The 72,089-nt window shown below is 36.4% G+C and overlaps 1 protein-coding gene across 1 annotated transcript; it reads left to right on the top strand.

The window, feature by feature from the left end:
• Positions 1-480: 480 nt before the first annotated feature.
• On the top strand, positions 481-40,496 carry LOC123867687. The gene is made up of 4 exons (XM_045909868.1): positions 481-519; positions 1,078-3,571; positions 4,397-4,752; positions 40,293-40,496. The coding sequence occupies exons 1-4, from the start codon at positions 481-483 to the stop codon at positions 40,494-40,496; spliced, it is 3,093 nt and encodes a 1,030-aa protein (XP_045765824.1).
• Positions 40,497-72,089: the final 31,593 nt, after the last annotated feature.

Below are 72,089 nucleotides of genomic sequence, written 5' to 3' on the forward strand. Positions count from 1 at the left end.
GTCGTACAGGAAATTCATGCGACTACTAAAGACCATTATTTCACGTACAAATTACTTTTATCCACAACCTTAAATCAATTAACGCCATCTGAAGGGGAGTCTGTCCCATCAGCCAGTAAGAATAGTGACAAGTTTAGCCAGTTAGCTAAACTGCCGAAAATTACTATTCCTACTTTTTCCGGCAATTATTCGGAGTGGACAACCTTTCGCGATTTATTCGTATCATTAGTACACAATAACAAGGCTTTAGAAAATGTACAAAAATTACATTATTTGAAATCTCATGTGACTGGTGAGGCAGAACAATTGATAAGGCACACGCCAATCACAGACGCAAATTACAGTCAATGTTGGTCTCTATTAGAGCAAAGATACAATAACAGAAAATATTTAGCCAATTGTATTTTTAAGCGTCTGTTTGGTATAAAGCGTATAAATACTGAATCAGCATCCAGTCTTAAGGATCTTATAGACACCACCATGGACTGCTTAAATGCTCTTAAAAATATAGCCATTGATGTGAGCACATGGGACATTATCATCATACATATTGTTTCTTTTAAACTCGACCCAGAAACACGCAAACAGTGGGAACTACATGTTTCTAGCTCCGTTGATTTGAATGAATTGCCAACATTGGAACAATTCAAAAATTTCATAGAAAGCCGTTTCCGTGCATTAGAATTTGTAGATTCGAAAAAACCCTCACCACAGACCAGCGCTTCTAGTTCAAAACCAAGAGCCTTTATAGCTACAAGGTCCTCAGGTATGTGCTGTGAATACTGTTCAGAGCACCACAAATTATGTTTTTGCAAAAAGTTTGCTAATGAAGATATCGCAACAAGACGCGACTTTGTAGCTAAAAATTCAATTTGTTTCAATTGTTTAGGCGGAAATCACACAGTGTTGCAGTGCAAAAATCCTGGATCCTGTAAGCTTTGTAAAAAACGACATCATTCGCTTTTGCACCCTAATGTCGGAAGCACAACTACCAATCCAACGGCAAAGGAACCTACTGAGAGTCCTAGTACATCATCTAGTGCTCAACCAGTAGTTTCATGCTTATCAACTCAAAAGATCGCCAGCTGTAATCAGGTTTTACTTGCCACTGCATTAGTAAATACCGAGTCGGAAGCTGGGGGAAATCACGTGCTCAGAGCTTTATTAGATCAAGGGTCACAAGCCTGTTTTATAACAGAGGCCGCAGTCCAGTTACTACGTCTAAAGAAGACTCCTGCTAGTGGCATAATTACTGGTCTTGGTGGAGACAAAGCTCTAACATCGAAATATGTTGTTACGGTTAAACTAAGATCGAGGGGAAACCTGGACAGAAAAATACAGGTCACAGCTTATGTGCTAAAGAACATCACAACGTTCCTACCAGAACGTCAAGTTCAGGGCTTAGACTGGACAGAATTAAAATATTTACAACTCGCAGATCCCTATTTTGAAACTCCCAAGGCCATTGATATGCTATTAGGTGCTAACGTCTACAGCCAAATAGTGCAAGAGGGCATAAAGAAGAGCCAAAATGGGAAGCTCATTGCACAAAAAACAACGTTAGGTTGGATTTTGTCTGGCTCAGTCAATGACCCTTTTAACAGAAACGACGGGGATCCACCGAAAATATCGGTCATGCATGCTAAGGTTACCGAAACAGATATTTTAAAACAGTTTTGGGAATTAGAAGAAGAGAGATATAGTACGAAGAGTATGTGGACAGAAGAGGAGAAAAGATGCGAAGAAATCTTCGTCACTACAACAAAAAGGACAGATGAAGGTCGCTACATCGTGAAATTGCCATTTCGAGATAGTCAGCCTGGTTGTTTAGGTGGTGATTCGCGACAAATAGCTGTAACAAAATTCAAAACACTAGAAAAAAGGCTATCAAAGAATTCAGAACTGAAAGAAAAGTACACCGAAGTAATTAACGAATATTTACACTTAGGACACATGAGAGCTATAACAAAGGATGATATGAAAAAGAATGAAGCTGTCTACTTACCACACCACGCAGTGATAAGAAACGACAAGACAACCTCAAAGGTGCGCGTAGTCTTCAATGCATCAAGCAAAAATAACTTAGGAGTCTCGCTCAATGACAATCTAATGATAGGACCTAAACTGCAGTCAGATTTACGGCATACTGTAATAAGATGGAGAGTTCATCCGATCGCGTTGGTAGCTGACATTATCAAAATGTATCGGCAGGTCAGAATTGCTGAAGAGGACACCATGTTTCAACGCATAGTTTGGCGCGACAGCCCTGAAACAGAAATACAAGATTATGAATTATTAACAGTGACGTTTGGAACTGCATCCGCTCCGTACTTGGCTGTCAGAGCATTGAACCAAGTAAGCCTAGATGAAGGTACGAACTTTCCTCTAGCTTCATCTAGAGTATTGCAATCATTCTATATGGATGACTTAATGACTGGATGCGTTAGCGTGGAGGAAGGCATGGAGATTTATAGGCAAATGACTGCGTTATTATCTAAAGGCGGGTTTCAACTACAAAAATGGAACAGCAATAGTAAGGACTTGTTGGATCAGATACAAAATAATGAAAATCAAGAAAAGGACATGCACAAGCAGATTCCTGAATTCCAGAACAAGCAAAAACAGAGAACACAAAAAATAAATAAACTGGACAACGAGGACAAAATGATAGAGGACATGGAAAATATCAAGGACAAAAAGGATATAGAAATTAAAACAGAAAATACAACCAAAGTGTTAGGACTTACCTGGGACCGAAGTGAAGACCAGTTTAGGTACTCGGTGAATCTCCCGCATACAACGCCTGGACCTGAAACAAAGAGATCAGTATTATCAGTGATAGCGCGTCTGTACGATCCGCTAGGTTGGATAGCACCTAGCATAATAGTAGCAAAAATGTTCATTCAAAAATTATGGTTAGCAGGTGTAAACTGGGATGAACCAATTTCAGAAGAATTAAGAAGCGAATGGGTTACTTACCGCAATGAACTGGAACAACTCACCAAAGTACAAGTCCCACGATGGCTAGGCATTTCAACAACGGACAGTGAAATTGAATTACACGGGTTCTGCGATGCATCCAAACTGGCCTATGCAGCCGTTGTCTATTTGAGAATCGTTGACAGTGCGGGAAACAGACAAGTTTCTTTACTAGCAGCAAAAACAAGAGTATCACCAATTAAGCAGGTCAGTATTCCTCGTCTCGAACTCTGTGGAGCAGCACTCTTATCGAGACTTTTAGCAGAAGTGGCCGATGTTTTGAGCATCTCAAAGAACAACATCAGAGCTTGGACGGACTCGACGGTTGTTCTTTCTTGGTTAAATAGCCATCCAAGTCGTTGGAAGACTTTTGTAGCCAACAGGGTTGCAGAGATCCTAACGACTATGGATTCTGCCCAGTGGTATCATGTCTCATCCAAGGAGAACCCGGCAGACTGTGCATCGCGAGGTCTCCAACCGGGATTGCTTGCAGAGAATGAGCTTTGGTTCTCCGGTCCACAATTTCTTAGAGAGCAAACCATAAAATATAAAAAGCCAACAAATGTGAAAGTTCATTTAGAGGAAGCAATTAGTACGCACTTTAATGCGTTATCTGAGGACACCCTATTCCAACGATTTTCTTCCTTACAGAAACTGCTACGAGTAGTAGCTTACTGCAGACGATTTTATAAAAGAAACACTTATAGGACAACGCATTTATCTAAAGAAGAATTAGATCAAGCAAGGATTTGTTGTATCAAAAAAGCACAAAGGGAGGAATTTAATGAAGAATATTTACAGTTAAAAAACAAGGGGTCTTTACAATCGAAAAATAGTAAATTACAACCTTTGTGTCCATATCTAGATGACCATGGGGTAATGAGAGTGAGTGGTAGATTACAAAAATCGCAATTATCCGAACAGACCAAACATCCAATAATATTACCACACTCTTCAGACTTTACGAAATTGGTGGTAATGGACGCACATCAAAACACTCTTCATGGAGGGACCCAGTTAATGGTCAATTATCTGAGAACAGTGTATTGGATTATAGGTGTGAAAAATTTAGTCAAACAAAATATCCGTAAATGCGTAACGTGTATCCGGCAAAAGGCTAATATTCAACACCAATTTATGGGATCCCTTCCATCAGTTCGATGTACTCCTGCTAGGGCATTTCTGCATAGTGGAGTTGACTATGCGGGGCCCATACAAGTAAGGGCAACTAAAGGACGCGGTTACCGTTCTTATAAGGGCTACATTTGTTTATTTATCTGCATGGCCACCCGAGCCATTCATTTAGAAATGGTGAGTGACATGAGCACGCAGGCTTTCATAGCATGTTTCCGGAGATTCGTGGCCAGACGCGGCCATTGCACACAATTGTGGAGTGACAATGGCACTGCGTTTGTAGGTGCGGCTAAAGAGCTCCAGCAACTCAACCGGATGCAAAGGGATGTGGCTGAATATTTAGCAACCAATGGCACCGAATGGCACTTTATTCCACCTCACGCCCCTAATTTCGGTGGTCTTTGGGAGGCTGGTGTAAAGGCCACCAAATTCCACTTGAAGCGTGCAATCGGCGAGTCAACTCTAACCTTCGAAGAAATGTGCACACTACTCAGTCAGATAGAAGCATGCCTAAACTCGCGACCTATATCAATCGATAGTTCAGATCCGAGTGATCCACGGCCGTTGACTCCAGGTCATTTTCTTATTGGAGGGCCGTTAATAGCTATACCGGAGGTCAAGGACTATTTGACTTCCAATGTAAGTTCACTAACAAGGTGGCAATTTATTCAAAGAATGTTGCAAAGCTTTTGGCAACGCTGGTCACAGGAGTATTTATCTCATTTGATGAACCGATACAAATGGAGCTCCCGAGTCCCGGAGCCAAACTTAGGAGATATTGTTCTAATCAAGGAGGATAATCTGCCACCAAGTCATTGGTTGATGGGTCGAGTATTGGAAAAGCATCCGGGTACTGATAATATTACCCGCGTGGTCACCATCAAATTAAAAAATTCTACCATTAAGAGACCCACGTCCAAATTATGTATTTTACCCGTTAGTGAATAAGTAATTACAATGATTTAATTTCTTAGGTTAGGTCAAGCTCCTCTTTGTTAATTTAAGGGTTAATTTGGTTTGTTTTATTTCTACTATTATGTAAGTTCAAGCGTTTATTTAAACAAAGTTCAAAATTTATGTGAGATCACCCACCAAGAACATTTGAGCAGTATCATTTACAGGTCTCATATTTAATTAAGGCCATTTCTCACTAAATGTCCTTGGCGGGCGGTATGTTTAAAATTAAAGACAACTTTCGCTACCAGATAATAGATGGCGCTGTAAGACTTGTATATCGCGGTCTTGGTCGGCTACTTAAGAAATATAATACTCATGTAAAATTTAAGCCAGGTGTGTTCGTCCTTGGGTTCAATAAACCGGCCTAGCCTCTTTAGAACAAACCGTGGTTTTTTTGTTACTACCTGCGGTCCCTCAGAGCACGGCGGGCTGGAGCGGGAACAATATTATTTTAGTAACGTTCATAAGAACTTTTGGTTAAGATTGATCTTCCCTCCCAATAATGGATGCAAATGAAATCCGGGCTCGTTGAATTATGCACGACCTGTCCTAATGGCGAATTAGTTTTGAAGCGATTTGTAATTCCTCTACGGCTAAGATATTTAAACCTTAAATTGAGTGGATATACCTCATCTGTCGAATTTCTGAAAATTATTTCTTAGTTGTAATAATAATAATATGTTTTTTTCTTTCAGTTTAATATCTCTTACAGTTAATTGTTAAACGGCTGTGGCATACAGATAGACGACTAGACGAAACTTTTACTAGTGTTCCTCTCACTACGCCCCATTTTCCGTTGAAGGTTACAAAGGAGTACAATATAAATACTTACACAAAACAAAAACAATCCAATATGCCGTTCTAGGGGATCCTGATAATTTCATATTCCAATTTGAAATCGAGATTTTTTCAGTACCCAAGTCACGTCGCCCGTTGATGAAGGGTCGGGCTTCGATTACGATCAGTGCCCGAGAAACGCCCGCCCCGTTGCTTAGGTGGTCGCATACTGCTAGCCGACTTGAAGCTGCTTGAGCCGCAAAAGCCTCAAGACACCTATAAAATATCAAATCTATACAAATAAATAAAAGTATCTGTTTGTGATGTCAAAATTACAGGTTTAAAGATTTTGTACTGATAGAAGCAGCGTTACTTTGCGGAAGACCATGATATACAAGAAACCAAACGTTTAATTTAGCTTTGCAATTGTGCATTGTAAGGTCTACATCTTCTGAGAATGCTCGGGTGTCGGGGTGCAACGTGCGTCGATTTACGATATGAGATTTTACGATGTTACTATATTATGAAAGTAAGTATTACGGTACTAATAACAAAAAAATATTTTTTTTAATCTGTCTTTCTCTCCGTTTACCCCGCTAATCTCCGAAACGGCGGAACCTACTTTGACAAGACTCACTGGTTTTAAGAAGTAAATAAGGCTACTTTAATTCTAGTTTTTTTATTTTATTTTATTCACTATAGGTAAGTGCTTGACCACAATCACACCTGATGGAAAGTGATGATGTGGTCTAAGATGGGACGCGTTTATCTAGAAGGTGCCTATTCACTCTTGTTTTAAAGATACCCGGATTAGGATTCGTGGCGTGATTTTTTGCATGGCCATAGTCAAAGACTCAGAGATGAAAATCAGTTTTCACGGGATTATAAAAACCTAAATCCACGCGTACAAAGTCGCAAGCATTGGCTATTAGCTGCTGAATATACTCAGATTTTCAGTACCCAAAAATGTGCCTTTTGCGGCTTTGGTGGAACTTACGGCTCTTCCAGCGATGTGCCTTCTCCTTAAGGTTTATAACGGAATAAGTGGGTATTGGAGATTTGATTGTACGCGCTCGGAACGGTGTACCTATTGTGTTTTATAGTTAATGTAATTGGAATTGTATTACGTACCTACTTCTGTATGTAATCTCGTTTATTAATCTATGTTAAGTGGTATTTTATGAATCTCTCTTTACTTTAGTGGTTAGAGTATGACGAAGTCCTGGTTCGATTCCTGGGTTGGGCTGAAAATGTTTAGGTAGGTTTGTGATACTGTTAAGCAATTCTCAGTATCTACTAGCCCAGAGTTAGAAAGTTTTCACCCCGATCCTTGGAGAGCACGTAAAACCGTCTTTTCTGCGCCTGATTTCTTTCCGGTCGTGTCGGATTTCTGTCCCATTGGACCATGAGAGAAATTAAATTATAGAACTAAGTTAATACCTACTAAATCCGAAAATATTGTATTTAAGGCTTTCTACAATATACCTACTTAGTACTTACCTATTTGTTATCAGAAATCTAGATACCCTCTCCTTGTACAATAAACTAGTCTTCACGCCATTTATCTTTTTGACCGATCTTTTTACCCCGTGTTTTTATCCTAAGCTTTTGGTAAGAAAAGTTTTTAGCTATCCAGACTCTTAGTATGATGCTACCTATAATTTTCAAGTTTAAAAAAACGTGATACAGTGCGTTCATTTTGAGAACTCACTCGCCATCTTTGCTGTATGTGTCAAAAGCTGTCATTTAGTCTAAAAGGAAATTATTGTGTTATCTGTTTAAACTTTGAAAAATTACGTTCCCACCCAAATGATTAAACCAGTTTTGACAAAATTTGGCAATAAGATAACTTGCTTGGTGATGGACCTGGGACTCTATTGGCCCAGAAATTCATAAAAATTCTTTGGATTTTGTTTAACCACGTAGACGAAGTCGCGGCGCGTTGGCATCAGATAACTCAAAAAACTTTATTAGGTCTCCTAAGGCGTATTGCATATGCAATCAGAGGTCTGGAAAGAAAACAGGAAAAAATTTAAAAGTTTTTAAAATTTTCGAAAAGCAATAATTGACCTTTCAGTTCGCACTGAAAGTTCAATGAAGATTGAACAAAAAATTCAGTGTTTTAAAATTGCCTTTTTACGCTCCGCAACTTTTAATTCAGTACAAAGCCAAACTTCCGACACTCTTTTAAGAATTTCTATTTAACTTTCACGGTTTCACTCGCTGCTGCAGTTTTCTTAACTATTTTCAGGCGTGCAACGCTGGTAAATGGCTCTATTGAAAATTCTAGAAGTTTAAGAAAAAATACCTACCAAATACCTAAAAGCGTTCATAGCTAGACATGGTCACAGTTCACGACACTTATGAAATTAACAAAACGTTGAGGCTTCACCTACACTGCCAGTACCTTCACTACTCATGTGCCCTCAGTATAAGATTTTACTTGTCACCAAAATCTCGGAATCTTTTTAGGGTTCCGTACCCAAGGGTAAAAATGGAGCCCTATTAATGTCACTCTACTGTTTGTCTGTCTGTCTGCCCACGTGTCACAGGTCTCTAGCTCGTAGACGAAACGAGTTACAATTTATTAGTTTTTTCTTGAGAAGATGTGTCTCAACATAGTTCTAACATAGATCGCTCCATACCGTATTCAGGGACCAATGGACTGCCAGTTTATTTAGAAGTATCTAGAGGCTATAACCATTAAACTAAGTTAAAACAAGGGTTATTTCAGACGTAAATTATGTTAATATGAAGATGCCAAAATTAGTGTAGACGACATCAGCTAGTTGTAGTAGCAAATAATACTTTAGTTTAAACCAGAAAATGGTGTAAAATTCGAAATAGCCCCTTCAGTTAACGCGACCGAGGCTCAAAGGTCGCGACACTATGCATTATGCACGAGGCATTCAGTCGCCAACTTGGCTCAAACACCCTTGCGTTTTGTGTGCTCCAACTTATGAACATCCAGCGGATTATGAGTGACACTTCTAAAGTTACAGTGATTTTTTAGGGTTCCGTATCTCTAAAAAATAAAGGAACACTTGTATACTTCGCTCTCTGTCAAGACCAAGGAAATCAAAACCTATTCCGGTTAACTTAGAATCATGAAATTTGGCACATAGCAATGTCTTATAGCAGAAGTACTTATAAGACCACAGCACTCATCTCTGCGTCAGGGGAGTCGTAATTCTTACAAAATGTGCCCATGGTCCTTTCTGGACGAGGACGCTTGTCAGTGTCCACTTTTTCACAACTAAACTCCTTATAACTGAAATTAAAAATATAGCAGAATTCTCTTCAAAAAATGGTGAAATTCTCTTCAGAATGGGAAGAATTCGAAATAACCCCTTTAGTCAAAGGTCGCGACACTATGCATTATGCACGAGGTATTAAACGACGACAGACAAACAAAGAGACAGACAGACAGACAGACAACAGAGTGACCCTATAAGGGTTCCTTTTTCCTTTTGAGGTGCGAAACCCTATAAAATAATATAAACTTCTCATCACAGGTATTTTTGAAATTAGTAGTAGGGTTGAAAGTAAAGAAAAATACGCTCTTCGCTCATGCTAACACCACGAAAACCGTAAATGTCTAAGGTGGTGTGAATTGAAGTGAAATTGAATTAAACGCTTACCGCTACCTTGTAATTACCGTCATATATGATGATGTATGTTTATAGCAATACTACATGATCCCCGCAACTTTATCTGCGTGGATTTAAGTTTTAAAAATCCCGTAAGAACTCTGTTTTTTGGGACTAAAAGAAAGAAACCTTTTGTTTTTCTCTGGGATGCGAGCGATTTTCTTTACCAAATCCATACTCTATACTAAATATTATAAATTATGCGAAAGCGTGTCTGGCTTTCTATCTGTTTGCTAGTGTTTCATGGCCCAACAGTTTAACCGATTTTAATGAAAGTATACAGAGGTAGCTTGCGTCCCTGAAACTGACATAGGCAACTTTTTATCCCGGAAGATGAAAAAGTTCTCACGGGATTTTTAAGAAACTAAATCATCGAGTGACATAAGGGCTGGCTCATTTTTTGCGCAACGGTTCAGCCAGTTTAAATGCAGTCAGTTTTCTTGGCCCCATTTTACACGGGCATGGTATGTATAGTAATTAGATAAGGCTAGCTTTAAGTTTTATTGTAATATTAGGTAACAAATTACCTAAATTATTATAAAAACCACTTCCATTAATTGGGTAGGTAATAATACGCCCTAGTAAATTCTTAACTAAATGGATCTTTGCGAGAATATTCGTTTTATTTACGTTGTTAAAGAATAAATAATTAATGTACAAAGTAATTACCCAGTAGATGATTAAAGAACTCGACTAAAGGAAATAATAGGCCGTTTATCTAAAATTCAAAGGGTCTTTAAACCGCGAAAATATTTATGTAAGTGTTTAGACACTGACGGTAAAAATAATGGGAAATAAATACAGGGGCTTTCTGGCTAATTAAAATTTTACTAGCTGTTGCTTCGACTTTACCCGCGTTAAAAAAAAATATCAGTAGATAGAGGGAAGTCTTTTAGGTATTGAAGTAAACTTGTACCAAGTACTTTCAAAAAGTCAATTGAATGTATAGTTTACGACAGATCAGATCAATTGGGGTGGGGACGCCCCGCACACCTGCACAACTGTGGGAAGGCGCGGTGACGTGCGAGTGTGCGGGGAGTCCGCCTGCCTCATACCCCGATTGCCATGTCGACCTGTCGCACACTATACCTGCACTGTTCTAAATGCCCTATTCTAAGCAAAAAGAGCCAAATAGCTCCTAGTAAGAAGAACCTCCAACATATCCCAGGCAATTACCTACCTCTAATTCAGTTACTCCGATAAGGCATTCATTCCCTAATATTCTAGCAGTGCGTTTCAGAAACGAGGAAGCAAATCGTTTCGTATGAGTCAGTGGGATTTCCACAGCAAACCTTAGCGATGCCGCGCGGTTCGATAGTAAAATGGCGCGGGGGGAACTGGGTCGAAAATACTCAAAATACTCAAAATTTATGCATTATATACTACGATACTACGATATAGTATACTACGATAGTCTTTACACACATTGGCAGTCTCTGTTTTATTACTCAAAATACAGAGAATTTTCCAATTGGAAAAGTACTTGTAAAAGAGTAATTGAATAAGGTACATTTGAATTTCAATTCGGTGGTCCCGAACGGAATTCTAGAGAGGTCAAAGGCAATGTAAAGTATTCCAAATTAAATTCTAGCTCCACGACGAGCTCATTGTACTGAAAACTGTTAATTTGTGTCAAATTCAGAAGAGATATTTATTAAGGAGGTAAGAGATATTAAAAGGTATTAAAGGGGAATTTGTGTAAAATAATGAATAAATAATATTTAAAAAAGACTATTATTAGCCATGTTACGACTTACATCCCTTCTTTCCCCTCCAACTAAGCGTAAAGCTTGTGCTAGGAGTGGGTACGACAATAGTGCAACGGGTGGGGTTTGAACCGCCAAACTTTCGGATTTCAGTTTCCACGGGATTTTCATAAAAAAACTAAATCCACGCGGACGAAGTCGTTGGCAACATCTTGTGTGAGTAAGGTGTGAGTTTGACAAAAATCTCTTCTCTTGTGTGTACACATCAGATACAAACAGTCTCTGTTTAGAGAGAATTTATTTTATTTTGTTAAGTACAATTTTGTTACATGAAAAATGAAAATAAAGCAAATTTTTATTTTCTAAACAGGTAGGCATCTTATCAAAAAAATATCTCTACTTACCTAATTCAAAAAATGATCATTTCACAGAAGCCAAGTATTCAAATTGCAAATCTCAAAGAAGACTATTTAAATTAGGAATATTTGAATTTCAATTTGGTCATCCCGAACGGAATTCCAGAGGGCACCGACTCAGAGGTACTCGAAAATAGGTACCTACGTATTCTGATTTGAAATTCCTTTTTCTTGAAGTTAAAGAAAATGCTCGTTTGAAATCAAATCGTAGATGTAAACGCTTGGAGTCGTAATTTTTAGACGATTTTTTTAAACGAATAACATTTCAGCAGGGATGTTAGTAAACTTCAAATAGTGAAGACAAATTCTTTCTCTTGTGTGTAACACAATGTATGGTCACACTGGTGACCCAGCTCTCTAAATGAGAAAAAAAAAAAAAAAAAAACACAATGTAACGCGTAGTGACACAGACTACATAGACAGTGAACTAGAGGGTACTAACCCAACTGTGGACTGTGTCAGGAGCGTTAGATATATTATAATATTGGCACGAGGTTAAAGCACCTTTTGATACATGCTTCAAACAATGGTGGCTTGTTACCAGCGGTGTATCTCAGATGAAAAATCTGAAAATTATAGTAGGGCATAGCACTACCCCTATCACTAGCCATATTATAAATGCTAAAGTGTGTTTGTTTGTTAGTTTGTCCTTGAATCACTCTACACAGGGAGCAAGGGATCGCGTCGGCGTGATTTTTTGCATGAATATAATATCTATATTCATATACCTGGAGAGTGATACAAGCTACATTTTATCCCGGAAAATTAAAGAGTTCTCACGGGATTTTAAAAATCTTTATATACGTGGATGCATCAGCTAGTAACAAATACTTAATAAATCAACTATCCCATCCGCACAACGATAAAAATACTAAATACCTACGTGGTTTCATGAACAAAAGATTTATCCTGGCAGGGCTGGTCCCTAGGACCCAGAGATTGGTTTAAGGAGTAATAATATTGTTGATTAAAATAATACGAAAATCAAAACATATTATACACGATGTGTGTTTCGTATTCAAAGCAAACAAAGCCGGTTATCTATAAAGAGTTTTTGTAGCGTAAAATGGGGCAAACATAATATAAATTTTAGGTTCGCTCTTTGCCAAACAAAATATTATCTGGATTCCGGTTATTTGTTCCCCCGGGACTCATTGCGACATGGTCCTTAATTAGTGTATACGAGTAAATTTGGATTCACAACAAAAACACAAAATGGGAAAATAAGGTCAATTTCTATTTAAAAAGTTTTTTTGTATTACGTTTAAAAAACCGAATTTTTTTATGCTTAAAGGCGCCAGAGGGTTTGTAATTATTCCGTTATCGGAATAACTTTTAGTTTACCTATCATTTTGGTTAATAGTATGTAAATATTAATCTATACCTAATAAATCCCAGTTTAATAAAATAGTCTATCAATCATATTTTAAACAATGAACGATAAAGCATAGAAATATTCTGTACGCTCCATTATAGCGTATCGAATTTTCTACTGTGGTGGGAGTTGCATAAATTCTCTACCGCACGCGTCTTCTTCAATTTGATTGAAGCTCCGTAACTGTAATCCTGAATCGGCCAATCACAGCAGAATCTAGTGTCTACTAGAATAATACTAATCTTGAGCCTATTGTGATTCAAGCAGACGTGAGTTCGTGGCCCTAATTTTCTACTGTTTTGTCATTCACCGATTTCAAAACATCAAGATCCGTAGGAAAACCAGAGTAACAACTGACATTGCTCAACGGGTTGAGAAGCTGAAGTGGCAATGGGCAGGCCACATAGAATGAAAAACCGATAGACGTTGGGGTTTTGACGGCCTCCCTGGCGCAATGGTAAGCGCTGTAGTAATGGTAAGTGGGAGGTTCCAAGTTCGATTCCCGGTAGAGGTTTGGAATTTTTAATTTCTAAATTTCTGGTCTGGTCTGGTGAGAGTCTTTGGCCGTGGTTAGTTACCACCCTACTGACAAAGCCGTGCCGCCAAAATCGGTTCATTACTTTAGGAGCTACGATGCCACAGAAAGATACACAGATACACACGTGAAACTTATAACATCCCTCTTTATGGGTCGGGGGTTACAAAAAGTCCGACTCACTAAGTGCTAGAATAGCGACCTCGAACCGTTGGCAGTCTCCCTACTAGGTAAACAGACGACATCAAACGATTCGTCGCAATGAGACGCTGGATTTAGGCGGCGCGGCGCAAGACCTTGGCGCGTGGAAGTCTCTACAAGAGACCTATGTCCAGCGGTAGACGTCTATTAGTTGACAATGTTACTGATTCTTATCACAACTAAATTTTACAGTATTCGCATCCCCTTCCTACAAATGTAATATGAAAAGGGCAGACACATTTTGACAGTTTTTTTAATTTAGAACTGTCAAACCTCGTGGCTTTAGCTGCCAGTCGCGAACGTATTGTTTTTTGTAGCATGCACTAAAATTTGATGTCTTTTTTTTTAAATTCATAGTGCGTCCTTTTCTAGAAATGATGAAAAGAAAGAGATGCAGATACTCTAAATTTAAGAGAATTGACACCAATGATGAAGTTACAAGTGTAAATTAAAAATTTATAACACCCCCGACGATCCAAAGTATCTGAGTTTTCCAAAACATCATTTTCAAATAAATAATTATGTATTTAGGCAACGTCCATCTTGACAGCTTGACATTTGTCTATTGACATAATTTATTATGAACCTAACGGTTATCTAACCTTCTTTTCTACAAGAAAACTAGAAAAGAGCTGATAACTCTTAAACGGCTGAACTAATTTTTTTGGATTATAGCTAAGAACACTCTCGATCAAGCCACCTTTCAAACAAAAAAAACTAAATTAAAATCGGTTCATTCGTTTAGGCGCTACGATGCCACAGACAGATACACAGATACACAGATACACAGATACACACGTCAAACTTATAACACCCCTCTTTTTGGGTCGGGGGTTAAAAAGACCCAAAGTGTAAAGCCAGAAAAAGTCGGCTAGTTATATAAAATAACGCTTTAAATACGAAAATCTAAGACCAGCTGAAGCGCTCGAAATATTCTACATTTGCGAGTAGTTGGCTATCGACTTTGAAATTCGTAGCCCCTCTGGTTTCTACGACGTTAAGTACATTGGCGCTGAGATGAAATTAACTTCGGAAATTCTAAGTGGTTTTCAAAATGTGATGCAGCTCGCTGGCACTTATATTAAGCTAGCAATATATTTACGGTAGTTCAAGAAGGTTTCCTAACGATCTATATCCAAGGTAATATTACCCTATATACACAAAGGTAGCTATTTCTTTCAAAAAATAATATTAGCTTTTTAATCATGACTAATTATCCTCTTTCGCTTTCAAGTAAGGGATAAAAAATAGCCTATGTCTATCCCTGGAATGCAAACTATGCAAAAAACTAGCAAACAGACAGACAGACACACTGTGGCATTTATAATATCAGTATGGAAGTATGTAATGGATGTATGATATGAACTTTATTACTTTTAGCATAAACATAACGAATAAGGATCTGTGTGCAGAGTTAAAATGCAAATTGCTTGTTCACACCTGGCCTAGCGTCGCACACTAACCTTACTTCTCCCCTTCGATCTATAAAATACAAGATATGCATTCTCATGCAAAATCTAATAATTTTCATCAAAATATCCTTATGGGTTTCGTTGTCTATTCAAAATCGAAAATAATTATGATATAAACTAGATGCAAACATTTTTTAGATCCAAAATGTAATAATAAAAGTGTTCGGGTTATTTGTACTCATAGAGTTATTTTGTTTGATGACCGCCAGTTTCAGCGAGTAGCATGGCTTTGGAACCTTACTTTATAAGAGTTTTGTCAGACACTTGACCAATTTTAGAACATTATAAAGCTCAGTGAATAGTGTGACTTGTACACATTAAATTCAGACCGAATGCAAGCAAGCACTTATTTTTCTTGCTCAACCGACAGCATATCTAGTTCTTTTATGATCAAAGCTTTGCTCCTTCACGCGACGTTATTAGGCAGTTTTTCATACTTTACAGCTAAATTATTCATAAAGGGAACATTATGGCATAATATAAAGCTTTCTTTTATACAACGATATTTTCGTGAGATAAAATTTAATGTTATGACTTAAGAGCCGCTCTTTGTTTTAGATGTAAAATCAGACCTTAATTAATCCATACTGGTACAGAGTTAGCTTATATCCCGGGGACGGACATAGGCTACTTTTTATCCCGGGAAATCAAATAGTTACCACGGGATTCTTAAGGGCTCATCCGTCTATCCGATTTATATAAAAGTCGCGGGCATCATCTTGTTATATACGGGTGTGGTCGTAAAAAAATGTATAGTTGCATTCATGACATCGTAACAAACGTTACATACCTGACTCAATGATACATTCATGATCAACATAAAGCTTAGTTCAGAATCATACAATATTATGATTAGAATATTATATTATTTTTACAATATTATATTATTATTGAGATGCATAACGATTTCGCGACCCTGGGGTCCCGGTCCTTTAGTAGGCATACGAGGGGCCAAAGCCAACTCGCAGAGACCCCATTAGACATTATATACACTAGTTTTTTTTTACATCAGGTGATACCGCTAAGAATGGTGACACTTATTTTTTTGATTTTGATTTTGAGTTCGCAACTTTTCCCGATATTTGTCCCTAAGTTTCAACATAATTAGTCAAAACTTTAAAAGTTTTGCAATATCAATTCAAAATTCTTTACCTTTTATACAAGCTTTTATAATAATCTTCATAATACTGTTTGAATTAAATGAAGTTTTATAATAATGAAAAATTTATCTTGAGTGAAAATTTATCTTTTACTTTGTTGACATTATTATAAAATCTTCTTTACCTCCTTCAACCCTTTGTTTACACGATTATAATGAAAATTTATATTGAATTTTCCGACACAAACAGTAATTCAAGCATTAAAATTTAATAAAAATCCTTAAATCTTTAAGCATATTCAAATCCTTTGGGAATTTGCTTACTTTAGAGATCTTACTTATCTGAAAAATAAACTTCCGGGTAAAGCTTGATCTAAAATAGGTGAAGAGTCAACAGTTAATTTTAGTCCAAAATCAAAAATTTGCGGGCTGCAACTTGCTTTCAGAGATCCGTGACCAAAGGGCAAAAACGGAGCCCTATTAATGCACTCTGTTGTCTGTCTATCTGTCAGTCCGTCCGCGTGTCACAGGTCTCTAGCTCGTAGACGAAATGAGTTGCATACCTGAAATTTTGGTGTTTGATGTAGAGCGTTGACTCAAAATCAAATATTGAATTAGAAATTCAATTTAATTATTTTTCAGGGGCTGTTTTCCCATACATGAAAAAGGAGCCGGATTTTTTTTTCTTACCGTAGCATGTGGGGTATCCTTGTTTGGAGCTCATTGTGCAGAGTACAATTTTTTTTTTAATATGGAATTTGACGAAAGCGTCACTATCACGGGAAGTTACTCGGTTTGACCCGAGGGTTTGACTTGCTTTATTTGTGATCGAACCATGTCCACTTCTGGATTTAGCCCCCTTCTATGAAAGTATCGAAAGTTTGTATACAGTTTTACCCCATTTGTTTTCAATACACGATAAATCTTAATGTCATCTCTAGACCTATGTGAAAGGGTGAAAAAAATGTTTTTAGAAAAAGAGATAGCGAAGATAAACGAGTTAAGTAGGGCCTATTTAAGCCAGTTTGTAATTTTGGGAGGTTAATTAATTGTTCTTGGAATGCGGATTATACCATCCATTTTTCTTTGTGAAAAGATAAATTTAAGTTACTTAATTTTAATTTTTAGGAATATTACTTTGATAAGTGGTCTTTGGCATACGTTACAGTATAAAATATACTTTTTCATTATTTAAAAATCATCACCCATTGAGGTTGAGAGCTATAGCGCTAACTTTGACTTTGCTCAGACTTAAGACACTGTTAAAGCGAGACAGTATTATACCGCTGGCATAAATCTGTCTGTAAATTGAAACTCAAGTCTAAGCAAAGTCAAAGTGCGATCTATAGATTTCACCTTAGTACCTAAGCTTACAGACGGAATGGAATATTTTGATAATCTCTCATAGATTACATGTGAACGCAGAACGCAGAACTTTCAGAACTCTTGATAGTCTACAGTGAGATCGACGTCGTACGTCCTGTCACCTTAAGTAGGTATAAAGGTTTCAGAGGATTCTAAATACATCCAAATAATATGATAATAGGCTCCAACATTATGCCGAAACACTTATTCATAAATTATTACCAGTTAAGACCTTAATCAAGCGTTAAATTAAATTTCACTTAACTTAAGAGCATTATTAGTTACATGATGTATTACATTAGATTGAACTAAAGGAGTTTAATACATAAGCGATCAGCGTTTCCATAATATAAAGTAAAAAAAAAACCGGCCAACTGCAAGGAAGACTCGTGCACCGAGGGTTCCGTACTTGGGTATTGTTTTCGACATTTTGCACGATAAATCAAAAACTAAATAAATGTATAAAAATAAATAAAAAGCTGTTTTAGAATGTACAGGTAAAACCCTTTTATCATACCCCACTTTTTTTACCCCACTTGGTACTGTTATCTTACTTTGAAAATTGAAACATTAATATTTATATATTAAAAAATAAACATTATACACATTAATAAAATCTTTCCAGCCTATGAAATAGACTGCATAAAACACAAAAGAGTCTAGAAGTAAGCAGTCGCTGAAAAACTCCTGCATAGTGCGTTATATTGTGACGCGACCTTTGAGCCCGCCGGATTATACGCTTGGTTTATTTAAAATCATACACATTAAATAAATCGCTATAGTCTATGAAATGGACTGTGTATAGCACAAAAGAGTCTAGAAGTAAGCAGGTGCTGAAAGGTTCCTGTATAATCCGTTGTCATCTGTGACGTGACCTTTGATCTCGGTCGGATTATACGCATTGTTTATTTCAAATTATATACACATCAATAAAATCGCTATAGTCTATGAAATGGACTGTGTATAACACAAAAGAGTCTAGATGTAAGCAGGCGCTGAAAGGTACCTGTGCATAATCCGTCGTGTGACGTGACCTTTGATCCCGGCCGGATTATACGCTCAGTTTGTTTCAAATTATGCACATCAACAAAATCGCTATAGTCTATGAAATGGACTTCGAATAACACAAAAGAGTCTAGAAGTAAGCAGGCGCTGAAAGGCTCCTGCATAATGCATTGTGTGACGCGACCTTTGAGCCTGGCCGGATTATACGCTTGGTTTATTTCGTATTTTCCACCATTTTCCAGATTTCCACTTTGAGGCCTCTTTCGGCCTCTTTCAGGACTGTTTCATGTTAGTAGGCTTTCCAGATCTTTGTGGCTTAGCGTAGTTTTTTGTGAGAGTATAATTAGCCTAGTACTGGCCTTTATTTTAAGAAGATCCCAAACTCATCTGTGAGAGTGACCTTTTATTATAAGATTCACAATCAATAGATACACAAGTAAAAGTATATTAAAAATATGCATGTGAATTATCATGCAATCGAACATTATGTAAATGATAAGAGCATGGATTTGACTGTAGCCCTTTTAACAAGTTTTTATTAACTCGCTTTTCCACCTGTCTGTTTGAAATATAAATATTGCAATCGATTTTATACTAACTTTCCGATACGTTAGGAATGATAATGCAACATTAACTTGCTTTTTGTCTGTTCCTCATTGTCTTTCTGTTTGTCGATTTGTTCGTATGTTCGGTATAGATTTAGCGATCGATTTTAAACTAACTGCCCGATGAGATAACGGCTTGAAATTTTAAATCAATCAATCAATTTATTGCAGGGTTATCTACACTGTTGTTGGTTTTGAACGTACCCACTCAATATATTGGAACTTGATGGCAATGCTATATTATTAACTCGCTTTTTCGCCTCTCGATCAGTTTGTTTGTTGATTTGTTAGTTCGATACTAATATTGCAATTAATTTTATACTAACTTCCCGATCGATTTCAAAGAAATTTCTCAATGAGCTTAGAACCTTGAAGATAACGAAGATCGCTATTATAGCGATAAGGCCGCCTATTGGACAAAAATCCATTTTGTTATACATTACTATGTAAATTTGGTGTACAATAAAGCATATTTTACTTTACTTCAAATTTTATTTCTTTTTCAACATAGTCCTGGGTATAGTAAGTTAATACTTCTCATTTTACAAGTGTAAATTAAAAACTTATAACACCCCAACAAGTGAAGGTTACAGTTAGTTACTACTAGGAAGGGCTGATGACTTTCAAAGGGCTGAATCGATTTTCTTGGATTATAGCTAAGAACATTTTCGATCAAGCCACCTTTCAAACAAAAAAAAACTAAATTAAAATCGGTTCATTAGTTTGGGAGCTACGATGCCACAGACAGATACCTACACAGATACACACGTCAAACTTATAACACCCCTCTTTTTGGGTCGGGGGTTAGTAAAATAAACGTCGATCGTTGCATTAGTACTAATTGGGTATCATCTAACAGTAACTCAGACTGGATGCAGGCTGATACTTATATAGTTTCCAAGAGGAACCTCTATTTAACTTTTACTGTTAAAGTTGCTATTGGAGTTGGAGCTACTTTACTTTTAAAATACTTCACTATCGAAGCGGCCCCGCGTTCCAGGGAGGTTTTTCTTTTCTCGAAGCTTTCTGTGGAGATATAAGATTCCGAAGCTTCAATGTTTACGATTTTAATTGGAATTCCTTGACGGTTAGCGTGATCCTTGATATGATTATTATTACGAAACTGTGTTTGTTTGCTATCGTAACACTATGTATTTTTATTTTATTTTGCATGGCTGCCATGTTGGAATTCACAATGTTGATTTTTAGGGCTCCGTACCTCAAAAAGAAAAACAGAACTCTTATACTTGTTGTCTGTTTGACGGTCTGACCGTATGTCGTGTCTGTCAAGCCCTGCAGGGTACTTCCCGTTGACCTAAAATCATGAAATTTGGCAGGTACTCGTAGGTAGGTCTTATAGCATTGAACTTGTAGTTATAATACACACAAAAAAAATTGAAATGTGGCGCAGACCAGTATTAACTTGCAGAGCTCTGTAGAAAGGTGTTAGGTATATCTTGTACGATCGTACGGAACCCTTAGTATGCGAGTCTGACTCGCACTTGACCGGTTTTTTGATTCTATTTTGTTGTTATTGAGATATAGCCCGCAGACAGACAGACGGATGCATAGCGGAGGGTTATGTATTCCAGAAGTTTTAAAAATATGAAAGAGTCCTTTATTATTTTTAGGCAACTACAAAGCTCTTCTAATAAAATATTCATGTATTTAGAATATAGGTATGAAACAATTTAGATTATTATTCCCGATATAAAATGCGAAGAGGCAGTGTAATATTACGTTTACGCAAGAAAATTACCTTTTAATGGGAAGCTCCGTCGTTCATGAGCACTTAAAATTAATTATAGGGCAAAATATAATTTTATGCTGAAATTTAATACATTAGGATGGATTTCACTCTAACACGTGTTTATACTAAAGGCCCTATGCCTTAAAATGTAATGATTATTAAAACCATACGAATACATATTATGTATTCCTCATCAATCCATTGCCGGCCCACTACTGAGAATAGATCTTGTGTCAGAATGAGAAGGGTTTAGGCCATAGTCCACTAAGCTAGCCAAGTGTGGATTGGCAGACTTCGTACACCTTTGAGAGCATTATGGAGACCTCTCAGGCGTAAAATTCACCGTTAAAGTGATATTTAATTGCATAAAACACATAATCTGAAAAGTTAGAACCGAGTGACGATTTTTATACAAAGAAACTTTCAGTTTTTATAAAATAATGAAGGTCTGGCACGCACTGGCTCCTCTCTATAGCCATCACCGCTAGTTTGTACGAGACGAAGGTAAAATATTGTTATTAATAAAAGTTTCCACTGTTTATCTCTTCCAATTTATTTTCAGAGGCCACAAATAAATTTAGATTCTTTGCTCATTAGCGGTCCTGAATGGATATTAACCACGGTTGCCAGGGGTCTCCAACTTACGCCATTAACATTGCTAACTTTAATTTACTAGTCGAATTACCAACTTGTACTTCTGGATGAAAAGTTTGATTAAAATTTGCATTTATTAGAAGAAATAGCGAGACATTTTTCAGGAATTTTATTTTATACTTTAAAAAAACGGGCAAGTGCGAGTTGAACTCGCACGTTAAGAGTGAGATGGCCTTGCCATCCGTCATACGGTTTTATGACTGTCGGAAATTTGAAGCCTTGCTCTTAAAAACAAAAATCTCGCACGAAAAGAAATAAATTAGTTAAGATTCTGAGTAATTGTAGGAAAGGAAGTATAAAAAACAAAAGGGCAAAATAAATTGCTCTAAAGCTAAATTGCGTTAGGGTCGGTCATAAATTAGATAAAAGTCGTAAATTTTAACTTAGAAATCTCTACAAGTGTACAAAATTGTAATCACGTGTTATGCGAGTGGTCTAGGCAAGGCAAGGGCGTGAGAAAGTAAAAGGTACGGCCCATTAAGGGAAGTTTGAAATACATTTTATTTTCAGCCAATTAGCCATCAGCCAGAGAAATTCTGTGCGCAAGAGTGAACCAATCAGAAACCGAAATTTCGCTGGTTTTTTTTTGCATTTCAGATCATGGGCGTGGACAAAGATATCCGTGTGGACGTTTTAAGTCTACACTGGGGGACCGAGAGGAACATTCGATTGAGGTCTGGCTCAACGTGCGGTAGAGCCTAACAGTGAATATTAAGTGTATATTGCAATTGTATAGTTAATAATAGAAAAATTATAAATAGAATAAAATAGTGTGTATCCGGGCCAGCAGAAGCTGATATAGGGTGATGTACTAATTTACATTATATTTTAAACTAGATTATTTGAAAATCAGTTCCAAAAATCTTGAGTATAGAATTACCTCACAAACTAAACTAGAGATGGTATTTGAGATATTAGGAGGTGTTACAATATTGTGTATAGCTATTAGATTTTGAATCCGAAATTAGAGAAATGGGACATTTCTCTTTGTGGAACTAAGATTCAAATATATCTAGAACAAATAATGAATATATTATAATTTATACATAATGTGTGTTCTTAGACTTTTCTTTGTCATGTGTAGGGTTAGATTCATAGAATAATTAAAATTTATGGCATGTGTGTACCTATTTAGGACATAAGGTTATACATAATATCTAAAGCCGAAAGGGTTTTTCGTTCTGAATATTTGCTTTTCCCTTTCAATAATTAGTATGGCTTAGGAAGCAAGTATTCGGCCGGGAATTAATTAATATAATAAAGTTACTTAATTTCCAGTCTAAATAATAAATTCAGTTTCTCTTCTTTCTTTTTCTAAATACTCAACTGTATGAGTAAATAAACACTTATTTACCAGAAATAAATGCACTTGGGTATAACTGTCATCTTTTATTTGCTATATTTAGATACATTTCCTAGACATTTAATAATGGAGATTCAATTTGTTTGGAGGCTAGACTACCATATTATAATATTAACAAAGCCATTGATACAAAGAAACCATGTATCGAACTAACTTGAACTCCAATATTAAGATTTTCTCATATGACCTACATACCAATCACAATTCCTTTACTATTAAGTAAAATTTAGCCTAGTTTTTTTTTCAGCAATTCATCTAATTATAATACTAGCTCTTATTCAGCATTAAATAGGGATTATAATTGAATTAGCAGTCTAATGCTGTCCGATGGAATGACTTTTGTCGTTACGATTATTGATTTGGTAGAAAAATCACTCAATAGCTAAAATAAGGTGGTGTGCTATAAACTACTAGCTACCACGGTATAAACATCGTCTTCATCAACATGAACAGCTTTCACCGGCTCACTACTGAGCGCGGACTTCATAGAGAACTCTCGATCAAGTTTTCCTTCATCATATGGTATTTTATACCATTATGTGAAATTCTCACGATGGTTTTTCCGTATACTTTTACTATCACAAAACGATCAGTACCTAATTTACCAAGAATGCTCTCCACTACTAAAGATAATAGAGTCGGCTGAGTTCGAATCTCAGGCTAAAGACAAAGGGACCTTTTACTTTCGAGTAACAGCTAAATTTCATCTACCTACTAAAAATACCCTGAACGAGACAATGGAGTACACACTGCCTCCGGAGGACAGATGGCGAGGCAGGTAGGTACCTTTTTTTTATTGTGTACCGATCTTTCCCAAACAGCATTTTAGGTAACATTATCTGTTAAAACCGACGCCAGTTGAATTTGTGAATCACCGAGTTTTGATAAGATAAAAATACTAGTTTTGCTGTACTTTGTAATTTCTTTGCTTGATATTATATTATGGTACATGGTTGATTGGTGACGTACCAGCAGCGAGATTCCGGCACAAAGCAAACACGTCATGTCTTTATACAGCTGGACTCTCCGAACTAATAAATTGGCCAATTTATTGACAATCAATCAAACAAATATATAAATATACAAAAATACCATGGTTTTGGGGCGAGCCCAGAGCTCATTGAAAAGAACCTAGGTTTCCGTACCTAGGCAAATTGAAACCGCTTCGCAGCGAAATAGGAGAGTCCAAGTGCTGTGCCCCGATAACAATGCTAAAAGACTGAGATTTCAGTGTAGGGCTCCCCCCGTGCTTGAGGAATGCCGGTTGGTCTCAAACCGATGGCCTAAATAAGGCAAATACACGTATCAACTGATTTTCCACACTAACAGGACGTTCTAAATTAGCAAATCTCTCCACTCATTATATCTATTTTGAGGAGTTGAAATTTTACATTAATTTTTTATAATTCAATCCGTGTAAACCTGTTAGCTGGTCGAGAAGTCTACGTGTTCACCCAACGTACTGTACCAAATAATTACTTGTAAATAACTCATGACTTAAATACCTAGGTGTTTCTATAATTCAGCTGAGTTTATTTCTTATTTTATCTCTTCATAATGCCTAATCTTAACCACTAGTATAGACGATCACACCGTACCATCACAGAAATATGGTGCCGTGACCAGGATCTATGTACGTATTCGAAATAACGATATGACTAGATTTACATTAACATAAAAATAACACAACGTAGAAATTGTGATTGGGTATTTGAGAGAGAAAAATTTATAAACTTACATTGCTATTTATAAATTATAAGTTTTAAGGACACACTGCATGTTGTTTTATATTTATATGTTGTACATTTACATTTATTTATGTATAGGGGGAGCAGGAGAGCAGAAATAAGCTGTATGTCTTATAAATGTAAAATTTACAGGTTTTCAGAAGATACTACAGAGATCGAGCTATTATTCCTTGCTTATTTCTCAGACTTATTTTTTTTCAAACTCTGAGAATACATATAATCGAAGCAGACCCAAACATGTGATTACAATTAGTATCAGTAATATATTAGTATTAAAAATACGGCTTCGCGACTTATGAAAGTTATTCAAATAAAATTTAAGTTGGCACTTGGGTAGGTAAAAGAAATAGGGTCAAATTGAAAAAAAAAAAAAAGATGTCTTCAGGTAGGAAGGGACGTAGAACAAAGCAAGTAGGTGCGGGGCAAAGCGATGTTAGTACCGTAGAATCGAGCGAACAAACAACGACCTTAGGGAATGCTACATTAGAGTTGATTTTGAAAAAAATCACCGAGTTCGAAGCAAAATTACATCAGTTAAATTCAAATACCGGTTCAAATGAAATCGCGAGCGTTTCTTCACACGCGTCGAACGGAATTAATGAAAATGAAAAATCTGATAGGCAGGGGTCAAATCTTGAAACCGCGAGCACAAGTACATTATCTGAGACCCGGAATTTATATGTTGTACAGCCGTCAGTAACTAAACCAAATTTCGACGGAAAACCATTCACTAACCCCATCGTTTTTCTAAAACGATTAAAGAAATATATAAGGGCGGTAAATGGATTAGATCGCGAAATAGATATAGCGTTAGGTTGCATCTCGGGGCATGCTCGGAAGGTTATGGACTTGTATTCGAAGGGCTGGACTACGTTCGCTGACTTCGAGATTGATTTTAGACGAAATTATTGGACCGAACAAATTCAGGAATCTATAAGATATAAATTGATTAATGCGGTATATTCAAGCGATTCGGGAATGTCGATGTCCGAACATTTTGCTGAGCAAGCAGAATCAATGCAGTCATTAACTATTGCGTTTAGTGAGAGAGATTTGGTCAATTCTATTATGCGACATTATGCTATAGATATACAACGATTATGGTTTACTAGAACAGAGGAAGTTAACATCATGAACGGAGCGAAATTTCTTCGAAACATAGAGCAAAATATTGTTGAAAAACCTAGGCAATTTACGAGAGGTACTGTTAGTAATAATTACAGAGGTAGGCGATACAATGAGTCATCATCGAGACGACCTATTGTAGCAACAATGTCAACAAGAAGTTGGAGAGCTAGGGGAAATTCGACGAGGGGACGCGGCTATCGTGGTCGATTAGGTTCTAGGGTTAACTTTAACAGGCCTACGGTATCCGAATCTAAACAAATTAGGCCGGCTATCACGTTCGTAAAAGAGGGCGAGGATCTTACTGTGTCTAAGAATGTGGGGGAGGGATCATCAAAAAACTAGAATGCCCAACACAAACGAGGTCAAATCAGTTAGTCTTGTGTGGCACGGGCGTCAGAAAGACCTCAGATCACGAAAGGACAGGTGTAGTCTATAGGATCTTAATTAATAGTGGATGGAAGCCAGGACAGAGTTTGGGGACCGGAGATAAGGGACTTAAACGGTTATTAAGAGGCGGCGTTGATTATAACGAGTATAGTAGTCAATTTGAAATTAGGAGTATAGGAATATTATTGGAAAACCAGTTTGAAAATGTAACAGAGTGTAATGAGTTAGGCGTGTCTTGTGAAACTTGTATGAAGAGAGGTTTGAATGTGTACACAATGTATCATGAATTAGATGAACAAACCGATGTGAGTGTTGATTATTCTTTACCTAGGTTACCTGAAGTATGTGTTAGATTGTATGGAAGAAGTATGAGTGCACTCATAGATACGGGAAGTCAGATTAGTGGAATAACTAGGGAATTGTACGACTCTATTCTAAGAGAACATGGGACATTGCCAGAGATCGCTATTCCAGCAATTCAAATACAAGGCGCGTTTGGATCGCGAAGTGAAAGCACAAATCGGTTAGTGCTAATAGAGTTTCAGTTAGGTAGTACTTTAGTTGAAGCACCTGTACTAGTTATGCGACGTCTTCCTAGGTCATTGATTCTAGGATACGATTGGTTAGAGCGGGTAAAAGGAATAGTGAACTGTAATGGTGAACACACTTTGACTATTGAACATATGGGCGTTAGGTCTTGTGTTAGGCTGAATTCGGACTGCAAAATCGAAAGGTTAGGGGGAGAGACGAACGCAGCCACGATCAATTTAATATTAAATCAAAACTCTAGGCCAGTGGAACAAAGTGTATTAGACATGAATTTAGATAATGAGAAATTTAAGGGATTAAAATTAGATGACGCGAACTTAAGTAATGAACAAAAGGAATTATTACTACCTGTGTTAAACAAACACTGTAAGGTATTTACGGAAGGTTTAGGTTTGACAAACAAGTACGAACACGTAATTGAGCTATTAGACGAAACACCTTTTGTAAAACACAGTTATCCGGTACCTTTGGCGTATAGGGAACAGGTAAAGACCGAATTAGAAGAGTTAGAAAAACTAGGCGTGATCAGACAGGAAGCGACTCCTTACTGTAGTCCTCTCACTTTCACTAAGAAGCGAGATGGATCAATAAGACTCTTATTGGACGCACGAGAGTTGAATAAGAAAATGGTAGGTGACGCAGGCGCGCCTCCCCTCACATCTGAGATTTTACAATCCTTTCATGGTGTAAATTATATCAGTTTAATTGATTTGAATAATGCCTATTTTCAAATACCTTTGCATAAAGATTCTAGGAAGTATACTGGGTTCTCGTTCATGGGGAAGACGTATACTTATAATGTTCTACCTCAAGGTTTAAAGACTTCTGTAGCAGGGTTCTCGAGAGCAATGGATTATATCCTAGTAGGAGTACGAGAGTTTTGCGTAAACTATTTAGACGACATAGTCATATTCACTACGGGGGACATGAAGTTACACTTAGAACATTTAGATCGAGTGTTAGATAAATTAGAAACCGCAGGTTTAACTGGAAGGTTAGAGAAGTGTCGGTTCTTATGTGTAGAGGTAAAGTTGTTAGGACACATAGTAAATACTAACGGGGTACGTATGGATCCTGAACGGGTTAAAGCCATATTAGACTTCCCTATACCTCGGACTATAAAACAATTACGAGGATTTCTGGGATTAATAAATTATTTCAGAAGATTTATTTCAAAATATAGCGAAGAGGTTAAACCACTGTGTGACCTATTAAAACAAAATACGAAATGGTCATGGACAGAGGAAATTAACGATTGTTTTGAAAGGGTCAAGAAATTGTTTATAGACACGATACTTCTTGTACACCCAGATCCTAAGGGAACTTATTATTTACAAACCGATAGCAGTAATTTGGGGGTTTCGGGTTATGTCTATCAATTGAATGAAGCAGGTGAAGAACAAATATTAGGGTTCTGTAGTAAAGCATTGACAGAGACAGAACGCAAATAGACAGTTACTGAACAAGAACTATGGGCCATCATTTTCAGTTTGTCAAAGTTTGAAACATATTTGAGAGGAGCGAATTTAGTCATTAGGACTGATCATAAGAGTCTGATTTTCTTGCAGACGTGCAAACTATTGAGCGCTAGGATGATACGTTGGGTACATTATATAGGGCGATTTAATTACACAGTCGAACATGTGAAGGGTAAACTAAACATTGTAGCAGACGTATTGTCTCGACACTTAAAGGGGACCACTGATGTATTAACTAACAAGGTCACGGGGCCTGAAATGAATCTATTTAAAACATCATTAGGACGATTAGTGCGGGAGCGATGGAGAGAGATAGGTAGTTATCAAAGTCGCGACAAGACTGCTAGTGAGATAATTAGACGCGTGCAAACAGCAGACACTTCTGAACCAAAGTACTACGTGCTTAAAGAAGGGATTCTTTATAGAACAGACATAAAAGGGGATATCTTAAGATTATATGTTCCCGAGAACATACTAAGGGATTTGATAGTTAGCATACATGAAGAAGTAGGTCATTTCGGGCGATACAAGGTTTATGCTCTGATGAAACGTCAATATTATTTCCCAAATATGTCTCGTATAATAGGTCGTGTTGTAAGAGCTTGCGAGGCATGTCAAAAGTCAAAGCATGCTTTGGAAACGCACACGGGGCCGATAAAAACTGTAATAGCGAAGGAAATAGGGGAGAGAGTTTTTTGCGATATTTTTGGACCTTTACCGGCAGGACGATTTGGTTTTAAATACATATTCGTAATGCAAGATGCTTATAGTAAGTTAATCAGACTATACCCACTACGCCAGGCTAGTGGGAAGGCTACTTTAACTTGTGTAAAAAAGTTTCATAAGCAGGTCACAATTAAGACATTATGTTCAGACAGAGGCGCGAACTTTACTTCAAAAGTTTTCGAGTTAGGTATTCGCCAACTAGGTATCGAATTAACGCACACATCTGTTAGAAATCCGCGGCCAAATTCGACAGAGAGGGTTAATAAAGAGTTAGGTAGATTATTCAGGACGTATTGCGACAAATCGCATCGTTCATGGGTAGATCTATTATCGGATATAGAAGATTGTTATAATCAGGTAATACATACTACAACGGGATATTCGCCAAACGAGATTATATATGGAAAACGTACTCTGCTATCGACTGATTTCAACACTGACTCATCGGTGAGGACAGACTTACAGGGTGAACCGTTAGAACAGATTCGACAGCAGGCACGACAAAACATAGATAAGGCGGCCGAAAGTAGACAATTACATTATAACAAAAATCATAAGTTAATACAATTCGAAATCGGAGATTTAGTGAAACTTAAGACTTTTACGAAGTCAGATGCGGATAAAAAGTTGACAAAAAAATTCATGCGCTTATATGAAGGACCGTACATAATAGGGGCAGTTCCATATAATAATGTATATACATTAATAGACGTTCATACTGGTAAAGTTAAGGGTAACTACAATGCCATTCATTTGTTTAGGTACTATGTAGATAAATAGAAAGATAGGTAAAACTAGAGTATTAAAAGGGACAGAAAACAGGTAGTTTGGGGTACACTAAACAAAGAGATACCTGAGTTAAATAGCTATGGTCATGCCCGAGGGTATAATAGATAGGCGTAGGAGGTCTGATACTAGCGTTCTAATACAGATAAGGGGAAAAATAGATTTTGAAACGACTAGCACAGCTGCAGGGACAAAAGGAGCTACGTGTATTAAAAATCTATTTTGGGGGAGCGTGAGATGGCCTTGCCATCCGTCATACGGTTTTATGACTGTCGGAAATTTGAAGCCTTGCTCTTAAAAACAAAAATCTCGCACGAAAAGAAATAAATTAGTTAAGATTCTGAGTAATTGTAGGAAAGGAAGTATAAAAAACAAAAGGGCAAAATAAATTGCTCTAAAGCTAAATTGCGTTAGGGTCGGTCATAAATTAGATAAAAGTCGTAAATTTTAACTTAGAAATCTCTACAAGTGTACAAAATTGTAATCACGTGTTATGCGAGTGGTCTAGGCAAGGCAAGGGCGTGAGAAAGTAAAAGGTACGGCCCATTAAGGGAAGTTTGAAATACATTTTATTTTCAGCCAATTAGCCATCAGCCAGAGAAATTCTGTGCGCAAGAGTGAACCAATCAGAAACCGAAATTTCGCTGGTTTTTTTTTGCATTTCAGATCATGGGCGTGGACAAAGATATCCGTGTGGACGTTTTAAGTCTACACTGGGGGACCGAGAGGAACATTCGATTGAGGTCTGGCTCAACGTGCGGTAGAGCCTAACAGTGAATATTAAGTGTATATTGCAATTGTATAGTTAATAATAGAAAAATTATAAATAGAATAAAATAGTGTGTATCCGGGCCAGCAGAAGCTGATATAGGGTGATGTACTAATTTACATTATATTTTAAACTAGATTATTTGAAAATCAGTTCCAAAAATCTTGAGTATAGAATTACCTCACAAACTAAACTAGAGATGGTATTTGAGATATTAGGAGGTGTTACAATATTGTGTATAGCTATTAGATTTTGAATCCGAAATTAGAGAAATGGGACATTTCTCTTTGTGGAACTAAGATTCAAATATATCTAGAACAAATAATGAATATATTATAATTTATACATAATGTGTGTTCTTAGACTTTTCTTTGTCATGTGTAGGGTTAGATTCATAGAATAATTAAAATTTATGGCATGTGTGTACCTATTTAGGACATAAGGTTATACATAATATCTAAAGCCGAAAGGGTTTTTCGTTCTGAATATTTGCTTTTCCCTTTCAATAATTAGTATGGCTTAGGAAGCAAGTATTCGGCCGGGAATTAATTAATATAATAAAGTTACTTAATTTCCAGTCTAAATAATAAATTCAGTTTCTCTTCTTTCTTTTTCTAAATACTCAACTGTATGAGTAAATAAACACTTATTTACCAGAAATAAATGCACTTGGGTATAACTGTCATCTTTTATTTGCTATATTTAGATACATTTCCTAGACATTTAATAATGGAGATTCAATTTGTTTGGAGGCTAGACTACCATATTATAATATTAACAAAGCCATTGATACAAAGAAACCATGTATCGAACTAACTTGAACTCCAATATTAAGATTTTCTCATATGACCTACATACCAATCACAATTCCTTTACTATTAAGTAAAATTTAGCCTAGTTTTTTTTTCAGCAATTCATCTAATTATAATACTAGCTCTTATTCAGCATTAAATAGGGATTATAATTGAATTAGCAGTCTAATGCTGTCCGATGGAATGACTTTTGTCGTTACGATTATTGATTTGGTAGAAAAATCACTCAATAGCTAAAATAAGGTGGTGTGCTATAAACTACTAGCTACCACGGTATAAACATCGTCTTCATCAACATGAACAGCTTTCACCGGCTCACTACTGAGCGCGGACTTCATAGAGAACTCTCGATCAAGTTTTCCTTCATCATATGGTATTTTATACCATTATGTGAAATTCTCACGATGGTTTTTCCGTATACTTTTACTATCACAAAACGATCAGTACCTAATTTACCAAGAATGCTCTCCACTACTAAAGATAATAGAGTCGGCTGAGTTCGAATCTCAGGCTAAAGACAAAGGGACCTTTTACTTTCGAGTAACAGCTAAATTTCATCTACCTACTAAAAATACCCTGAACGAGACAATGGAGTACACACTGCCTCCGGAGGACAGATGGCGAGGCAGGTAGGTACCTTTTTTTTATTGTGTACCGATCTTTCCCAAACAGCATTTTAGGTAACATTATCTGTTAAAACCGACGCCAGTTGAATTTGTGAATCACCGAGTTTTGATAAGATAAAAATACTAGTTTTGCTGTACTTTGTAATTTCTTTGCTTGATATTATATTATGGTACATGGTTGATTGGTGACGTACCAGCAGCGAGATTCCGGCACAAAGCAAACACGTCATGTCTTTATACAGCTGGACTCTCCGAACTAATAAATTGGCCAATTTATTGACAATCAATCAAACAAATATATAAATATACAAAAATACCATGGTTTTGGGGCGAGCCCAGAGCTCATTGAAAAGAACCTAGGTTTCCGTACCTAGGCAAATTGAAACCGCTTCGCAGCGAAATAGGAGAGTCCAAGTGCTGTGCCCCGATAACAATGCTAAAAGACTGAGATTTCAGTGTAGGGCTCCCCCCGTGCTTGAGGAATGCCGGTTGGTCTCAAACCGATGGCCTAAATAAGGCAAATACACGTATCAACTGATTTTCCACACTAACAGGACGTTCTAAATTAGCAAATCTCTCCACTCATTATATCTATTTTGAGGAGTTGAAATTTTACATTAATTTTTTATAATTCAATCCGTGTAAACCTGTTAGCTGGTCGAGAAGTCTACGTGTTCACCCAACGTACTGTACCAAATAATTACTTGTAAATAACTCATGACTTAAATACCTAGGTGTTTCTATAATTCAGCTGAGTTTATTTCTTATTTTATCTCTTCATAATGCCTAATCTTAACCACTAGTATAGACGATCACACCGTACCATCACAAGAGTTCCGTACCTTTGTACAAGAAATAACATTTTTTTTGTGATGTAACCAAAAATAACGGTTTTTACATTTTTCCCTTTAATTGTGCCATAAGAAGCTACCTAAAAAATTACTTGATTCTAAGTTTTATTTCCTTGATGAGACTTGATAGGCACGGCAGCCAGACGGGTTCCTTTTTTTCTTAAAACTAAAATACTGTATAAGTAACCCTTATACAATAGTTTAGTTTGTCAGTCTGTCTGTCTGACTGTGTCACAGCTGTAATTAACAGTGTCAAAACTAGTAACAGCCCGCCAAATTCTTTGTTCGGAATGACTCGTCAAATCTATATAATGTTATATGTATAGAGTCCAATTAAGTAAGTAAGTTTGTAAGTTTGTTTGTGGGAAGTAATCTCTGGAACTACTGAACCAATTTGGAAATCCTTTCACCAGAAGAAAGTTAAATTATTCCTGAGTGACACAGGCTATATCTTATTTTCAAAAAAGCGTGCAAAGCCGGGGCGGGTCGCTAGTGTGTCATAATGTCCAATTTAATAAATTCAGGACCAAATGAGTACCTACTCTCTTAAATATTTGAAAGTGAAAAGAATTTCATTTTAAGCTTTTCTTTAATTACATTTTACTGAAGCTATTCAGAGTGCTTTTCCAAATATTTTTAATCTAATACCACTTTTCATTTAGTTTCTCTTAGAACTCCTCAGTGAATAAACCAAATATTATTTTCTAGATGAGTAAGATGCTTGGTATCTCTTAATTAAGTTATTTTCACTAAGGTGATCTTTCCATGATTAAAATCATAATAACAAATTAATTTTGTATATTATTAAATTCTCCACAAAAACCTTCGGGGCTTCGTTACGATGTTAAAGTTTAATTTTGTATTTTGAAAGCAAATTATAATAGTAATTTACTGAAAATAATTTTACTTCAAAATGTATTTATTAACTACATTGAAAGTATCACAGCTGTTCCGAATTATTTCAGTATTTTTCCAGTCTAGTGAGCCAGTACTGCGGTGGATTGCTACAGAAATTAAATAGGTATATAATCCATAGTAATATTATAAATGCGAAAGTGTGTCTGTCTGTCTGTCTGTCTGTCTGTCTGTCTGTCTGTCTGCCTGCTACGTTTTCACGGCCCAACCACTGAACCGATTTTAATGAAATTTTGTACAGACCTGGGGTGCATCCCGGGGCATAACAAAAAATAACATAGGCTACTTTTTATCCCGGAAAATCAAAGAGTTCCTACAGGATTTAAATGAAACCGAAATCCACGCGAGCGAAGCCGCGGGCATCCTCTAGTAACACATAATTTTAAGTTAACTATTGATAAAAATGTTTGATAACACGCAAAAATATTTATATGCTTACCTATTTATGTATAGTTTAATACATAAATACTTGTATATTATATAAATATAACTTAATGATATCTGTTAAGCTTTTTTCATGAATACTCTCTATCTTTGTTGTACTTACCTACCCAAGTAGCAAAATATGCACCTGAAAGTGTCGTAGGAGTATTAATTTTTGTTAGAAATCCTATAAACGCTTATGGAACCGCATTTAGGCGCAATTAATAGGACTACTACATCTTATAGTAGTTTTTTATAGTCTGGCAAAGCGCAATTCGGACTTTTGACCTTATAAAATGACCTCTCGCAAAATTCCACCCTCTAACGTTGTTTCCGTCAGTTTCCGTCGAGTCACTCCCTCACAATCGTAAGTGCTTGTCATCATAATATTATTTTCACTCGGCCCTCCAGACGCCTCTCTTTTCCTCTGCAACCCTCCGCCCTCTGAGAGTGATAAATAGCCAACATGAAAAAACCGGACTCCCAAACGACTATTTATATCCCCACTCTTGCGATAAAGTAAAAAAATGCTGTTATATTTAAAAAATACGCGCGACATCATTTGCGTGGATTTAAGTTTTTAAAATATCGTGGGAACTTTTTGTTTTTCTGAGATATTTAGCCTATGTCTGTCCCTGGAATTGACGTAGGTATGTATATTTATGAATAAATGACTATGGCTATGATTATGACTATGGGATGCAAGTAATCTCTGTATCCTTTCGAAATCTGTAAAACAGTTAAGTCGTGAAACACTGGTAGACAGACAGTTCACACTAATATTATGAAGGCGAAAGTTTGTATGTCTGTACTGTGTATATTTGTTACTCTTTCATGCGAAAACTACAGAACGGGTTTGGCTGTAATTCGGGATGGAGATAGACTATAACTCTGGATTAACACATAGGCTACTTTTTATCCCGGAAAATCAAACAGTTCATACGGGATTTAGAAAACCTAAATACAGGCGGATGAAGTAGCGGGTGTCAGCCAATATTTGTATAATTATTATTAGTAAAGACTAGATACAGGTAATTTATTGTATAGAATGGATAGTCTAGCCCATGCAAAGTCGGGAACAGTCCGGTTGTAATTTTATAAGCTGTCGTAAAAAATACTTTGTAGGTAGGTATAATTATTTTAGATATGTAGGTTTCCGTGACACATTTATTCAAGCAGTTCACACAAATGGCATCGTTGACCCTGTGCCACTTACACCATGAAACCGCTCATTAGATACATTCTGGTGACTGCAACACAAAACTGAACATAACGAGGCTCTTTCACAGCTCTCTCTGCGATGTAGTCCTCATTTCTGAAGTTCATGACTCCTTCCAATAATCACACCACATACTACTCAGTAGGTACTTACAGGGGCTTCTAAGGGGTAGAATTTCGACGAGATTTCGTACAGAGCTTGTATCTCAGGCATGGACGTAGGCTACTTTTTGTTCCGAAAAATCAAATAAATAGTTCTCACGGGGTTATTAAAAATCTTAAATCCACTTCGATGAAATTGCGAAATCAGGACCGCAGGGACAAGCATACAGTATTTTTATCCTGAAAAAACATAAAATTCCCACTGGAGTTTTAAGAACCATTACAAGTTACTTTCATAAGAACAAGCGAAATCCCAGACAAATTCATTGAAATTCTGTGATATTTTCGTCAACTTCAAAATAAAAATAAGTGGGTTCCAAACGCGTCAGTACGGTGTAAACACTGAACTTATTTCACATTTATTTTTAATCCATTGAAGGTTTTCTACGAAAATTATTTTAATATCACTCAGTGAAGCAGCAATGTAGAACAAACCAATGTCAAATAAGTTTGATGGCTATCTTTTAGTGTCGATCACTGAGTTAGCGAATAACTGGCAAGTCTGAAAAGAAGCCCACTGAAAATTCAGTCGGGTATTAATAAAGTTGACCCTTGATAACTTACGAGATAGTCGTATTTCCATCAAAGTTGATGTAGCGATACTTTTAGGGTTAAGTAATCTTTGAAAGATCGGTCGGTCAGATGAGACGCGTGAAGCTTACTTTATTATATGAGAAGTTGATAACTGTCTGGTTTATCAAGGCGTGATATTAACGTTTTTAGGGTCCTCTACCTCAAAAGGAAAAAGAAACCCTTATAGGATCACTGCGTGTTTGTCAATCTTAACAGATTGATCAAATTGAAATTCAAATAAAACATTCAGGTCTAAAATTCCTTTACAATATTACTTACAATTCTGCCCTATTTTTTTTTAAAGATTTCATAAACAAACTATCTCTTACATCAACAGATAAAACAAACAATTTCCTACCAAAGTTCCCTAAAAAAGCTTATGAAAGAGCATCAATAGTAGTCTATGGTTTTCCGGTATCTAACTCTACTCTATTTTATGGAAAAGTGAGTAAGAGCAATTTTCCTTATCTCTGTTTACCAACTGCACTAATAATAATGTATTTGTTTTTCAGATTTAAATACGTCACTATTGGAAAAAAAGATCCTGACGAATTCGTCTGAATCTTTTTTTAAGGAGGAGGTTCTCAATTGAGAACCCCCTCCTTTTTTGGAAGTTGGTTATGAATCATATAATACGAAGGTCGGTGAAATACGAAGTCCTTGTTTAAATACGAATGTAGTAAATATTTACATTAACACAGTATAGTTTTACCTTTTGAAATTCATTTTGTATGGTAATTAAATTTTGCGAGTTATTATTTCAAAATAGATTTTTTTTTTTTGAAAAAATATTTATTTTATTTTTTATTTATTACTATCACACTTATATTATAATAGCGAAAGTTTGCGTGTATATATGTGTGTGTGTATGTTAGTTACTCTTTCTAGATTCTGGATTAACACATTGGCTACTTTTTGTCCCGGGTAATCGAGTAGTTCCCACGGGATTTAAAAAACCTAAATCCACGCGAACGAAGTCGATGGCATCAGCTAGTTAGTATTATTTTTTTAATGATTTTTGCTTTTTTATTGCGTCTGTCTGTTTGATAACACTAATCTTAAAAATATTATCGAACAAGAGAAAAGTAGAGATTGGAAAGATGGCAACTGAGCATTATAGAGTCAACATCTCATGACCTGCGCTATTCTTCTCCGAATAAGAAGAATTTAGGCTCATTAGGCAAACAGCTCAATCCGTCCAGTAGTTTGAGCTGTGCGTTGTCAGTCAGTCAGTCGCCTTTTATCGTTTCATAATATATTTTTATAATAAACTATCCAGTTCGAATTCCGAGTATAAAGCTAACACAAGTCTCCTTGAAAATGTATTGAAATATCGTTCTGCAATGAATAGAAGTTATTGAAATATAGTTTGTAAATAAAATATTACCAATGAATATTGATGCGGGACCGGCGTAACTTCCTACATTGTATGGTTTTTATTCAAAATATCGTTTTATATTCCCATCTAAGTATTTAATTTGAAAAAGAAACTAAATTTAAATTATAGCTAGCAATATTTTTACTATGTAATGGTTAAGTCGTTGGCCTCCTATACGGAGGGTCCTGCGGTCAATGCCGGGCACGTTACTGTAACTTATCTATACTTAATTGTGAAGGAAAAGGTCTATCTATACTTAAAGATGAGTATCACTAACTATACTTAAAGGTGAAGTAAAACATAGTGAGGAAAACTGTATGCCTGAAGGTTCCCCATAATGCTCTCAATGGTGTGTGAAATCTGCCAATCCGCGCTTGGCCAGCAGCGTGGTGAAAAGACTGCAATGAACCAACGACGGGTGATTGATGATGGTGAAGCAATATTTTAATCTATGCATTAGTATTATTGGATTAGCACATATACTTTTTATCCTGGAAAACCAAACAGTTCCCACGGGATCTTCAAAACCTACATCCACGCGGACGAAGTCGCGGAAATCAGCTTATTAGATATAACTAGCCGATGCCCGCGACTTCCCAAAGTAGAAAGTAGTAAAAAGTAGCCTATGTGCTAATTAATCTATTTCAGTCAAAGCCGTGTAGTAGTTTTTGCGTGAAGGAGTAACAAACATACACACACACACACACACACACACACAAACTTTCACCTTTATAATATTAGTAGTGTGTTAGTGTGATTTTCGTCTTGCTCATGTTTATTTTTAAGCCCACCTGTTGAGAAACTGCTAAGTTTCACAGCAATTGTCTCAAAATCGTGCGAATTTAACTGCTATCGGGATGTTTTCCTCCCTTTGTCGGTATTTACAGGTAAGTGTCGTTTTATCCGTTTAGCTCGTAGCACGTTTGGTACGTGAAGTCAAACACTCAGGGAAGGCTTTGTAAGAAACGGGGAAGTCTGCTCAATTTCACGCTCCACCACCGACTGTAGGTATTTACGCCGTAAGTACCTAATAGGAAAGTTATATTTGAATTGGTTACGTTTGATCCTTTCAAGTTACATTTCGTATTTCAACTTATTACAACGAATATTCTTTGTTATTTGTTGTCTGTGAAACTTCAATTACGTACGGGTCTAATAGACCTTAGCCCTGCTGTACGATAGCAGTTCACTCTGAGGATAGCAGAGTAAATATCTACCTAGTTATAAATTAATTCATAAATTACGTTATTATTAATATTGTAGAATAGTTTGATAATAATCCAAGATGCCATAGCTAGGCAAAACACAAGCTATCTAATTAACTATAAAGTTGTCGTAAACAACCTTTATACAGGTTGCTCCGCGAACTTTGATTAAAATGTCTACAAAGACGTTATCCTGTCTGTAGGATCGAAAGTTTTAGTTTGCGAACTTTAAGGTCAAAGGATCAAAGGTCTCTAAAATATGGTAGTGCTAATTCTTTATTGTACTTTCAACTTCGGCTTCTGAACTACAAAGAGGTAAATTACTTTTGTTTGTCTATATTATAATGTTTACAAGGTTAAACTGACTGTTGATATTTTTAGGGTTCCGTACCTCAAAAGGAAAAACAGTCTGTCTGTCGTGTCTGTCAAAAATATAGGTTTTTTTGGTACTTCCCGTTAACATAGAATCATGAAATTTGGCAGGTAGGTAGGTCTTATTTGTGGGTACATCTCAAAAATAATGAACCAGTGATAAGTATTTTCAATTTTCAATGCGAGTCTGACTCGCACTTGGCCAGTTTTTTATATTAATTACTAGAAGATTCTCGCGTTAGTTCCGTGGATTTAGGTTTAAAACATTCCCATGGGAAAGCTTTAATTTTAAGGGTTAAAAAGTAACTTATATTCGTCTCGGGGACGTAAACTATGTCTGAACAAAATTTCGTTATAACTTAAAATTTAAAATCCCCCAAATCAAAAATCTCTATAAGAAAACTAGAAAAGAGCTGATAACTTTCAAACGGCTGAACCGATTTTCTTCGATTATAGCTAAGAACACTCTCGATCAAGCCACCTTTCACACAAAAAAAACTAAATTGAAATCGGTCCATTCGTTTAGGAGCTACGATGCCACAGACAGATACACAGATACACACGTTAAACTTTTCACACCCCTCTTTTTGGGTCGGGCGCTAAAAATCGGTTTAGTTGATAAGCCGTAAAAAGCTAGTAGACAGATAGACAGTTATACACTTTTATTAGGGTGGTAACTAGCCACGGCCGAAAATTCCCACCAGACAGACAACCAGGTTACAGCTTGGTTAACTTGGCAACGAATTAAAAAAAAATCTAAGAGAATTGAATACGTCGTGTTATGGGGCCTAAGCAAATGCAAAGCTGTCAAGGAAATTAGTATTATCAAACGGAAATAAGATGGCCTCCAAAGAAAGTAGGGCATCTGTCTCTGTGCGCAGAGTAAGGGTCGCTACACACATAGATGGCTCGGCACAACCGGGCGGGTAGAATCAGATTATGTAGATGAATGTTCGACAAAAAGGCTGCTCGGTCTATCCGCGTATACCAATACTCGCTTTAGCTTTTTATGGCTCCTTACTGAAAGGGTGCCAGGCGGGACCCTATTACTAAGACTCCGCTGTCCGTCCGTCCGTCTGTATCTCTTTAACCATAATAGCTACAGGCCTGAAAATCTGTCAGTATCATTTTATATTGTTGCAGTCGCCACACCCGCAAGCAGTGGCGCCTCTCACTCATACGAAGGAATCAATCAATAGTCACTTGATACACGAACCCAAGCTGGACGCCACTCACCAATCTCACACTAGATGGCAGCACCAGTACGTTACAGCTAAAGCTCAAGTAAAACACGCAAATCTGAATCGCACTAACGGAGCGTTTAGGAATCTGCACTATATATTATAGAAGTTTCAAGATACAACCGTCGCACGTCAGCCAGCTGTCGGCTGGCTGGCTACACATATCTATTTCTATTGCCGCTATAACAACAAGTAGGTACTAAACATTTTGAAATTCTTGTACGATGATACGGTACCCTTCCTGGGCGAAACTGACTCGTACTTGGCCGGTCTCTTCTTGAACACGCGGTTGTGCATGGGAGAGAACCTACTCAAAAGTCGTAGTATAGTTTTGTAGTTTATTTACGCATGAAGTTATCTAAACATTTGCTCTAAAATAAAAATGTTTAAGATAGTTTAAGGGTTATCAGTTATCACACTATCACACTTCACACTAATCACACTTCACACTTCTCACTAAAATTATAAAGGCGAAAGTTTGTGTGTATGTGTGTGTGTGTGTGTATGTTTGTTACTCCTTCACGCAAAAACTACTTGACGGATTTGGCTGAAATTTGGAATGGAGATAGATAATATCCTGGATTAGCACATAGGCTACTTTTTATCCCGGAAAATCAAAGAGTTCCCACGGGATTTCGAAAAACCTAAATACACGCGATCGGCGTCGCGGGCATTGGCTAGTAACTTTTAAAATGAATTGGTTGGTTTTCAAAAATATTTTTTTCAAATGCATGTTGCCTTGAAGAGATCAATCAATTGTTCAATAAAAATTGGCGAATTGAATGTACCGATCCGTTTATGTGTATTGCAACCTTAACATTTGAAACCAAACCATCGAGGCAAACAAATTCGTATCCATATTATTGTATTCAAAGTCCTTTCTCTTTGATGTTACCGCATTTGATATTATGACATTCTCCATAACAAGTAGGTATACTTACATAAGAATATACCTTTGTATATTATATAAGAGACTTCCTTCTTACGGATATGATACTCGTTATCGGTAAGAGGAAAGCAAAGACATTATCCTTGTACTGATATTGACAAATCTTATCTACTGGACTACATAAATTTCAAACCCCTATTTTATTACCCTCTCAGAGGCAGAATTTTCAAAAACCATTTCTGAGTGTATGTCAACATCATAAAATCTATCTGCATTCCCATTCCGATCCATCCAGTAGGCAGTATAAGCTGTGCCTTGACAGATCAGTTAGTCAGTCAGTTACCTTTTCCATTTTATCCATACAAAGTCCAAAGTGTGTCTGTCTGTCTGTCTGTTTGCTACCTTTTCACGGCCCAACAGTTTAACTTGCTTAATGAGTACTATTTATTTATGCAATAAAATGGCGAATAGTGTATTATTAGAGTTAAGTTCTCATGTGAATGAATTTTCTATGTCTTTATGAGAATAAATATCTTTAAACCTAACCTAACCGATTCTGACGGAATTTGGTACAGGGTTAGCTTATATCCTGGGGACGAACATAGGCTACTTTTTATCCTGGCAAATCAAAGAGTTTCACGGGATTCCTAAAAACCCATCCGCTTAACCAGTTTGTATGAAATTTGGTACCGAGGTAGCTTGCGTCCCTGTAATTGACATAGGCATTTTATCCCGGAAAATCAAACAGTTCCCACGGGATCTTTAAAAACCTAAATCCACGCGGACGAAGTCGCGGGCATCCTCTAGTATGAACTATTTAGATGTGAATGTTTGCATGTTTGTTCACGCCTTAATGGCTTAACCGATTTGGCTGTTTGGAATGGAAACAGCTTATATACTGAATAAACAGTTTTATTCCGGTAAATCAAAGAGTTCCCGCGAGACTTCTAAAAACCTAAACCCACGTGTACGATGTTGCAAGCTTCATCTAATGCCAAGAGAGCAACTGCTGAGTTTATTTCTAAAATAAAAAGAAACACAAGAGAATTAATTCATGTAGTTCAACACTTACATAATTTAAGCAGTATAAGTTTGAACTAAGAACTCAGTTCTACAAGGCAAGGTAGCGAACTTTACGCTTTGACAAAAACACAAACTTGTACTTGTTTCGTAGATCGCGCCGCCAACTTGGTTAATGTTCCTTTGTTAATCAATATAGGTACTTAATGCACAAGTTTGTTAAACTGCTACTTTGTACACTAGGTCATTATGTACTTTCTTTTAAGTTAGGCACAACAATAGATAACAAGCTACGCGACTTTCCCGGTGCTTTAGACCTTTTGGAGTTAGCTTTTTCATTCGTAATCATGATTTCATTGTCAGTTTTTCGTAACAAGGTCGTATGAGCGCCTCTTAAGCATTCAAGCAAGAAGTTAATTCCAGACACGCATAAACTTTTAACCTTTAAGGGCGTCTGGCAGGGGATTACCACGACACTAAGTGTCTGGCAATGCATGACGTGATTTCTAATACTATTCCGAAGAAAATTAAAAAAAAATTGACTTTATAACTTTGACGAAAGATTTTTTAGGTACGTCTTTGTTACTTGTTATCAGCCAAAGCCACCGTAATCCAAACTTCATAGTCAGTGATCGTTTCTCTCTGTGTTGAGGACAATACGCAGATACTAAAAAATAAATAATTTCTACCATTAGCGTTGAGCGTTTTTCGATGTTTTTCCTCTTCGGCTACCTAAAGGCTCTTTACGCACTGCATCTGAACCAAATCTAAGAAAATTCAGACCTGGAAAACTCAGATCGAATCCGGATGCCGATTTTACACTAAGTATGTCGGTTTCGAAGGATGTTCCTTGCGTCCATCATAACGGCTCGAATCCGAGCATCGAAAATCGAATCGAAATCGAATCGGACGCATTGCCCAATCTCTCAATCAAACAGTTCCCACGGGATCTTAAAAAACATAAATCCACGCGGACAAAGTCGCGGGCATCCTCTAGTGTTAACATAAATAACTTTCAGCATAACCCACAGGTATCCATCGAAGTTTTACCAAAATGTTTAACAAGTGTAAATTAAAAATTTATAACACCCCCGACGATCCAAAGTATCTGAGTTTTCCAAAACATCATTTTCAAATAAATAATTATGTATTTAGGCAACGTCCATCTTGACAGCTTGACATTTGTCTATTGACATAATATTATGAACCTAACGGTTATCTAACCTTCTTTTCTACAAGAAAACTAGAAAAGAGCTGATAACTCTTAAACAGCTGAACCGATTTTTTTAGATTATAGCTAAGAACACTCTCGATCAAGCCACCTTTCAAACAAAAAAAACTAAATTAAAATCGGTTCATTCGTTTAGGCGCTACGATGTCACAGACAGATACACAGATACACAGATACACAGATACACAGATACACAGATACACACGTCAAACTTATAACACCCCTCTTTTTGGGTCGGGGGTTAAAAACAAGATATTTCGTAAAGGTACCATTATTCGAAAAACCTATCAAACTGTGTATTTTTAACCCCTTTTGCGCTATTTTTGTGATTCTACGTAGTATAATAGTTTTATTTTGCAAAGGCTTTTTGTGAAACTTCACCCACAGTGGGTAAACCTATTGTGCGCTACGAACTTGCGTCCGGAAGCGGCAAAGGATTTTCGCCGACATTTTGTAACGGAGTAAAAACATGCTATCGCTCCCGACCCTTGTACGTAGGCAGGCTAATCTGTAAAATATACAATGTACCCACCGACTGAAAACCTAACAGCATCGTAGAATACTGGTGCCTATACCTACCAAAAAACGGTGTATTAAATACTAGAGGGTCCCGTTTCAAAACCGTTTCAATATCTTTTATATCAGACTTATTGTCTTCCTTATAGCACAAGTATATCAATAAATCCGAAAAGAAAAACTTTGTGGTTACATCACTCAATTTACTAAATCACATGTGGCACTGTTGTCATTGACTTGCTGTGTTGCATATAAAAATATAAAAATATCTTGTACCTACGATGGTACGGAACCCTTCGTATTCGAATCCGACTCGCACTTGTTCATAGGGACTCAGTGCGGTGGGGTGCCCCCCTCAATGAAATTATTCAATGAAGGGATTCATTGAATAATTTCATTTCATTTGAAAACATTAGTAAAATGCTTTAACAGCGCTTACATTATTTTGTCGACGGATTTTGCGATATAAATCCAGGTACAGTCAACATAAACAAAACAACACTTATTAATGTTCTTTAATTGTAATTTTATTCACCACTTTAGTACTGTTATACCTTATAGTACTCTACTCTGTAAGTAAAGTGCCACGTTTTACGTTTAAGATTAAACGCTCAACGTACCACAGTCACAATCGATCCACGACCTGGTACAGTCAGCAAAAACTCTTCGTTTATTTTTCTTCGTTTTGTATATCTATACTAATAAATGAAATTGGAGTGTCTGCCTGTAATTTCGAAATAACTACCTCATATTAAGCTCATAATTATGGTTATTTGAACGATACCATAACTGACTCACACGTTTTTAAAATTTTTGTCTATCTGTCTGTCTGTCTGTCTGTCTGTCTGTCTGTCTGTTTGAACGGGCTAATCTTCGGAACGGCTGAACCGATTTTTTTTTTCGGAGGTTTCGGTATACATAGGTAGAAAAACACAACTCCTTTTTTGAAAGTCGGTTAAAAAAGTAGCCTATGTTTGAGCCTAGCCAAACAGGTGAGATTGCAGTCAAGGACTAACTTGTATCTTAATTAAAATAAAACGTCATCCATTTATATTTGTTTTGTCAACCGTACGTACCGTTCGTGTTGTTTAATACATACCAATGTAAATTACATTGTATTCAATGTAACAACTTGCCTAGTTTGCATGGAACATGACGTGAACATTGTTTAACTGCACTGGGGTTCGAATACGAGTACCTCGATGGCTTAGTGGTGAAATTATGGTGACTAGGAGGTACTCGGTTGAGTTTTCAGTTCGACTAGTTTTATACAACTTCCGGTCTATTTAGGGTTCCGTAATCGAAGGGTGCTAATAGGACCGTATTACCAAAGCCTCCGTTGTCGGTCCATCTGTCCGTCGAGAGTTTTATAGAGTGTGTCTCTTTTTATTTCAGTCTAATCAATGCACTAGATTGATGAGGAGAGTGGTGAGATCGCAACCAAGGCCTACTTCATGTCGGGATAAGATAAAATTCGGCAGGGACTTACTCACACAAGATACAAATAAGCAAGCTAAACAAGTGTAAATTAAAAATTTATAACACCCCCCACAAGTGAAGGTTAAAGTAACTAGAAAAGAGCTGATTGATAACTTTCAAACGGCTGAACCGATTTTCCTTGATTATAGCTAAGAACACTCTCGATCAAGTCACCTTTCACACAAAAAAAACTAAATTAAAATCGGTTCATTAGTTTAGGATACACAGATACACACATCAAACTTATAATACCCCTCTTTTTGGGTCGGGTGTTAATAAAACCGTTTCAAAATTCACGACCCTTCAAGACGCAAATAGGTACAGAAATCCAGGAGATACTTATATAGCTCTCTAAAGTAAAATTGCGGGCCAAAATAATGTTTTTCATACAGGAAATACTGTAAACAGCCAGCCGCTGGGCCCTATCTCCCCATACAAGAATAACTCATTACTCCATTAAAATATCCACTATAATCCCCAGTTTAATTTAATTTGGGTCAGCTTTAAACAACCAATTCGTTTTGTAAATCGCTAGAGTATTGCTCGATGTTAAATTAAATCAAGCTTAGTGAGTCCCGCAGGCGATATTGTTTGACATGATAATTTACCTATTAAATATGTCAGCTAGAAGAAATCTGCACTTGGCTACTTTGTTGTTTGGGGTTATTTCCACTGGTAAACCAGAATATCTTTTCACGAAGATTAAGTGGGCAAGGCAGCACAGTAGGTACGCGCCAAGAAATTCGGCGTGTCAAATAGCCGTGCCAAGGCACAGGACCGCCGCATTCCGAGGGAGTTTCAGGCTTGCTTTCTCCAGGATCTGGAACATTATCCCACCGCCAGTGCAGAACCTCAAGTCAGTATTTGCTTTCAAGTCTAAGCTTCAAAAGATACTATTAGAAAAGCAAAAGAGCTTGGAAGCACTTACTTGAGTTTACTTTTTTATCATCAATCCGGTATTCTGGAAAGTAGCCTGAAAAATAGCGCAGGGAGTTTCTTAGACTTTGGATCTATTAGTTGGAGATAGAGATTTTAAAGAAGTAAATTTTACGGCTATCTGCGGAATTTTGCATAGGGAGGTCAATCGCACAGGTCAAACAGAATAATATCTAGACTGATCCGGGACGTCGAGCTGATTTTTTTCAGGGGTTGCCTGAAAAACAGCGCTGAGGTAGTGTATCCACGTACACTACTACAGCATTATGCTGAGGCGATTCCCTTTTTGGGACAGTTTGGCGCCACAGACACGCATTCTGTTTTTTACTATTATTTAGATTTTATAATTGTTTATTTTTAGATTTAATATAAGTAGATATAAGATTCATTGAAATTCCATGCAATTCGGCTCAGAGGATCACCGTGTCTTTGCAGTACAAGTTTATTATTTATTAGAACTACGAAATAGCGGTGGTCGTCTCGGCCGAAATGCATGGAAAGCTCAGTAAGTTATGTTTTGGATAATTTATTTAGGTTTTTAAGTTTAATTTATTAGTTTTTATGTTTTATCTGTTTTCATTCTGTGTACTGTGTTTGCGCCTAACTTTGTAGTCCCGAATAAAAGTATATTTATTTATTTATTTATTTATAATAATATACATAACTCAAAATATAAAAAACTCTCGACACAAAAAACTCTATATGAAAAGTAGAAAAGAGCTCATAACTTTCAAACGGTGGAATCGATTTTCTCCGATTATAGCTAAGAACACTCTCGATCAAGCCACCATTCAAACAAAAAAAACGAAATTAAAATCAGTTCATTCGTTTAGGAGCTACGATGCCACAGACAGATACACAGATACACACGTCAAACTTGTAACACCCTTCTTTTTGGGTCGGGAGTTAAAAACTGACTGCTATTGGAGTTCCGTACGTAAAACATGCAGACCGCATTCTAACTTCTGATCAGAGACGGTTATCGTTACAGTGCTAAGTACTACCTACTTTTATAAGTTGCATAACGCTGACTCAAACGAATGAAATGCAGACCCCATTTGCTTGACTTTAACATAAGAAAATAATTCGCGCATACAAAACATGGCGCGTAGGCACATGAGTAGATAATAAGTAACAGTCAATAGCGGACGGACTCGTGCCATGATTGGCTGAGATATTTTCGCACCATTCAAAAATAAGATTTCTACGCTTTTGATGAAAAACCGATTCTAATTTCTATAGAATCGACTTATTTGAATTTAAATAGCCGGATTAAATGTGATAATGTCCGAGTTGGTAAAATTTTGCTTCAAATCAAATCAAATCATCATTTATTTGCTCAAATGTAGGTTAGCATAGATTTTACAATTTATTTTAGTATCACTACACTTGCCATGTAATGGCGTGCAAATATTTTACATAAGCAATGTAAACTACACTAAATAGTTTAAATGTACATTGAATATGCTCAAAATACCTTACACATTACAGTCATACTTAGGTAGGTATACATATACATAGGTCTGATTTCACAACACCATCATTACTGTTAAATAAAATATAATTTAAAGCTATTAAAATTAAAATGTAAATAATTTAATAAATCATGTATTATCTATGTAAAATGTCAACAAAAAAGTCACAAGAGTATACAATTAACATACTTAATAATTGATTAATAGACTAGTTCCTCATAATAAATCATTTAGTGTTGAAGAATTCATTTAAACTGTAGAAACACTCATTTATTAACCGTGATTTTTTTTAGGCTATTTTAAGTAACACGTAAGTGTTACTTAAAATAGCTATTGGGAAATGTTCACATGCTATTGTGAAATGGCCCATCGCTAGTCAAAGCTCTCAGGTACACAAATCACCAAACAGTTTACGGTCTGCAACTTTTGCAAACGAATAATCCATTGAAGCATATACACTAATATCAAATATTATTAATTGTATGTCAATACTAAAATTGAAACATTGGATAACTGGCAATTAACTATAAATTGTAATTTCGGAGTTTGTGTTATTACATACGGAGCTAAATTTATATTTTATGAGTTGTCATAATATTAATTGTTTTATTTTAAGCCCCATTGGCTATTTAGAGCTTGTTTGTTATTGTAAATCTGTTATGGACTAATTTAGTAGTATGGTAGTCACAAAAATCAATTTTAAGTTCAGCCAACCACACCTCCAACGGTGTTTGGGGGCGCGTAGTGTCCCAGTAGTGGGTCTGCTTCGGCGGACCTCCGATGGCGGAGTAACGAGGAGTTGTCAATACCTTGTGCTCCGTCATTAGCGGTGGGGTGGAACTTCGTGAGGTTTTAAGTTGTTAGTAGTCCGACATAACCACTGTGCTCCCCCTGGCCAGTAGTACCCATGATCGATTTTGTTTCACGGGAAAAAACCGGCCAAGTGCAAGTCCGGGAATAACCTATTGGTTTTCTTGACCGACAGGACAGACAGACAACACAGTGATCCTATAAGAGTCTCTTTTTCCTTTTGAGGTAAGGAACCCTAAAAAGGCCTATGGTGGACGTATACTGGCTGTTAATAGTGATTATGGTTCAGTATATAGGTATTAAAGAAGCATTCAAACAAGAAGCCTACAGAAAGATTATCCTATCTCACCCGGAGTTTTCAAGCTTCATGTTCTTACATAAACAATGGCTCGCTTTTAAGCAAAATATGCGTTATTTATGTATACATAAACCTAGTGCACCCGGGAGATTTAGCCGCTCACAAAGAACAAAGACTTTCAGTCTTTTGAGTCTCATAATCCTTGCTTTGTGCCTTGTATTACTGAGGCGGGATGTAAAAATACTTAACTTACTGTGTTTAAAAGTAAATGATGCCTCGGAAAGGCATATCTATATAGTAAATCAATGCCCATTTTAAGGTTCCAAGGAAAAATAACCGTTAAATGGTACTTCATTGTCTGTCTATCTTTCTGTCGTGTCTGTAAAAGACCCGTCAAGGGAATGAAAACCTGGATACCTACCTACTTACCACTGACAATTTGGCAGATACTTAAATAGTAAAGGGAAAAATCCGAAAACCGTGAATTTGTGGTTACATCACAAAATAAAATTAAAAATTATTTCTTGTACGATTACGGAACCCATCGTGCGTGAGTCCGACTCGCAATTAATCGGTTTCTATCTTTTTCTTCTCTTTATTCAGGTTAGCCTCATCACATACAACCAGGTGAGAAAGCAGTTTCGGAAATAGAGGATGGAACTCCCAAACGGGTAACAGCAAATAGATCGCGATCAGTTTAAAACCTTGGTAGAAAGTAAACTCTTAGCCATTAGATAGGCTCCCGTGCAAAGCCAGGGTGAGTCCACTAGTTATTTTTTTTATTGAATATTAGCCATTTTTAATCATGACTAACATTCCCATTTCCCCTCCAACTAAGCGTTAAGCTTGTGCTAGGAGTGGGTACGACAATAGTGCAACGGATGGGGTATGAACCGCCGACCTTTCGGATTTCAGTCCGCTCCTATAACCGTTGAGCTATTGAATTAATAATATTAGTATGGATTTGATATTCAGCAGCGTATTGCGGCGAGTTTGCGCGTCGCTGCAGCGACAATGGCGAACAAAAGCGTCATTGTGTCGCGTCGTGGCTCTTGCGTTGTTTATGCGGATTACTGCCACAAAGAACACCATTCCATTACATCACATACTATGGAAACTGGATGACTAGCGATAGCGACTTTGCATTAAGTAACAGGGTGTAATCAGAACGCTAGCTAAAACGAACTAAATATTACCAATATTATGATACCATAAAAAACAACGAAAAAAAAATTTAAAAAAATCCTTTTTTTAAAGTTCACAATACTTATATCGCAAATAAAACATCTGACTGACGCTAGAGGTCAACGAACGTTCCGTAAATAGGTCACTCGAAGCCGATGCCGCGGCGTAGGTGGAGCATTGGCCACAGGCTTGCACGCTTTACAATGCGGGTTTGAAAAATACTAAATCACTAAAACTACAAGGCAAATGATTAGTGGCATAGGATTGTGTTATGGTAGTATAATAATAACGCTAAGTTTTTAGCTACCGTTCTGTTTACATCCTGTATTATCATTGTCATGAAAAATACTTTACAAGATAAAACACCGGTCAAATGTGAGTAGGACTCGCACTCGAGGGGTTCCCTACCATTGTACAAAATATATGTACTTTTAATTTTATTTTAATTTAAATGACGGCTATTTAATCATCTAATGTTATTCAAACTAAGTAGTATCTAACTATATTGCACGACAGGTTGAGATGGCAACCGGGATGCGGACGCCCAGCACACCCGCACCTCGTGTGCCCGCACAGCCTCCGCGCTAAGCCGTTGCGGGTGAGCGTGGGTGACGGTGCAAAAGTTCAACTCAATCGAATTGGAAGTAGCTGAAAAATCTGTTACCAATTTCAATGGAATAACAAAAAATGGACAGTTCAGCGTAGTGAAAAAGAAAAAATTGCTGTTACCCAGACGAAGTACGTTAATGTCTATAAAAGACAGGTCTGTTTTTGCAGCTGTTGTTGTCACTTTTCTTCCAAACACAGCAGTTGAGGAGGGTCCGAAATCATTAATTCATCTCGCCTATTATAAAGTCACCTTGTTCTCGCTTATCAAAGACTTCTTCATTTGTTTATCTCTTAATCATTGGAATTACAGCATCTTTTAAATTAAGTATAACATTAGTTTCTTCATTAAACAAGTGTAAATCAAAAATTCATAACACCCCCGGACAAGTGAAGATTACAGTAACTAGAGAAGAGCTGATAACTTTCAAACGGCTGAATCGATTTTCTTATATTATAGCTAAGAACACTCTCGATCAAGCCACATTTCAAACAAAAAAAAAAACTAAATTAAAATCGGTTCATTAGTTTAGGAGCTACGATGCCACAGACAGATACACAGATACACACGTCAAACTTATAACATCCCTCTTTTTGTGTCGGGGGTTAAAAAATGGCGAAAATAGCGCGCTGATGCCGCGTGGGAGGACGTGAAAATAATATAAAACTGGTCAAGTGCGAGTCTGAATCACACTGCCTGGCTTTTCCTGCACGTTTAGCAGTGGGAGGACGGGCGGTGCACATCACATGCTACATGTTGAACCAGACAGATTTGTTTGTTTCAGCGTATTCTGGCAAATTAAGCTTTCGTTTCCTTGTATAAAATAATATGAATTTCCAATAAATCGCTCAGTGATTAACACGGGAGTCGGCAGAGGGTAATAACTGTCAAAACGGAAGCGGAGATATTAATCAAAGGGCACTTTCGCAACGAGGTTTTTAATCAGCAAGCAATTAATGTGATTGATTGCCCGAAACGCCCCGCTGATAATTACGTTGGAAGTAATTTCGCGATGTTCAGGTGAAAAGTTGTCTATACTTTGTTCTTCGTCTTGTTGTTTGTCTATTGTTTGTTCACTGAGTCGAGCTAACATAGGGCGCTCTCTCTTGCACAGTTATGTAGAAATGAAAAGGATGCGCTATGATTGTAACTACGCTACCAACATCCAAACTTCCAAAGTTTTCTTCTTTATAATACTAGTAGGTATTATGACGTAGACATCCGCTAAGAAAGGATTTTTGAAAACTCAATCCTTAAAGAGGTAGAACAGGGGTATTAATTTAAAAAAAATGTAAGATACTTTGCAACTTAATTTATCATTAGGTACTTTGTGACTACAATTTTGGTACACGAAAAATAAATAAATATTTATGTAATGGTGTTAATTAACCACGTAAGCTTAAAACTAAAGCTAAGAAACTTAATAATTGTCATGTCTCAATATCGGAGTGTTAATTTGCAATCATTGGCCTCTCAATTTCAATACTGTCGATCAATCTATCTCCTTGATCCTATATCACATCTGTAATAGATACAAATTGAAGCAGACGCTCTGAATTATGCGCAACCTGTCCTAATGCTGAATTAGTTTTGAAACGATTTCTGATTGCTCATCTGTGGAAACATACAACTTTGTATTGCGAACGTTCACGCCGTTACCAAAAAATATAATACCTGATTACTGAGCATGAGTCTACTCTCAGAATGGGAAAGGTTTGGCTTCTACCACGCTGGTTGGTAGAGCTTTGAGAAAATTATGGAGAACTCTCAGGCATGCAGGTTTCCTGATGATGTTTTCTTTCGCCGTTAAGTCAAGTGATCACTCATCTGTGGAAACATAGAACTTTATTTTGCGAACATTCACACCTAATAACAATAAATCAGAATCTTAAAAAAAAAAACTTATTTTTGCTTTACTTTATAGATGTTTAATACTAATATTGTTAAAGCAAAATTATGCCTGTCTATCTGTATATTACCTTTCATGACAACCGATTTGACGTTTGGTACAGAGCTAACTTGCATTCTGCAGACAGATACCTATAGGCTACGATTTCCTAGGAATCGCTAGTTTTGTTTTCGCATTCTCACATTTCTGCTTGCGGCAGTAAAATTTTTTTAGGCCGTGTGTTAACTTACTTGGTCCCCAGTTTTGTAGTCACCACCCAGACCCAGTTCAATCAGAGTCGAAGCGAGGAGGCATAAAGCAACTAATTAATTCATCTCTCGGCCCAATATCGCAAAGTGGGCCTTTGTTTTCGTTTATTACAGAGATTGCCCGTTGAACTTGGGAACAGGCTTGATTATTTTGTATTTCTGTTAATTCTTTCTATTACTAATAAATTGTCTTATAATTTCATTTTGAAGTCTTGTCTTGTTTAAATTAATTGTATCCAAACGTAAATTCAACAGAATTGATATGTAAGTATCGCAATGAAAGCTTATTACTAGTACTATCTTTGATTTATTTATTTAAAAAAAAACTTATAATTATTTAAATAATATGACTCTTAGCGCCCTTAAGTCTTGTCGAATTCATACTACGAAAACAAGAATCAAAGTTCCCAGGGAACAGAGATAGGGCCAATTATTTATTATTTATTTGTTTGAATAGGTACACTTACTAACGTTTTAGTGGCCGCTAGCGTAAGTGTTTCAAGCTCATTTTTCATTATGCCATTATATATTATAAATTAGGTATAGTCTGGTCAAAATAGACATTCAAGGATACAATAATTCGTACAAACAGATACAGAACAGATACAAACAGCTAAAAATTGGTACTAATATTGGGAACACTGATACAAATGAAGTGTAAAAGAAAAAAACAATTTTTTTTTTCTAATCACCATTCCTGAGATATCGTGATTCTAAAAGTATTTCTTCAAATTTTATAATCGTGATATCTCAGGAATAGTGATTCTTAGAGAAATAAGTGTAAGAACTATTTTTGTAGATAATTATTATGGTCTACAATTTTTGTCTAACATTTATGAAGGCATGGGCAAAAGCTTTTTAGTGAGCTTTTCCAAGAAATAATATTGTGGTGTTAGTGAAAATATTTAGATTTTGAAATCACAGACAGATAGTTAGTGCTCTAAAAATGATAAACAAAATTTATTTAAAATACCAAAAACCAAGCAATAAAGCCTACATTACACGTAGTTTAAACGCCTCATTATAATAAACATTATCTCACACACCACCAAATCGTAAAAGGACTCCATTTATGTTAAAACACCCATTTTGTTTCCCTCTCGTAAGTGGGTGCGAATTGAACCTCATATCAAATGAGATTCACCAAACCACTTAAGATTCTAAATACTTAAGTCATTGTTCAATCCATTGCTTTGGTTACAAACAAAGCTATTTTAATCATCAGTTTAAAACACGCAATGTACTTCAAAGATCAGAAAGTTTCTCATTAAAATACCGTTATAAAAAGTTTAGTACTAGCAACGATAGAGTCCTAAAAGGGAATGGGAAGGTTCTATTTTGCGTTTCCTTGCAAACCTTTGAGGGTTTTAAAGTCCTTTAATACTTGTTTGAATGATTACAGATCCGGTCTCTGCTTCCTTTCAATTTTGTATGGGGATATTTTGTATTACTTACTTGTGTTTGTATGCGTGGGTGAGTAACTGAATGGATTTTGTGGGCTGTCTCATTATACTCTACATGTAATGCTAGGTATCGTAACCATTTATAATCAAATATCAATTTTGATTAGGTTTCTGCTTTTGTATAAATAAATAAAATAGAAGCTGACTCGCCCCGCCTTCACTCGAGTGGGATTTTTGAAAATTGATGAGAGAGTACAATTTCCAAAAATTCTGAAACACTTCTTCATTTTTAACCGAATGCCCAAATACCAATTTTCATAGATATAACTGGAAAAATCGGTCAAGTGCGAGACGATATTGCACATGACAGGGTTCCGTATTACGCTCAAGAAATAATACTTTATCTTTTTAATTTTTATAGCAAGCATTTCGAAATTTTAATTATTTGTTGTTATAGCGGCAATAGAATTACACATTCTGTGCAAATTTCAACTCTCTACCTATTACGGTTCACGAGATACAGGCTACAGCCCGCTGACAGACGTGGCGGACGAGCAGTGGAGTCTGCAATAGGGTCCCGCTGGCACCCTTCGGGTACGGAACCCTAAAAATAATAGGCTTTCATACAAACTAGCTTTAACAGTGAAAAAAAACATCGTGAGGAAACTGGCACACCTGAGTGTTCTGCATTATCTTCTCAAAGGTGTGTGAAGTTTTCCAATTCACATTTGGCCAGCCCTAATGGCTAAGCCCTTCTCATGAGAGGAGGCCTGTGGTCAGATCAGAGTAGTAACTTGTAATTCAGCTAACGCTTATTTTACCTAAATTAACGTTTAGTTAAACAACTTACGCAGCGCACGCCACGGATAACTTTCATACTTATTTTGCCAAATTAGTTTTCTACCCGCAATTATTCATCTGCATAGTTGCAGATTCATGTGCAAGTAAGGTTTTTAGAGATCCCGTACGCTGAGTGAAGACGAATGGATCAGCTAGTTGTACCTAATTTAACATTACCTCCCTGAGGCACGCGATAAGCGTCACATCTTCCCGTCTTTACACGTGCGCGGTTGATTGATGCACCCTCACACGTATCCTCACACGTGCGCGGTTGATTGATGTACCCTCACCTGTATCCTCGCTCACCCTCGCGGTGATTAGCCGGATGACGAGATAGGTTTGTTTCCGCTGTTATCTCTAACACAATTATTTTGACATGAGACGCTTATGTTCACCTCCACCTGTCTGCTCATATTCTTGTCCTTTGTGAAAATTCCAGATAATACTTGCCACTTTCTTACAACGCTAGTGTGTTTGTCTGTTGGTTTATTAGTTTGTTGGTTTGTCCTTCAATCACGTTGCTACGGAGCCCGTTACTCCGTATCACGACGTGATTTTTTACATGAGTATAGTTTTTAAAACCTGGAGAGAGGCATAGGCTACTTTTTGTTCCGGAAAATCATAGGATTCCCACGCTGTTCTAAAAAGAAACCTAAATCCAAGAGGACGAGAGGAGTCACGGACATCAGTTAGTATTTTATAAATGAAGTTTGTTCTATGAGCATAATATCCACATTTAGTATTTAGGTATGTTGATGAGCTATCTATTTTACTCTAGTTTTAGTTTTATTTGCTTGGTTTAAATTTCAAAATTTAACGTACAGCTGAAACCTTTGAGCAGAACTTAAGGCTAGGACAAACACAACACGACGCGATGTAAACAATGCGGGTGCAACCGTGTCTGCGGATCCTCGAACGCAGGAATGTAGAGATGAGATGTAAAATATACTAAGACACGATTGTCAAGTGTCTAGCATGTTGGTTTGGTTTTACATTGATTTTGTGGGCTTAGTACACTCGCTTTAATTATACAACATCAAAAAAATCACACTTAATATTATAAAGACGAAAATTAGTACGTGGGTGTGTACGTTTGTTAATCTCTTAAGCAAAAACTACGAATAGAATCTTGCTTAAATTTGGAATATAGATAGATTATACTTTGGATTGACACATAGGCTACTTTTTATCTCGTAAAAATTCATGATTCCTACGGAATTTTTAAATGTAAATCTACACGATGAAGTCGCGAGCACCATCTAGTTACAGAATAAAAACATGTTGAGCTATCACGACAACGGTTTTTCATGGCATTTTCATCAACAAAGCGTAGCAAAAACTATTACGCTCCGTCAGTGGCCATAATTCTTCTTCACGCGTTCTATCTGACCGAGCTTTAAGTCAAAGATGGTGCACTTTTTACTTGTCAATATTTTTTATTGAATTTGTATAGATGTAATGGTGATAAATAATAACGTAAACTTAAAACTAAAGCTACGAGGGTTCCAAATGCACAGGTCTTTAAATATAAGGTTCAGGACAGTTCTGAGAGTCCGGTAAATATTAGTTAATATTAAATACAGTTAAACGTTGGAGCCGGTTGCAAATAATTTGCAAGCCGGGGCCAGCAAGTCAAATACAGGTACAAGGTAGGTTAAACAGGAAATACCTAAATAGTAACCAAAGTTTTGTATGAATTCATATTTTACGGTTTATAGTTTCGAGAACTCGGTAACGATGTACTACACCATTTTAATTTGGTTTTGTATTTACAATTTTTATCTATATACCTAAGTACCAATTTAAATGGAAAAGCTGACTAACTGACTGACCTATCGACGCACAGGGTGCAAACTTTCGACCCCTTTGAGGGAGCTTCGAAAATGGCGGTTCGTAACCAGGGTTGCAGCAGCTGTTGTGCGATGCCACGTCATAACAATATGTTAACAACACACAACAGTTTAGTTTTCACACTGATAAACATTAAACTAATCGGATTCATTAATTTAATGGATGGATTAAATCGTTCAATTTGCGATTCCAATAGACCGGATTGAAATAACACAGTATATGTTTGACAAAATGATATGTCTCTTTTATGTTACGGCTCTCATTAAAATTTGTTAGATATTCGTGAGGATTAAATAAATATTATTTTGTTACAAGTGTAAATTAAAAATTTATAACACCCCCGACAAGTGAAGGTTACAGTAACTAGAAAAGAGCTGATAACTTTCAAACGGCTGAACCGATATTCTTGGATTATAGCTAAGAACACGCTCGATCAAGCCACCTTTCAAACAAAAGAAACTAAATTAAAATCGGTTAATTACTTTAGGAGCTACGATGCCACAGATACACACGTCTTTTTGGGTCGGAGGTTAAAAATGCTACCCAGCCCAGCTTGGGGTGTCTAGCAATATAATAATGTAAGAAACAATATCACTTAGACGTCTTGCCCTTGCTGCAGCGTCTATGACTCTGACGGTTAATGAATATTGCATACTGCATACCAACTCTGAGGCTTTTAGCTTATTAAGAGAAGTTTCCTCTCCATAAAACCGTAACCTGTTTCCTATTTAAATATGTAACAATCAAACAGAAATACCAAAAACATTCAAATTCTAACTTTAGAACATTTATTCCGAAAAGAAGAAATCCAGTAGTTTGAGCTGTGCGTTGATAGATCAGTCAGTCACCTTCGCCTTAATACACGATGATGCCCGCGACTTCATCTACATAGATTTAAGGTTTTTTTTAAATCCCGTAGGAACTCTTTGCTTTTCCGGTCTATGCCAATTTCCGAGACGCAAGTTACCTCTGTACAATATTTCATATAAATCGGTTAAACAGGTGGCTCTTTAAGAATCCCGTGGGAACTCTTTGATTTTCCGGGATAACAAGTAGCTTATATTCGAACCCGGGATGTAAGCTAACTTTTTACCAAATTTCATCAAAATGGGTAAACTTTTGGGTAGTGAAAAGCTAGCGACAGAAGACAGACATACTTTCGCATTTATAATATTAGTATTTATCAAGTTTAAATTCATTGCTGGTGTTTATGTATACTCAGCACAATCCCACTGGGAGCCTGAGCTATGCCGATAGGAAACTGTTCATTTGCAAATTGAATCGCCTCCGTCTGCTGATGAATGATAAATCACTAAGTCCTAAACCAAACACTGCACAGAACTGTCTATTTACGAGTATTCTGGTTACCAAAACTAGAACAAGCTTGACGCGTTGTGGGAGGAGCAGAAATCCATAATAATAGTAAAACAAATTCTGGGTTTTCGAATTTTTCTCTTTATTCGTGCTATAAGGTCTACCAACCTGCCTTTCACGAACTTAGGTCGACGGGAAGTATCTAATAATTTTTCTTGATAGGCTGATGGACAGACGGACAGTTAGACGGACAACAAAATGATCCTATGTAGGCTCCTTTTTCCTTTCAAGTACGGAACCCTAAAAAAGGCCTGTGTCTAATAGTGGACGTATACTGGCTGTTAATAGTGATGATGGTTCAGTATTATGTGAACAATGTTCTCCTTTAAAATTGGGTAATTTTAAATATAAACTTTTAGACGAATGAATCAGTTTCTATTTTGCTTTATTTTAAATGTAAATAAACAGTTATTACTCTTTCCATTTAGTTGGAAATTACGTTTCGTTTCTATTTAGTTTAACGCGAAAGCCAGTCAGATGTTTTTATTTACTTTGGATGAAGCTTATTTCAGAATAAATACTGTGAACTGTGTATTAAATACGATTTAAATATGTTTTGCTTTTAGGGTTTTATACCCTATTACTAAGCCTCCGCTGTCCGTCCATCTGTTTGTCTGTCAGCGGGCTGTATCTCATGAATCTTAATAGATAGAGTATAGAATAAAATAAATTTTTATTCAAAGAAACTTTTGCAAATGCTTTTGAATGATAAAAATAATTGACCACTAGTTCGGAATGCGGTTCCTACTGAGAAGAGCCAGCAAGAAACCTGGCGATTGCTGTTTTCAAATGTTCAATTTTCAATAAAGAGAGAAGTTCAAATAGTCTGAGTGTGTGTTTATATTGTCGCTATTACAACAAATAAAAAAATACCTTAAGTATAAGCGCATTAAAATACCCACAATTGTAAATTAATTTATAACACCCCTGACAATTAGTGAAGGTTACAGTAACTAGAAAAGAGCTGATAACTTTCAAACGACTGAACCGATTTTCTTGGATTATAGCTAAGAACACTCTCGATAAAGCCACCTTTTAAACCAAAAAACCCCTAACACAGATATACAGACACACATGTCAAACTTATAACACCCCTCTTTTTGGGTCGGGGGTTAACAATACATAAAATGAACCTAAAAAAAAATAAACAGAGGTTACAAAAATAATCGAATAGGTAATAAAATTAAAGAAAAGATGCTTAAGGGCCTACCAAAAAAAGGATTTCTTCTGCAACATAAGTGATGAAAAAATAAATAATTTACCAACCCTACCTATCAGTAAGCGTGGAGAATAATAAATAGCTTCACATAAATCTTGATAACGAAGGTTAGGTCTCGAGAGAAGAAGAAAACCTCTAGGTCTATTCAATTCCATTAGGACTTGTTATACTTTGATTGTAAAAAGCACTTTAGATTTTTATATTATTTTGAGGCCTACTTTACTGGACAATACTTATAAGATGAAAGAAAGTTAACGATGGCTTTCATAAAGTTTCATTTCATAAATTAATTCTGAAAGTGGGGCTATTATTGATTCTAGAGATTTAGGTTACTTAGGTACGCTAATCCAGTTTTCTATTTTTATGACAAAGTTTTATTCCTGGCACTAAATGATGCCCGCGACTTCATCCGCGTAGATTTAGGTTTGAAAATTGCGTAGAAACTCTTTGGAACTCCGGGATAAAAGAAACATATCTATGTGTTAAATCAGAGTAAGTATAAACTATATTCAATAAAACTTTAAATTATTATCAATCAATTTGTAAGAAAGTAAGAAAATACAGTCTAATACAAAAATAGACCCAATGAAAGCCTTTTTCAACTGTCCCAAATCAATCTAATCATACGTAACAATACACCTAAGAAGTGTACGAGTAACAAAATTACCTTCACGTAAGCAAATTTAACAAAGAACATTTTCAATTGAGAGCTAGATCCAATAAGGCCCGAAGACTATAACATGTAGGCATTTTGTGGAATTCTCCTTAGGCACGTAATACAGACCCCCAATCTGTATTAACTATTCAAATGGGTACAATCGGACATTCAGGTGGCTTTATTTAATATTGGAATAAGCCTGAAATTGCTTTGGGGTCTTTCTCTCTGATTAGATTACACGAACGAGTAGGGCCGTTCCAATCATTGATTCGGAAACCAAGATACACCTTTAAATTATCGTGAGTGATGTACCTAACTAAGGTATATATCTCACGACAGTTTGAAGTAGGTTAGTTAATTAAGTATTAAGTATCTATAAAAGTTTTGAGTTTAATTTAATAAAGGTTTTTTTTTTTTTTTTTTCTGTGTAACTTATTGTCTGTATCTGTTTGTCATTTTTTCCTTAATAAAAGTTCTTTTAATTTTTCACAATCAACTTGTTTTTTTAAACACTGATACAAGTTTTTTTATGGTCAATATTCACCAACCTTTATAAACCTTTTGAATAAATATCATTACAATACCATTACCCTGATAAACTGATTTGAATCTATTTTTTCAAAAGGTGCGATTTTTGTGACGCCGAGTGTATTATAATTAATTTATCTAATAAACAACTAGGTCCCGACCAGAAGTCAGCCCGACCTGTTTCGAAAACGTCCGGGGTCCTTTTTCAAAGGGCCTCTGCTCACGACACAGCGCGAATGCGTGCTACGATCTAGACGACCTGCATTTGAGCAAATGAATAAATGATTGATTGAAGAGGGGCGGCATGCCTCAAAAAGATTTTTCAGGTAATTTTCTAAACATAAAAGTGAAAGTCGAAAAAAAACTAAGGTGTGGCGCCTCGAGTAACACGTCCTTTAACAGATATTCATTCACAATGATTAACATGTTTTTAATTTTTTTTTAAACTTTCTAGTGAGTAGCTACGGAACCTTATCCTTATGCCTATTCAGATAATTATGCACTTACTTGACTTTTTATGGATGCTTTTTCACTGTGTTTCTTGGTTTTGTATATCAATGGTTTGCCCATATCGGGCATATCTCGTGAACGATATTCGAGATCCCATTGTACCTTTAGGGACTTTTTGGAAGACGTTACAAAAAGTCGTTTCCTTTCATTTCTCGACGAGATATATCCAGTTTATTCAATCATTATTTGAGAGTAACAGTAATTGAAACTGTACTTTTAACAGTCCTCGAGATAAGAATTGGATTAAATTTAATTTTATTGTGATTTTAGACTCAGAGTCAAATTTTAGGGTTCCGTACCCGAAGACGTGCCAACGGAACTCTATTACTAAGCCCCTGCCACCTATCTGTCTGTCTATCTGTCAGCGGGCTGTATCTCATGAGTAGTAATAGGTTGAAAGTTGAAATTTTCACAAAATGTGTATTTCTATTGCTGCTAAAATTAAAAAGTAGGTACAAGTAGTTATATTTTGTACGATGGAACGGAACCCTACGTGTACAAGTCCGGCTCGACCTTGAATTATTTTTATTTTATACTGACTGCCCTTGATTGCAACCTCACCTAGTGGTAAAAGACAATGCAATAAGTATAAGATCATCATCATCATCATCATAATCGCTAACCAACTATGGATCAGCATGGATGTTATCTCAGAATCACAAGAGTCTAGGCCATAATCCACCGCGCTGACAAGTGCGAGCATACTACAAACTAGAAATCAAGGCGTGACGTTCGACTGACTTCAAATATATTTTTGTAACTTTGGAAGTCGGTTTTTCGAGATTTATTTTGAGAAAGAAATAGATTTTTTTTATCATACAATCGAGTATAGAATCGACTATGTAGGCATAGGCAAAGTAAAAAAAAAAAAAACCTTATAACACATAGAAAACAGACTTGTATTATTATGGTAGGTTTCATTTTACTAAAAACATAGTCTTATTATAACGCTTTTGTGAAATAGAAAGTATCAAAACATAGCGTAGACTAAACACAGTATAGTTTTTCTTTGTCATTGCTCCAACAGAAATGTTATTTCTTCAAATAATATTTTTAGAAAAACAGGTTGAAGTTTTCTCAGAAGCAATAGAGACCACACACACACAATACAAAACGTGGGAGGATCGATTCAATTACATACTGACTGACACAAAAAACGAACACAGACAAACAAGAAAGCAAGTTAATATTAGTACATTGTCATTTATAGTTCCGACCTATGTTCAAAATTTCAAGCATCTAGCCTATCGGGAAATAAATTTAAAATCGATTTCAAAATTTGTGCTAACTAGACAAACGAACAAACAGACGGACAAAAACGTGTTAATAAAATCAAATCTAAACATACAAAAGGAAAAGCTGACTCATTGATCTATCAACGCACAGCTCTAAAATTAAATAGAAAATTCAACCCCTAAGGGGTTATAATAGAGGTTTGAAATTTGTGTAGATCACGCGGACGAAGTTGCGGTAATAAGCTAGCCAGCAAGTCTGATTGCAGCCAAGCACTAATCTATAAATTTAAAAAAAAAAAACGATCTATACCTAAACTGTCTTATGTGTGCATACTAACTTACGATGTAGAATAAGCAATACATCATAAGCGTTACTTGCACTTTCGCTCCCTCGGGAACGAGGCAAGTTGAAGGATAAAACTCTACAGCTTCGTCTGTTAAATCAAATATAAACTTTTGGAGTAGGTATAAAGTTACTAACGCAAATTCGCATATTACGGGCCTTCCCTAATTCTAATATTGTGTGATGAGTTATGCGTGTAACGAATAATAGTTATATTTTTTTTTTTGATGTATCCTCGTCTTATAAAAATGTTTTCAGAAATCATTTGATTTCAAAAATAACACTTCAATATCTCTACCCCTTAGAATAAAAACCCAGCTCTACCCTTTGCCGGACTTACTAAGTACGGGTCTCCTCTCAGAATAAAAACGGTTTAGGATCTTTGTCTACCACGCTGACTGAAAGTGCAGATTGGCAGACTTTATACACCTTTATGGACATTTTGGAGAACTCTCAGGTACTGATTTCCTCACGATATTTTCCATCACCGTGAAAATAAATAGGTAATTTTAATATTTAAACTATCGCGAGTGATTTCCATTTTACATACATACACACACACACATATATACAATACGTACATACATAGACTGCTAAAATCATAACCTTTCCTTTTGGCTTTGCCGTAGTCAGGTAAAAATAAGTGATATTCATTGTAATTGCTTGAAACGCACAGAATTCAGATGCGTACCCAGGATTGTCCTGGAGTCCCCGAATACGAGACCAAAGGAATGTCTACTACAATAGGTTCACCATCATTATCAACAGACAGACGTCCACAGCTGGACATAAAGCTATTGCAGCGACTTCCACCCGCCACGATTTTGCGCCGCCTTTTTCCAGCAGCGGTCGCTTGATGTCGTCTGCTGACAAAGAGTAGGTATAATCTAGGTTATCTGATACATAATATTGAGACATAATGCCAGACAGGAGTGTTCTAAAATGTTCAGTATTTATGAAAAAACAACCGAAGAGCAAAATTATTCTCCTGAATTACTGAAACACCGATTTCCCGCAGGATTGCTTTACATTTTTCATGAAATACGCCTGATGTTGTTATATCCTTGATTAATTATTTTCTGCTATTACAATTGCAAAATGTTTTATATTTCGAAATAAAATATATTATTTTATTTCACATTCATTAATTAATATTTTAATCTTTCTTTGTTTTATTTTAAAATACTTTTATCTGATTTTTGTATTTTCATTTAAAAAATCAACAAATATAATTTAAAATGAAATTCAAAATGACTGAACGGAATTAAAATAGCTGGATTGTGAAATTCATTGATTTATTTGTTTATTCTGAACTAGCACACGCCCGCGACTTCGTCCTTAGGTTTTCTGTAAAATCCTGCATTAACTTTTTGATTTTCCGGGATCAAAAGTAGCTCAAGTTACTCTCCAGGTCTACACACCTACACTTATGCAAAAATCACGCTGATTCGTTGCTCCTTGTGGCGTGGTTGAAGGACTAACAAACACATTTTCGCATTTATCTAACTATATTAAAAAATGTGTAGTATAATAATTATGTTATCATTCATAACTAAAACAAAAAATGTAATTTAAATAATTTAATGGCTTTTTAACCCCTGACCCAAAAAGAGGGGTGTTATAAGTTTGACGTGTGTATCTGTGTGTCTGTGTATCTGTGTATCTGTGTATCTGTGTATCTGTGTATCTGTCTGTGGCATCGTAGCGCCTAAACGAATGAACCGATTTTTAATTTAGTTTTTTTTGTTTGAAAGGTGGCTTGATCGAGAGTGTTCTTAGCTATAATCTAAAAAAATTGGTTCAGCCGTTTAAGAGTTATCAGCTCTTTTCTAGTTTTCTTGTAGAAAAGAAGGTTAGATAACCGTTAGATTCATAATATTATGTCAATAGACAAATGTCAAGCTGTCAAGATGGACGTTGCCTAAATACATAATTATTTATTTGAAAATTATGTTTTGGAAAACTCAGATACTTTGGATCGTCGGGGGTTTTATAAATTTTTAATTTACACTTGTATAATTATAATTAGAATCGCACACCTCATTATATTTAATTTTATGTTTGCGAGGATTAAGGCAATATTCATTATAAGTTAAGTTAATTATTAAGTTATTAGCATTCCAAATTGCGGGTTTTACAAATTATTTCCATGAACGATTTCAAATTCGAAACCCTCAATATTTTCAGTTCGTCGAAAGGGTTTCAGATTTACATGTACTTTGCATAGAATTATAATATAAAATGGCATCATTTTAGTATAATTAGCTGCGTCCGGGGTAGCTTTATCGTTGTAATTGGCTTTTATAGGGGTTCAAATTGCCAATCGTGGACTCTATAACGCTTATTATGGATTTTGAATGTAGTGCAAAAGGAAAGAGACACGGCTTTTTATCCCCCGACCCAAAAAGAGGGGTGTTATAAGTTTGACGTGTGTATCTTTCTATCTGTGTATCTGTCTGTGGTATCGTAGCTCCTAAACTAATGAACCGATTTTAATTTAGTTTTTTTTTTTTGAAAGGTGGCTTGTACGAAAGTGTTCTTAGCTACAATCCAAGAAAATCGGTTCAGCCGTTTGAAAGTTATCAACTTTTTTCTAGTTACTGTAACCTTCACTTGTCTATGGTGTTATAAAATTTTAATTTACACTTATATTTACACTTGTATACGGATTTTTTGCATAGATGCTGTTAAAGTTCTGAAAAATGAATTATGCCACTTTTTATATTTTATATTGTGGATAACGGGTACCACGATTAATTTGGTGTTTTTAAATTCCGATATATCGTGCAAGAGTCGTAGTCATGGGACCCTTGAGTACGGACCCCTGAAAATCCACGTTGAACTGTAAATGAAGCTGCAGCATCAATTAATAATTATGAAAGCTTTAGATCACGTTACCCAGCACTTTAAACTGTCGAGAAATTCTAGAAGATTTAATTAACTCCCCCGGGCTTCCCAGAAATCCAATATTAACGGGCACTATGGATTCACACTTTGTCTGTACCTACAGACTATTGATATTATTTGCTATTTACGGTTTGTTGATTTTGGAAATGTGCTTTGAAGATTTTGGCCTTACTAGTCCTCTATTTTTCTTTTTTAGGGTTCCTACCTACTACCTTTGTACCTACCCCAAAAGGAGGAACAGAGCCCTTAAAGGATCACTTTGTCTGTCTGCCTGTCTGTCTGCCAGCTTTTCACGGCCCAGCAGTTTAACCGACTTAGATAAAATTTGGTAGGTACAGTTTTAGCTTACATCGCAAAGGAGGACATACATATATTTATTATGTAGGCTACTTTATATCCCGGAAAATCAATGAGTTATCACGGGATTTTTAAAGATCCCTCCGTATTACCGATTTATATGACATTTGGTACAGAGGTATATGTATCTTGCGTGGTGAAAGTTCAAATTCAAATGGGCAACTTTTTATCTCGGAACATCAAAGAGTTCCCACAGAATTTTAGAAAACCTAAATCCACGCGGACGAAGTCGCGGGCATCAGCTAGTTTATATATTAGTAACATAAGACTTTGTATGTACCTAACAGCGAATATTTATTTCCAACAAGTTAGATAAGTTCTTTCGTCACTTAAACTTTAACAGTTTTGCGGTACCTATACTACAGGAAAAATAGCATATTTTGGAGGCAAAATTCGTACATCAATGAAACTTTATAGGACCCCTAAATTTTGATAAGACTCGGCAGATCCCCATTTCTAGTGCCAAGATAAACTTCATACAAAGTTTCATTGATGTACAAATTTTGTCACAAATCGCTCATATTTATTTATTAACGGTCTTAGTTTACCTCTAAATAATACTCAAACAAATTAAGCTTCTTACAAAAGAGGAATGGGGCATTGAGAAAATTGGATACTGGGTTTTCTGCCGTCCATTTAGGTCAATAACGCCAACAGTATTAAATTATTGATTTTCTGAATTGGTCAATCGTCGTCGCTCGTTTAGGCTCTCAGCCGAAAATGGAGTCATTTTATCTTTTTGAATTAAAGGTTACTTTCTTTTTCTATTTTGACCTATAGTCTGTTGAGAGGCTTCGGCCATCGCTAGTTACCAACCTACCAGCAAAGTTGTGCTGCCAAGCGATTTAGCATTCCGGTACGATGACGCGTTGAAGCCGATCTATACCCCTTCCAAGTTAGCCCGCTTCCATTTTAGACTGCATCATCACTTACCAATAGGTGAGATCGGTGTCAAAGGCTAACTTGTATAAGAATAAAAAATAAAAACTGGTCAAGTGCGAGTCGACCCTCGCTCCTTTAAAGTTCCGTACATTATGAACATCAATTTTCGGTGTATGAAATATTTATTTTCCGAGTCCTTCGTCTGCATAGGCCGTAACCCTACAGACTTAATCATAATAAATTACCTAATGTTATTTGGTTTGTTCTAATCCTTAACCATTAGTATGGAACCTAGGCTTATCCTAACAAACCGCAAATGATTTGTAACACTATAAATTATCTACCACGCCTATAATCCGGGAAGCCTAATGCATGGTCTAATTAACAATGTAACCCAATCTCAGTTGAGCTGAGAATGTAAACCTTAGTTGTAGAGAATATACAATCACTTCGCTTAAAGTCTTTGCCTATTATTACTAGCATACTAGGGCAACACAAATTTCAAACCCCTATTATACTTCCTTAGGGGCAGAATTTTCAAAAATCCTTTCCTAGAAGATTTGTAAACTTTTATGGGTAAGTGTTTCTGAATCATCAAATGAATTTATTCATTGGTTCGGAGTGCCTCCAAAATTTTTCACAGAAATACTTATGTGGAAAATTTTGGAATTTGCATCCTGGGAAAAGACGTAGGATACGTTTATCCCGGAAGATCTTCACAGAATTTGGAACCAAGATCATTGTGAACAAAGCCACGAGCAAAAGCTGTTAATATTAACATTGTAATTTGTACTGCCGTTGTTGAGAGAGCTAACTTTCGCCGTCTTAAAACTTTGTCGTGTTTAGTATCTAACAAGCAATCTGATATGTTATGGCTCAGTATTTAGTTTAACTGACTTGTACTTCGAAACTTATAATAACTTAAAGTTTACCTTCATGTTATTCTTATTAATAGGTAATACAAAACAAAGTTATAATCCTTGTTTGCTTTTATAACTACTTTTCGATTTTTTCAATTTCAACAGCCTATAGTATTCGTCCACTGCTCCCTGCCATCTTCTTCAGGTCATCTGGCGGGCCGGAGGTGACAGACATGGCCTGCCCATTGCCACTTCAGCTTCCTAATCTTTTGAGCTATGTCGGTCGCTTTTGTTCTTCTGCGAATTTTCTCTATCCAGATTTTATATCTTATCCGGCTGAGTTTATTGTTGGCTCTTCTCAGACTTGGGCGCGTTTGGAGCCCTCGTAGCTTTAGTTTTAAGTTAAGTAATTAATTATCACAATGAGTTTCCAAAGGGTTTTTAAAAAACTATATCCACGGGAACGAAATCGCGGGCATCAGCTAGTAGTACAACAAATAACCAAAGGCCTTCCTGGAATGCGTGGGTCGGAAGATTAAATAAATGGACAATTTATTTATTATAGGTCAAACTGAAAGGCAAATCAAGCTCATTTCGCCAACATTGTTATCGATATTCAAATAACAATTACAGCAAACAAAGACCGGTTTACAATATCGGGCGAGACATGAATTAATTATAATAATTGTTGAGATGTCATTTTCTAGAAGTGGTGACACAGTTCACGACATTTAGAGAATTTGTGACCAAAGAGAATTTGAAGACCTCCCTGGCGTAGTGGCAAATCCTCTTTGGTAAGCGCTGTGGTCTTATTAGAGGGAGGTCTCGAGTTCGATTCCCAGCAGGGATTTGAAATTTTATAATTTCTAAATCTCTGGTCTGGTGGGAGGCTTCGGCCGTCGCTAGGCACCACCCTGCCGGTAAAGCCGTGCCACCAAGCGATTTAGCGTTCCGGTACGATGCCGTGTAGAAGCCAAAGGGGTATGGGCTGCAAGAAACCAGCCATATCCCTTCCAGGTTAGCCCGCTTCCACCTTAGACTGCATCATCACTTGCCACCAGTTGAGAATATTGCAGTCAAAGGCTAATTTGTATCTGAATCAAAAAAAACCTTGTCGTTGTCTACACTGGCAGACGTCAATTGTTACCTACATTTGACGCTAGGTAGTCTATGAAACACGACTATGTTTCTTTGATATTACGTCACCCCGAGTTAATAATATATTACATCCCTAATATTTGAGAGATAATCGATTCAGGATCAATCCGAGAGTTAATTTCCAACAAAACTTTGAGGTTTCTACGTCACTGGCAGGTGTTAGGCGTTACGTTAGTAAATTTAACGCAGATGGCCCTAATAAAACCCTATTTTTAACCGACTTCCAAAAAAGGAGGAGGTTCTCAATTCGTCGGGATCTTTTTTTTTTTTTATGTATGTTCCCTGATTACTCAAAGACCCCTGGACCGATTTGGAAAATTTTTTTTTTTGTTTGAAAGGGTAGGGGAGAGTGTGCATGAAAGAGCCAGGCTTTGAAAGAGCCGATGTGATTTTCCATTACTTAACGATATTTTACCAAAGTTTAATTTTACTCCTTAAATGGCAACACTGGATAGCTGTCACCCACAAACATTTGACAGTTCTACGACAACAAATGGCCTCACAGGACTGTTACGAAAATTCGGAAGCCAAAAAGTAAGTTTCTTTGTGTTTCTTTCATCTTTTTTTTCAAAAAGGGTATTGCATAAGTTGACAAAACTGATATACAGTATTGGCGTCTATATATTTGCCCTTGTTTTGCATAAATAATATCAGATCAGCGTTCTGGTATAGTGCCTTTTTTTTGAAGTTATATTTTTAATAGCGTCGTGTTTTGAAAGAGCCAGTTATCTATGCTTTGAAAGAGCCGGCTCTTTCATGACACGAAAACTGGCTCATTCAATACATCGTTTAGTTTTAATTAACCCCCGACGAAAAAAGAGGGGTGTTATAAGTTTGACGTGTGTGTCTGTGTGTCTGTCTCTGTGTGTGTGTGTCTATGGCCACGTAGCTCCTAAACCAATGGACTAATTCTGATGGTTCTTTTTTTTTGTTTGATAACTGATGTGATGGAGATTGTTCTTAGCTATAATTTATTTATTTATTTAATCTTTATTGCACAAAATACATAAAATGTGTATGTACAAAAGGCGGACTTAATGCCTAATGGCATTCTCTACCAGTCATATTTATGAAGGTCGGGGGTGTCCAAAATTTTTAATTTTAGTTATTTCATTTTATCATATATGTTTCAGAATAGAAAGATGTCTTCGCAAGCGTCAACAACTAAAAAACGGGTAAGGCCCACAACTGCCGCAATAGAAGAGGCTGTAAAAGAAGTGCTTGCTGGAAATCAGTCCATAAATAGAACAGCGTTAACGTTTGGGTTATCAAGGGCCTATTTGGCGAAAATTATTTAGAAGGCTAGAAATAATGAGGAGGAGTACGTGCATTGCCCAAATATTGGTAACAAACGCATTTTCTCTAAGGATCAAGAAGATTTATTGGTGTCATATCTAAAAACTATATGTCATATCTAAATTGCTTTTATATTGTTTTTATTTTTTAAGTTATAGAGTATACGAAAAAGGGCTCGATTTTATGTTTTAAGATAAATTTTTATAAATTATTTAATTTTTGACTAAGACAAAGTTCAAAAGTTTTAATTGTTAATTAAGACAATGTTTAATTATTACTGAGACTGTTTAAAAACTGTGATTTTCATAGAATTACCTAAGTAAGCTTAGTATTAATCTGATTTTAAATACTTAACATAATTTTAGTTGATAAAAAACTGTTTATTATCTCAAAAGTAGGTATCGGCTCTTTCATAACACATGGTGGCTCTTTCATTGACCTGCTGCTATGAAAGAGCCGATTTCCTTTTTTTTTTAAACTATTTATATAAGAGATTATCAGCGTTGTTATCCTCTTTATTTTTATTTTATAACATTGCCAATTAAAGTGATTATAAGAAAACCTAGTTTCATTTGAAAATAATATAGTAAAAGTGTGTTTTTTTTAATACTATTCAAAACTGGCTCTTTCATCCACACTCTCCCCTATACTGTGCAGGTGGTCCCATATAAATTTGGTGAAGATCTGATGAATATCTTCGGAGATGGAGAACAGAACTTCTCAATGTATAAGAGCAAATTGCTCGCGATCAGTGTAATAGCTTAGTAAACAGTAGGGTTTTAACTGGGCATAGCATATTATAGTACAGTGGGGCCACTAAAAATTGTGAAATAAAAAATTTTCAAAAGAAAAATAAAACCGACTTCAAAAACCAAAAACACTAAAAAGTAGAAAATAATTTTTGTTTAGCTACACATGTAATGTACCTAGGTATGAAGTCGGGCGAGCTTCACTCTTGGATTTCTAATTTTGTTTTAATATGCTCGCTCGACTTCATACCTAGGTACATTACATGTGTAGCTAAACAAAAATTATTTTCTACTTTTTAGTGTTTTTGGTTTTTGAAGTCGGTTTTATTTTTCTTTTGAAAATTTTTTTCTTTGATTTTACGCCACCATAGCCTAATATTTGGCATAATATCATCGATTCAAGATCAAACCGAGAGTGCCATCACTCTAGTTCACTCTAACGCTGTCTACACCACTCCCAAACGAACATACTTAGAAAAGCCTGGGTCCCTCTAATTCGACTTAGACACTTTTTGCTCATTAACGTAAAACAAGTTCCGGGTAATGAGGGACCCCAACTCGCGCCATTATCTGCAAATCTAATCTATTTATAACTGTAACTCCAGAATTAAGGTCAGAAACAACATCATTAGAAATAATGGGCCCGACATTTTGCTGGGCATGCGACCCCCTGCCTAATTTATCACCGAGTTGTAACAAATGCCGTGGTGTAAATAATTCTAAACTTGTAAAGTATCGCGAAAATAGGCCTTTAGTCCTTCACCGTAACGAGGTATCCGGTTAATTGCTTGGTAAAAACACCGTGGATATAATTTAAGTAGGTAATTCAGTTATCAAGTATTGAATTAATTTTGAAGAAAACAACAACAACATAAGCAGTATGATCCATACTTAAAACTAATAGTATAAATGCGAAAGTGAGCTTT

This window comes from Maniola jurtina, chromosome 8, assembly GCF_905333055.1.
Source record: "Maniola jurtina chromosome 8, ilManJurt1.1, whole genome shotgun sequence".
NCBI lineage: Eukaryota > Metazoa > Arthropoda > Insecta > Lepidoptera > Nymphalidae > Maniola > Maniola jurtina.

Excerpts from the sequence above, each read along its gene's own strand:
- LOC123867687 (XM_045909868.1), top strand. The coding sequence starts at position 481 with ATGGACTGCTTAAATGCTCTTAAAAATATAGCCATTGAT. Across the intron at positions 520-1,077 it reads TTAAAAATATAGCCATTGAT|ATCGCCAGCTGTAATCAGGT; the intron begins GTGAGCACATGG and ends TCAACTCAAAAG. Across the intron at positions 3,572-4,396 it reads TCATTTAGAGGAAGCAATTA|GTGCGGCTAAAGAGCTCCAG; the intron begins GTACGCACTTTA and ends CTGCGTTTGTAG.